Raw genomic sequence first — 60,948 nt, 5'->3', positions numbered from 1 at the left:
TTTCCAGCACAGACCGCCATCACTTCTTCCAGCCAGGACTTATCTCTGCAGAAAATAACACAGTTATCTAGAGCACTTCTTCCAGAGAACATCCCCCAATTTTTCCTCAACTTCTAAACTATGCCAGATGAAGAAAAAAAAGTGTCAGTGTCGCCCTGCACAGTAACAGGACTGAAAACAGTATCCTCAAAAATAAAATAAATCACAGCCGTAACAATATCATATAATAATATGCTCCCATATGTACTCCATTCTGGACATACTGCCCTCATGCCTCTCCACCACACTGACCACATGTTTCTCCACACTGACCACATGTTTCTCCACACTGCCCCATGTCTCGCCACACTGCCCGATGTCTCTCCACACTGACCACATGTCTTTCCACGCTGCCCCCATGTCTTTCCACACTGCCCCATGTCTCTCCATATTGCCATTTAAGTGCTGTCGCCATCTATTTCAGCGATTCACACCCTCCCCCAGACCTCCAGTTAGGATCTTCTGTAAAAATGCTCTAGTTTCCTGTTGACTTCCATTATATTCGGTACTCTTGTTGACTCTCCACACTGCCCCATGTCTCTCCACACTGCCCAAATGTCTCTCCACACTGCCCGATGTCTCTCCACACTGCCCGATGTCTCTCCACACTGCCCCCATGTCTTTCCACACTGCCCCCATGTCTTTCCACACTGCCCCATGTCTCTCCATACTGCCCCCATGTCTCTCCATATTGCCATTTAAGTGCTGTCGCCATCTATTTCAGCGATTCACACCCTCCCCCAGACCTCCAGTTAGGGTCTTCTGGAAAAATGCTCTAGTTTCCTGTTGACTTCCATTATATTCGGTACTCGAGTTAAGTCCGTCCAATTAGAGTACTGAGCACTAGAGCATTTTTGAGCTCCATCTTTACTATTGACCTGCTAATGGATTTTGGCGGTGACTGTAGTGTGGCCACACACGTGCCAGAAGCTGGGTAAAGTTAACAAGAAGACTAATCAGAAATGTCAGCAGGTACAATGTTAATATTGTAAAATTACCACCATGAACCACATCAATGCCTCAAGGCAATCCCTGTTGAGCAAGAAGTTTCTTAATGTTCCCTCCCCTGACAACACCATGAACCACATCAATTCCTCAAAGCATTGATGTGGTTCATGGTGGTATCAATGGAGGGAACATCATGAAACTTCTCACTCAACGGGAAACGAAGTGAATTGTTTCCCTGGGCACAATGGCACTCGAAGGATTAAACCAAACACTTAGCTTTGCGTTTTTTCTGTAGACATTTTGCCACTAATTTATATGCACTTTTTTTCCTGATTTAAGTGTTAAATGCACCGACTGTACATGGTTTTTATATTTTATGTTATACTTTACAGATTGGATGAGTGTGCGCGTGCCTGAGACCCATTGTGATGCATCCACGCTCCCGCACATGCGTACTAACGACTTAATGGCTGAGCGGTGTTTGGTTGACGCGCGTCGAGGTGCACATGTGCCATTCATCCCGATCTTATTAGTTGGCCGCCAGTCCCGGGAAGATAAGATGCCACTGATGAACAGACCCCTTGAGAAAGCAACGTAATATAGTATGCGAATCGCACGTTGGGTCTTCATTTATTTCTATGTGGTAATATTTGCAGTATGTATTAACATTATTGGTAGGAATTTTTCCTTTTACTTTAAACCATGCTAGATGAGTATCGGATGCTAATGTTTGGGCTCACCACTACTGTGTCTTTGAAATGCAATATACAACCCCTGGCAAAAATTATGGAATCACCGGCCTTGGAGCATGTTCATTCAGTTGTTTAAATTTGTAGAAAAAAAGCAGATCACAGACATGGCACAAAACTAAAGTCAATTCAAATGGCGACTTTCTGGCTTTAAGAAACACTAAAAGAAATCAAGAACAAAAAATGTGGCAGTCAGTAATGGTTATTTTTTTAAACCAAGCATTGGGAAAAAATTATGGAGTTACTCAATTCTGTGGGAAAAATTATGGAATCGCCCTGTAAATTTTCATTCCCAACACTAACACCTGCATCAAATTAGATCTGCTTGTTAGTCTGCATCTAAAAAGGAGTGAGCACACTTTGGAGAGCTGTTGTACGAAGTAGACTGACATGAATCATGGCTCCAAAATAAGAGATGTCAATTGAAACAAAGGAGAGGATTATCAAACTCTTAAAATAGGTTAAATCATCACGCAATGTTGAAAAAGATGTTGGTTGTTCACAGTCAGCTGTGTCTCAAATCTGGAGCAAATACAAACAACATGGGAAGGTTGTTAAAGACAAACATACTGGTAGACCAAGGAAGACATCAAAGCCTCTAGACCGGAAACTTAAAGCAATATGTCTCCAAAACAGGAAATGCACAACAAAACAAATGAGGAACGAATGGGAGGAAACTGGAGTCAACGTCTGTGACCGAACTGTAAGAAACCGCCTAAAGGAAATGGTATTTACATACAGAAAAGCTAAACGAAAGCCATCATTAACACCTAAACAGAAAAAAACAAGGTTACAATGGGCTAAGGAAAAGCAATCGTGGACTGGATGAGTGGACAAAAGGCATATTCAGTGATGAATCGCGAATCTGCATTGGGCAAGGTGATGATGCTGGAAATTTTGTTTGGTGCCGTTCCAATGAGGTTTATAAAGATGATGACTGCCTGAAGAGAACATGCAAATTTCCACAGTCATTGATGATATGGGGCTGCATGTCAGGTAAAGGCACTGGGGAGATGGCTGTCATTACATCTTCAATAAATGCACACGTTTATGTTGATATTTTGGACACTTTTCTTATCCCATCAATTGAAAGGATGTTTGGGGATGATGAAATCATTTTTCAAGATGATAATGCATCCTGCCATAGAGCAAAAACTGTGCAAACATTCCATGTAAAAAGACACATAAGGCCTGCAAATAGTCCGGATCTCAATCCAATGGAAAATCTTTGGTGGAAGTTGAAGAAAATGGTCCATGACAAGGCTCCAACCTGCAAAGCTGATCTGGCGACAGCAATCAGAGACAGTTGGAGGCAGATTGATGAAGAGTCCTGTGTGACACTCATTAAGTCCAGGCCTCAGAGACTGCAAGCTGTTATAAGAGCCAGAGGTGGTGCAACAAATACTAGTGATGTGTTGGAGGGTTTTTTTTGTTGGTTTGTTTTTCATGATTCCATAATTTTTTCCCACAGAATTGAGTGATTCCATAATTTTTCCCCTCTGCATGGTCTAAAAAAGGAACCATTACCGACTGCCACATTTTTTGTTCTTGATTTCTTTTAGTGTTTCTTAAAGCCAGAAAGTCGCCATTTGAAGTGACTTTAGTTTTGTGCCATGTCTGTGATCTGCTTTTTTTCTACAAAACTGAATGAACATCCTCCAAGGCCGGTGATTCCATCATTTTTGCCAGGGGTTGTATATACCCATTTTTATACAAACATTTGACTCACTGCTGCTATAGGTGAATATACCTCTTATTGCCTTGTTACCAGTTTGTCTTTTTCATATGATATGATATGTCTTAATAGTTTACCTGTGTGTGTAATTAATACGTATATTTTTTATCCTTACAACTGTTTTTTCTCCTCCTTCCTCTAATATTATATTTGGTATATAGTCATGGCCAAAAGTGTTGGCATCCTTGAAATTGTTCCAGAAAATATATTCAGTGGGTGAAATAAGTATTGAACGTGTCATCAGTTTTCTAAGTAAATCTATTTCTAATGGTGCTATTGACATGAAATTCTCACCAGATGTTGGTAGCAACCCATCCAATCCACAAAGACAAAGAAATCATCCATAGATGTCCATAAATTATGTGTAATAATGAAAAATTACACAGGGAAAAAGTATTGAACACATGAAGAACAAAAAGTGCAAAAACTCTGGAAAGTCCTGACACCAAATGAAATATATCAGTAATTAGAAAGCAATCCTGACACTTAGTGACAAATAATATCAGCTGGTTCAACTGATGGCCAATAAAAAGGTGTCTCATTACTGAGGTGTTACACAAGGAACATCTCATGATTAGGAAAACCAGTGCAAGCCCGGATTGGTAATATAACCAACCGGGCATTTTCCCGCTGGGCCGCTGTCATGTGGGCCGCGGGCGGCAGCGCCCGATCATCTGGCCGCTTGCCAGCTGATGCGGCCACTGGCCTGGCTGTTGCTCCTGCCACCGGCCCTCTGCGGGCACGGCGGTTATAGTTTCCAACCCTCCAGCACTGCAGGGAGATAAGCCGCCACGCCTCCCCCACGCACGGAGCGGAGCCGCGTGAGTACAAGGTGTACGGAGCGGGCCGCGCGTGTACGAGGTGTACGGAGCAGAGCCGTGTGTGTACTTGGTGTACAGAGCGGAGCCGCATGTGTATGGGGTATACGGAGCAGAGCCGTGTGTGTACGGAGTGGAGCCATATGTGTACGGTATGTACGGAACGGAGCCAAGTGTGTACGAACATACAAAGTGGGCTTTTCCCACGGACACAGGAGTACACAACAGAGTCCCGAGTAGCATTTTAAAACACACACATGACGTTCCACCTGAAGTGATGTGCTGGAAGCTGACCGGAAATGAGATAATTTCTTGAGGAGATTGTGACGGAACTAGGAATGCTTCAGATCCATCACCGTGTCCTCCTCCGACAGCGCAGACAGCAGGATCGCCTTGGAATCGGGGATGCCGGCCATGTGAGCGGATCATGATATGTCCTGAATCGGGAGGCTCAGGTGGGCACTACAATGGGAGCCGGGCTGCTATAGTATCTTTATAGAATCTTTCTTTATTTCTTTCTCTCTTTCTCTGTTCTTTCTTTCTCATTCTCTGTTCTGTCTTTCCCTCATTTTCTTTCTTTCTCTCTCTAATCTTTCTTTTTTCTTTCTCTCTCTCTCTCTGTTCTTTCTTTCCCCTTTCTTTCTTTTTCTTTCCTCTCTTTCTTTCTTTTCTTTACTTCTTTCTTTCTCTCTCTGTCTCTCTGTTCTTTCTTTCTTTCCCCTCTTTCTTTCTCTCTCTGTTCTTTCTTCTTTCTCTCTCTGTCCTTTCTTTCTCTCTCGCTCTCCTTTCTCCCTCTTTTTTCTTTTTTCTCTCTCTCTCTCTGTTTTCTCTCTTCCTTAGTGCCAGTCAGTGTGCCCATAATGCCAGCCACTCTGCCCTCAGTACCAGTCAGTGTGATCAGTCGTGCTAAAATGGGTGTGATTAGGCGTGGACATGGGTGTGACTAGTTGTGAAATGGGTGTGGCTGGGCATGGCCTAAAATTTGCAGTGGCGCGCTGCACGCGCCGCAGTCTTAGTCCTTCTTTCCCTTCTTAAAAAGTTGGGAGGTATGATAGGGGCAGCTATGACCAGGGGGTCTGGTTGCCCAATGGATAGCAGTTCTGCCAGGAATTCTGTCACCGTGCGTACAAAAGGGAACAGAACTTTGGGAGGAGTACTGTACCTAAAAGCAATAAATAGGACTGAGCTGAAATCCTGGGCACAGCTGTGACTACAGGTTATATATTCATGTTAATCTTCTCTCACTTCTTGTAACCTACAAGTGTACAAAGATATTATATAGTCACCATGTGACTAGTGGGCCTGTGTAACTTCAAATGCCAGGGCTGAATTTTCGTCCCAGTCCGCCCCTGAACCAGTGAGTTGTCTCAAGACCTTGGTAACCTTATTGTTACAAAACATTCTCATGGCCTATAAAAAGCTTTCTCATTACTATGGTACATAATTAACACATAACATAATGTATGGGCATTTATGATTCGATTGCTTTGCCTCTGTGGATTGGATGAAGAGTTGTTACCAACATCTGGTGAGGGCTTCATAGTGATAGCCCCGCTAGAAATATATTTTCTTAGAATACTTATTTCACTCGCTGTAAATGCATATATATATATAACGTATGTCTGTGTATACTGTGTGTGTATATATATACTGTATACGCAGTACCTGTATACTATGTGAATATAAATATACATTGCTCAGCATAAATGAGTACACCCGTTTTAAAAAGTAAGATTTTATTTAAGATCTTAATATCTCACTGAACGCAAGAACAATTTCCCAAATATTGTCAATTTTGACACATAACATGAAAGTAAGTTTAATAATATAAGTACAAAAATCTTTAGTTTTACTCTAAATAATTTGTTGATGCAAAAATGAGTACACCCCACAACAAGAACTCTTACATCTAGTATTTTGGATGACCTCTATAGTTTTATAGGCCTTCAATAAACAATTGGCAAGATTTAGTATTTAAATATTTAGTCAGTGTATAGCGGTTTTATTCAGTGACTGAAGGTAATTATTCATTTGTATTTTAGAAATAGAAAAAGGTCGCACTCTGCGGGATAGTAGTAAATATTTATTGACACATAATTACATGTCACGTCGGGGATGTGATAGTGAGAGTGTCATATGGCTGACAACGGCCGTTTCGCGCTACTCGAGCGCTTCCACGGGTCCGTGGAAGCGCTCGAGTAGCGCGAAACGGCTGTTGTCAGCCATATGACACTCTCACTATCACATCCCCGACGTGACATGTAATTATGTGTCAATAAATATTTACTACTATCCCGCAGAGTGCAACCTTTTTCGATTTGGAAAATACTAGTGGATTGTTACGAGGTCAAGCACCCGGGAATCCTGGATGTGAGCTCACTGCCTGCTGCAAGCCACGGATCCAAGCACGGTAACAGCGGTGCCGCCCGCTTCTTTTGTATTATAATAAGTAATTATTCATTTACAGTGTGGCAGTTTTATTTATTGTTAGGGATCATTTCACTTCTCTCCTCCGGCAGCATAACAAGAAGAATTGTGCTCACGGTTACTGATAGTTACATGTTACAAATCCTTGTTACTGTGATATTAAGTGAGATTGGAGCATGACAGTGCAGCTCATAGGGGTTTAAGTTGGTGAAAGTCTGGGGCAGGAGGGCGCCATTTAGATTTTCACCTCTGACAGCAGGAAAGGTAGAATTGGACATGATAAAGATGCAAGTTTTCTCTTCAACGAATGATGAATATATGATGAATAGCATCATCCATCGGACTGATATTAAGTTACAGGTTATTAGAATGGCCTTATGGTGATGTGAGTGAATGTGTCATATTTGTCCCTTCACTACAAAAATATATCTCCCATAAATTAGGGATCGATACAAACCCCAATGTTCATCACTGACTATTGGCTTTAGTAGGTTTGCAATAACTCCTTTGGACAGACGAAGCCCATGTATTTCTCCGACTCTGAGTACACGAATCTCCTTTTTAGTGTATGGCTTTCAATGCAGATCTCTTGTTGTAATTACCTGATCACAGTGGGAGGGTCCCTACTTCAATGGCATTTGAAGTATCAGCTCTCTCATTTCCCCAGTTATAATTAGTTTCTCACTTCCCCAGTTATAATTAATCCAATATGTTCGATGTGAGGGTAATATGTCCCCTCTCTGGAGATGACTTTATGGATTCTTAATTTTTCTCTACAACAGCTGTAGTGAAGCATTACATCACAGATATGAAGAATAGACCATCTATGTATTGCTACTAACGTGAGTCATCAATGTAAGCACAACCGGTTCGTAAACCATGTACGTAACATGTATGTAGGTAAAATGGTTCAACACTAAAGATATAAGCACTGAAATATGTATTGTTTCTTATTAGCAGTAAAGTAGCAGGAAAGTGTCTACTAAGTAACCTAAATAAGAAGGAAAATACAGTATTTGTCACCTGAAGAAATAACATAAAAAAAGCAAAATAATAAAGCCCAAAATAATGGTCAATGCTAGTAAGACTTCCATTGTGCTATCAGACTGTTTTTGTTTCTCCTGTGAAAGAAGGAAAAAAGAAAGAACAGATTAGAACAACATAAAAAAGCACAAAGCTATAAAGTAATCACGACAGTCCATATGTGCGGGAGCGCCGCTCATGTGCAGCAAGCCACTAGGTCCCTCCTTGACACGGCCATTTCTGCCTCAGCTAGGCGTCAGATCGTACATGACAGTATCTACGTCTCCCTTTGGGACTCCTCTGCCTACACTTTCTCTATGTGATTATTTTCTTTGGAAAAGCGACTCTATGATTAAGATCCAGGAGGATCGAAACGTCAATTTAACTATGCTTGTTTTTTTTCTTGTGGTTTTGCTATATTCCACACCTGATGTTATATCAATAAATACCTTCTTTTGCATAAATTCAAGAGAGAGGGTGCAGTGGATATTGACTCTTACTCTTGGGGACTTTTTACAGTCCATTACACCAGCACCTCGAACAGTTTGGTGGTGACTGGTGAGTTCTCCTTCAATAGAAGTCTTCAAACAGAGGCTGGACAGACATCTGTCTGGGATGATTTAGTGAATCCTGCTTTGAGCAGGGGGTTGGACCAGATGGCCCAGGAGGTCCCTTCCAACTCTACCATTCTATGATTCTGTGATTCTAGTTTGACAATGTGCATACCAATTTACCCTGCATACACATCAGTGCACAGGCAAAATCAGGGAATATTATGCAGACACAGGACTTTTTTGGCTACTGCCCTAGAAGACATTGCATCACCGAATGAAGACTGCACTGCTATTTTTGCTCACTGTATATAATAATATACATACAACTGGTAAACCCTGGGAACACTATGTATATATATATATATATATATATATATATATATATATATATATATACACACACAGTTGTGCTCAAAAGTTTACATATCCCGGCACAATTTTTGCTTTCTTGGCCTTTTTTCAGGAATATGAATGATAACACCCAAACTTTTTCTCCACTCATGGTTAGTGGTTGGGTGAGGCCATTTACTGTCAAACTACTGTGTTTTCTCTTTTTAACTCATAATGACAACCCAAAACATCCAAATGACCCTGATCAAAAGTTCACATACCCTGGTGATTTTGGCCTGATATCATGCACAGAAGTTGACACAAATGGGTTTGAATGGCTACTAACGTTAACATCCTCACCTGTGACCTGTTTGCATGTAATCAGTGTGTGTGCATAACAGCTGAGTGAGTTTCTGGGATCCAGACAGACTCTTGCATCTTCCATCCAGCCACTGACATTTCTGTATTGTGAGTCATGGGGAAAGCAACAGAATTGTCAACGGATCTATGGGAAAAGGTAGTGGAATTGTATAAAACAGGAAAGGGATACAAAAAGATATCCAAGAAATTGATAATAAAAGGCAGCGGCTTTAAAACTGTGATTAACAAAATGGAAAATCAGGGGCTCTGTAAAAACAAAACCATGGTCAGGTAGACTAATACAATTTTTGTCCATAACTGCGAGAAAAATTGTTCGGGATGCAAAGATAAACCCACAAATAACATCAGCTGAAATACTGGACTCTCTGAAAACTAGCGGTGTCGCTGTTTCAAGATGCACAATAAGGAGGAACTTGAGGAAAAATTGGCAGCATGGTCGAGTCGCCAGAAGAAAGTCATTACTGTGCAAATGCAACAAAGTATCTCACCTACAATACGCAAAACAGCACAGAGACAAGCCTCAAAACTTCTGAAACAAGGTAATTTGGAGTGATGAGACCAAAATTGTACTTTTTGGCTACAACCATAAACGGTACATTTGGAGAGAGGTCAACAAGGCCTATGATGAAAGGAACACCATTCCTACTGTAAAGCATAGAGGTGGATCGCTGATATTTTGGGGATGTGTGAGCTACAAACGCACAGGAAACTTGGTCAAAGTTGAAGGAAAGATGAAAGCAGCACGTTATCAGCAAATACTGGAGGCAAATTTGCAGTCATCAGCCCGGAAACTGCGTATTGGGCGTACTTGGATGTTCCAACATGACAACAATACAAAACACAAGGCCAATTCGACCTGTCATTGGCTACAGCAGAACAAAGTGAAGGTTCTGGAGTGACCATCTCAGTCTCCTGACCTCCATATTATTGAGCTACTCAGGAGATCTCAAGCGCGCAGTTCATGATAGTAGCCCAGGAATTTACAGGAACTGGAGGCTTTTTGCCAAGAAGAGTGGGCAGCTTTACCATCTGAGAAAATAAAGAACCTCATCCACAACTACCACAAAAGACTTCAAGCTGTCATTGATGTTAGAGGGGGCAATACACAGTATTAAGAAATGGGGTATGTGAACTTTTGATCAGAATCATTTGGATGTTTTGGGTTGTCATTATGATTTAAAAAGAGAAAACACAATATTTTGACAGTAAATGGCATCACCCAACCAATAACCATGAGTGGAGAAAGAGTTTTGGTGTTATCATTCATATTCTCTGAAAAAAGGCCAAGAAAGCAAAAACTCTGCCGGGGTATATAAACTTTTCAGCAAAACTGTATATAATTACCGTATATATGCCGTATATAGCTGGTGTAACCTGGGAATCTTCTGTATGTAATTATATATGTACAACTGGTATAACCTGGGCATCTCCTGTATATAAATTATATATGTACAGCTGGTATAACCTGGGCATCTCCTGTATATGATTATATATGTACAGCTGGTATAACCTGGGCACCACCTGTATATAATTATATACAGTATGTACAGCTGGTATAACCTGGGCATCTCCTGTATATAATTATATATGTACAGCCGGTATAACCTGGGCATCTCCTGTATATAATTATATATGTACACTTGGTATAACCTGGGCATCTCCTGTATATAATTATATATGTACAGCTGGTATAACCTGGGCATCTCCTGTATATAATTATATATGTACAGCTGGTATAACCTGGGCATCTCCTGTATATAATTATATATGTACAGCTGGTATAACCTGGGCATCTCCTGTATATAATTATATATGTACAGCTGGTATAACCTGGGTATCTCCTGTATATAATTATATATGTATAGCCGGTATAACCTGGGCATCTCCTGTATATAATTATATATGTACAGCTGGTATAACCTGGGCATCTCCTGTATATAATTATATATGTACAGCTGGTATAACCCGGGCATCTCCTGTATATAATTATATATGTACAGCTGGTATAACCTGGGCATCTCCTGTATATAATTATATATGTACAGCTGGTATAACCTGGGTATCTCCTGTATATAATTATATATGTACAGCTGGAATAACCTGGTCATCTCCTGTTTATAATTATATATGTACAGCCGGTATAACCTGGGCATCTCCTGTATATAATTATATATGAACAGCTGGTATAACCTGGGCATCTCCTGTATATAATTATATATGTACAGCTGGTATAACCTGGGCATCTCCTGTATATAATTATATATGTACAGCTGGTATAACCTGGGCATCTCCTGTATATAATTATATATGTACAGCTGGTGTAACCTGGGCATCTCCTGTATATAATTATATATGTACAGCTGGTATAACCTGGGAATCTCCTGTATATAATTATATATGTACAGCTGGTATAACCTGGGCATCTCCTGTATATAATTATATATGTACAGCTGGCGTAACCTGGGCATCTCCTGTATATAATTATATATGTACAGCTGGTGTAACCTGGGCATCTCCTGTATATAATTATATATGTACAGCTGGTATAACCTGGGAATCTCCTGCATATAATTATATATGTACAGCTGGTATAACCTGGGCATCTCCTGTATATAATTATATATGTACAGCTGGCATAACCTGGGTATCTCCTGTATATAATTATATATGTACAGCTGGTATAACCTGGGCATCTCCTGTATATAATTATATATGTACAGCTGGTATAACCTGGGCATCTCCTGTATATAATTATATATGTACAGCTGGTATAACCTGGCCATCTCCTGTATATAATTATATATGTACAGCTGATATAATCTGGGTATCTCCTGTATATAATTATATATGTACAGCTGGTATAACCTGGGCATCTCCTGTATATAATTCTATATGTACAGCTGGTATAACCTGGGCATCTCCTGTATATAATTATATATGTACAGCTGGTATAACCTGGGTATCTCCTGTATATAATTATATACCGTATTTTCCGCTTTGTAAGACGCACTTTTTTTCCCCCAAAATTGAGGGGAAAAAGGGGGTGCGTCTTACAAAGAGGATATACATTTGCGCTGCCACTGAGGGTACTTGCCGCGGCACTCTGTGCCCTGATGCTGCCGCTGCGCTGTCCGCCACCGCCGCGCTCCTGTCCCCCGGTGGTTTCTTCCGCCCCACCGCCGCCGCCGCGCTCTGTCCCGTTCAGCGTGGGGGGGTCTCTGTCGCTCCATGCCTGCTTTCTCCCTGGAAAATGGCCGCCGCGCATGCGCAGACGGACATCTCGGCACTGAAATCTCGGGAGATCTCCCGAGATTTCAGTGCCGAGATGTCCGTCTGCGCATGCGCGGCGGCCATTTTCCAGGAAGAAAGCAGGCATGGAGCGACAGAGACCCCCCCACGCTGAACGGGACAGAGCGCGGCGGCGGCGGTGGGGCAGAAGAAACCACCGGGGGACAGGAGCGCGGCGGTGGCGGACAGCGCAGCGGCAGCATCAGGGCACAGAGTGCCGCGGCAAGTACCCTCAGAACGGGACAGAGCGCGGCGATGGCGGCAAACACCGGGGGGACAGAGCGCGGTGGTGGCGGTAAGAACCGGGGGAGAGCGCGGCGGTGGTGGCAAGCAGGCACCGGGGGACAGCGTGGCGGTGGTGGCAAGCACTGGGGGACAGAGTGCAGCGGTGGTGGCAAGCATCAGGGGACAGAGGGCGGCGGCAGTAACAGACACCGGCAGCGGCACGCTGCACATCAAAACACCCCCTCATCCCAGCAGCAATGTTCCACTCCGGCCTCCTCCATCACCACCCCTGGAAAGCAATAAGACGCATGGATTATAAGATGCACCACCATTTTATTAAAAATAAAGTTTTTTTCCTATTTTTCTCCTCAAAATTTGGGGTGCGTCTTATAATCCAGAGCGTCTTATAAAGCGAAAAATACGGTATGTGCAGCTGGTATAACCTGGACATCTCCTGTATATAATTATATATGTACAGCTGGTATAACCTGGGCATCTCCTGTATATAATTATATATGTACAGTTGGTATAATCTGGGTACTTCCTATGTATAATTATATATGTACAGCTGGTATAACCTGGGCATCTCCTGTATATAATTATATATGTACAGCTGGTATAACTTGGGATTATTTTCGTATAGAAGTAGCTGGTATAATTTGCATATATAAGTACATACAGAAGATCCCCAGGTTATACCAGCACAGTCATTATCACAGTCTTAGGCTGCATTGCTATTATCTGATTTTCAGGGTACACCAAGAACTTACCATGATCTGCAGGTTTCCGGTGTTGACTCCCAGATAGTTCTTTGCCTCACACTTATACAATCCCGATTCAGCTTCTCTTGGAAGAATCACAGTTGACATCCGGGAGACAATATCTTCGTCTCCCCTATAATACAGTAACATATGAGAGACAGCCAGTGAGTTTCCACCTTAACAATGAGCTTCGTGTATAGAAAGTGTTGGGCTATATTCACACATTGTGGTCATGATGCGATTTTTGTTTTGATCTTGCAAAACTGACAAGAAAAAAATTGCAAATTGACCACGACGTGTAAATAAAACCATGGGGCCGATTCATCACATAGATTACACCAAAATGGAATCTCGGCCTCTTCCCTCTCCCTTACTTCGGATGTAACTTACACCCGGAGGACTTCAGAGCGCAGCCTCAGCTTTCACTTCTTCCGGGTGCCGCTTTCAAATACTGATGTCAAATACTGAACGTGTGAACGTGGGCTTAGAGGGGTTGACCCAGGTTTCATTTTTTTCACACCTTAAGGAATTATATGAAATACCTGTGAATTATCTCCCTCACCCATCACCAGCAATACAGCGGTCCCAACTGGTCATTGCTGTCTTGGTTACAATGATCATGTGCCATAGAGACGAACATAAAGATCCGTCAGACCCTGGTCCAGTGGCCACGTTGGTGGTCTGTGACCGCCAGACTAGAGCCCTGTTGTCCCCCTCCTACCTCCCCAGCACCTTTTCTGATTAGCAGGCCTGGCACAATGTCCATTCCATCCATCTTTTGGTTTGGCTTTTTTTTTTTGTAGCCATGAAATAGTTTTTGCTATTTGTTTTCTTATTTATTTGCTATTTATTCTTTATTTTTATCTTTGTAAAGGATAAGGGTTGAATCTCAACATTTTTATATTTTTGTGGAATCAGAGTCAGTTTTGCCTTTTTTAAAGTTTTTTAATGCTTTTTCCTTCACTTTGATTTTAAAAAGGTATTGTCACTTTAAATTAAGGCTTTATATGACTTTATGGGGTTACCAGTGCCGATTGTACACCCAATCGCCTTCTCTTGTACTTACCATTTTTGGGGGGTGTATGACACAGTTCTCGGGAATTTGTCCATTTGTAACCCTTTATATACCTGCAGTGTCAGGGGAAGATTATGTTTTGATATTTGCTCAGGGACGACAGTCGTAACGGGGGACGTCTTACTGAGCCGTACTGATGCCAACGTTCCACCCGTCACATCCCTCATTGGCCCGGCTACAGACAGTGGTACATCGGTTATTTTAGCAAAATGATTAATACTGGTCTGAAAAATGGCAAAAAAACATCAAGGATCTTTCTTTTCGCAAACACCCAATGAAAGGGCATAACTGTAAAGTGAACGCTAGAAGTTCCGTCACTTACTTCTTCCAAGTGTACTCAGCCGGTGGGTTCGCCTCCGAATGACATGAAAACTGCAGCGAATCATCACCACTTGTAAGTTCATGAATGTCCACCATCTCTGGAGGAACTAAAGGCAAAGCAGAAGAAAAAGTCACACACTTTGAGCAGAATTATTAGGAAGTTTGTATTTTTGATCATTATTACTTTTATTTTTGAACATCTCCATGGCTGTCGTCAGTCCAAAGGTTAATAAGCTTGAATGTTAAGAAAGTATCAGTGGGAATTTGTCTCTCTCAGAAAAATATCTCTGCGTGTAGAACTATTGAGCAACTAACTGAAAAAGTTAAAATTTTCCATCAATTTTTTTCTTTCCATCTGTTACAGTAAGAATAAGAATCAAACACCTCAGTGTAAAAAGAATAAATTTCTGCCACTTTACAAAATACCTTAGTGACCAATACAGTAGTATGGCCACCCATCTTCTCAGTAACAGTCATAAGCTCCATCTATGGAGCATGTTATTTTCAGCATTTTTTTGGGCAACACCAACCACAGTTCCAGACACTGATAAGAGAGAGGACTGTTCTCCTTCACCGTAACTCTCTCATGTAAGAAGGGCCACAAGTTCTCACTAGGGTTTAGGTTGGGTCAGGATGCGGCTGGATCATTATTCTCTATCTTTAAGGTCTTTCCTGGTCCCAAGCTGTGGAGACTTTGATGCTATGATGGAATCTTGTCCTGTAGAACAATCCTGGGTTTCTTGACAGCCGCAGACTTCTTGACTGTACCACTGCCTGAAGAAAGTGTCATCTAAAAACTAGCAGTAGGTTTGGAACTTGATTTTGACTTGAGTCCATCTTCAGAAAATGTCCAAAAGTCATCTTCAATAATCTCAACCCATAGCAGTGTCCACCACCTGGGGTCTGAGTTGAAGTGGAGGTCTGTGCCCGTTACTGATCTAGCTACAGACTCATCTATTTAGTCCATTTAGAGTCACTGTTATCTCATCAGTCCATAAAACCATTGAAAAATCTGCCTTCAAATATTTCTTGGCCCAGGCTTGACATTTCCACTTCTGTGTCTTGTTCAGTGGTGGTGGGGTTTTAGCCTCCTCACCTCGACCTTGTCTTTGAGCTTAAAACCTTCTGGGACCTCCAGAGAATTTGCAGTTGTTGAATATAACAGCACTAGAGGATATTGGTTTTTACTAGATTTTTTCTCTTTATTACAGTATTTATATATAGGGGGCAGTATTATCATCCTTACAGTGGGTGAAATAAGTATTGAACACATCACCAATTTTCTAAGTGAATATATTTCTAAAGATCCAAATCCAAAAGGAAAAAAGAGGGGGGTCTCCAGCACCAAAATTGGTGAAAAAAGATAAAACTCTCTTTTATTAGGAAGGTTTTAAAATCATATTAATAAGCCACCATGACAGGCAAGGCTACCTTACGCGTTTCCGACAGATATTACATGTCCTTATGACATATATGTCCTTATGATCTTTTTTCACCAATTTTGGTGCTGGAGATCCCCCTCTTTTTTTTTTTTTGGATTTGGATTTATAGCGCCAGTTGAACCGCACTGGACATCTCCTGGCATCAGACCGCTTATGGACTATATGGACACTGATGTACGGTAGGATGAATATTTTTCTTCTTTTTTTTATATTTCTAAAGATGCTATTGACATGAAATTCTCACCAGATGTCGGTAACAACCCATCCAATCCACACAGGCAAAGACATCAAACCAGAGATGTCCATAAATTAAGTTATGTGTAATAATGAGGAATTACACAGGGAAAAAGTATTGAGCACGCTTATTAAAATTTATTTAATACTTCATAAAAAAAAAGCCTTTGTTGGTGATGACAGCTTCAGGATGCCTCCCATATGGAGAGACTAGTCGCAGGCATTGCTCAGATGTGATTTTGGCCTAATCTTCCACACAAACACTCTTCACATCCTGAAGGTCCCGTGGGTTAGTTGATTACATACATTTTCTATCGAATTCAGGTCTGGTGATCGGCTCGGCCATTCTAGACGCTTTATTTTCTTTCTCTGAAACCAATTGAGAGTTTCTTTGGCTGTATCTTTGGGTTCATGGTCTTGCTGAAATGTCCACCCTTGTTTCATCTTCATCAATCTGGTAGATGATGGAGGATTTTCATCAAGGATGTCTCAGTACATTTGTCCATTCATTCTTCTTTCAATTACTGTATATGCTGCTTGCCAGTGCCGTATGCTGAAAAACAGCGCCACACCATGATGTTCCCTCCTCCAAAGTTCAGTGGTAGATTTGGAGTAGTTTGCAGTACCTTTTGGCCTTCTCCTGTGCACTATGGCATCCAAAGAGTTCAATTTTGGTCTCATCTAACCAGACTATACTCTCCCAGAATTTCAGAGGTTTGTGTAAATGTTGGTGAGCACACTTTAAACGCACTTGACCATGCTTTTTGCTCAGTAATGGAGTCTTGCATGGTGAGCGTGCATACAGGCCACAGATTTTGTGTGATGAGCCAGCATACAGGCTATGGAGGTTGAGTGCATTACTTATAGTTTTCATTGAAGCAATTTTAAATGCTGATTCCAGGTCTTTCTGTAGTTCTCCACAGCTGGTCCTTGGCTTCTGGACAACTCTTCTGATAATTATTTTCACTCCACTGTGTGAAATCTTGAGGGTAGCACCTGGTTAAGGATGGTTTATGCTGAAATGATGTTCTTACCACTTCTGGATTATAGCAACAAAAGTGCTTACTGGTACCTTGAGTGGTTTAGAAATTCTGCCGTAGCCAATGCCATCAGTATGTTTGGCAACAATAAGGTTGTGAAGGTCCTGAGACAGCTCACTCGTTATACCCATCATGAGATGTTTGTTGTGTGGCACCTCGGTAATGAGACACCTTTTTATAGGCCATCAGTTGAACCAGCTCATATTATTTTTCACTAAGTGGCAGGTTTGCTTTCTAGTTATAGCTAGATTTCTGCTGGTGGCATGACTTTTCAGAGCTTTTTGCACCTCCTTTCTTCATGTGTTCAACACTTTTTCCTTGTGTCATGTCTCATTATTGCACATAACTTAATTTGTGGACATCTATGGTTTCTTTGTCTGTGTGGATTTGATGGGTTGTTACGGACATCTGGTGAGTAATTCATGTCATTAGCACCTTTAGAAATATATTTACTTATAAAACTGGTGATGTGTTCAATACTTATTTCACCTGCTCTATATCCTTGTACATACAAGCAGCATTATAGTAGTTATATTCTTGTACATAGGGACAGTATTATAGTAGTTACATTCTTGTACATAGGCGCAGTATTATAGTAGTTATATTCTTGTACATAGGGGCAGTATTATAGTAGTCATATTCTTGTACATAGGGGCAGTATTATAGTAGTTATATTCTTGTACATAAGCGCAGTATTGTAGTAGTTATATTCTTATACATAGGGGCAGTATTATAGTAGTCATATTCTTGTATATAGGAGCAGTATTATAGTAGTTATATCCTTGTACATAGGGGCAGTATTATAGTAGTTATATTCTTGTATATAGGGGGCAGTATTATAGTAGTTATATTCTTGTATATAGGGGGCAGTATTATAGTAGTTATATTCTTGTACATATGCGCAGTATTATAGTAGTTACAGTATATTCTTGTACATAAGCGCAGTATTATAGTAGTTATATTCTTGTACATAGGGGCAGTATTATAGTAGTTATATTCTTGTACATAGGCGCAGTATTATAGTAGTTATATTCTTGTACATAGGGGGCAGTATTATAGTAGTTATATTCTTGCACATAGGGGCAGTATTATAGTAGTTATATTCTTGTATACAGGAGCAGTATTATAGTAGTTATATTCTTGTACATAGAGCAGTATTATAGTAGTTATATTCTTGTATATAGGGGGCAGTATTATAGTAGTTATATTCTTGTATATTGGGGCAGTATTATAGTACTTATATTCTTGTACATAGAGGCAGTATTATAGTAGTTATATTCTTGTATATAGGAGCAGTATTATAGTAGTTATATTCTTGCACATAAGGGCAGTATTATAGTAGTTATATTCTTGTACATAGGAGCAGTATTATAGTAGTTATATTCTTGTACATAGGGCCAGTATTATAGTAGTTATATTCTTGTACATAGGCTCAGTATTATAGTAGTTATATTCTTGTACATAGGGGGCAGTATTATAGTAGTTATATTCTTGTACATAGGGGCAGTATTATAGTAGTTATATTCTTGTACATAGGGAGCAGTATTATAGTAGTTATATTCTTGTATATAGGGGCAGCATTAAAGTAGTTATATTCTTGTACATAGGGGAGCAGTATTATAGTAGTTATATTCTTGTACATAAGGAGCAGTATTATAGTAGTTATATTATTATACATAGGGAGCAGTATTATAGTAGTTATATTCTTGTATATAGGAGCAGTATTATAGTAGTTATATTCTTGTACATGGGGCAGTATTATAGTAGTTATATTCTCGTACATAGGGCCAGTATTATAGTAGTTATATTCTTGTACATAGGAGCAGTATTATAGTAGTTATATTCCTGTACATAGGAGCAGTATTATAGTAGTTATATTCTTGTGCATAGGGAGCAGTATTATAGTAGTTATATTCTTGTACATAGGAGCAGTATTATAGTAGTTATATACTTGTATATAGGAGCAGTATTATAGTAGTTATATACTTGTACATAGGAGCAGTATTATAGTAGTTATATTCTTGTGCATAGGGAGCAGTATTATAGTAGTTAGATTCTTGTACATAGGGAGCAGTATTATAGTAGTTATATTCTTGTACATAGGAGCAGTATTATAGTAGCTATATTCTTGCATATAGAAGCAGTATTATAGTAGTTATATTCTTGTTCATAGGGAGCAGTATTATAGTAGCTATATTCTTGTATATAGGGGCAGCATTATAGTAGTTATATTCTTGTACATAAAGAGCAGTATTATAGTAGTTATATTCTTATACATAGGGAGCAGTATTATAGTAGTTATATTCTTGTACATAGGGAGCAGTATTGTAGTAATTATATTCTTGTATATAGGAGCAGTATTATAGTAGTTATATTCTTGTACATAGGGGAAGTATTATAGTAGTTATATTCTTGTACATAGGGGGCAGTATTATAGTAGTTATATTCTTGTATATAGGAACAGTATTATAGTAGTTATATTCTTGTACATTGTGGCAGTATTATAGTAGTTATATTCTTGTACATAGGGAGCAGTATTATAGTAGTTATATTCTTGTACATATTGGCAGTATTATAGTAGTTATATTCTTGTACATAGGGAGCAGTATTATAGTAGTTATATTCTTGTACATAGGGAGCAGTATTATAGTAGTTATATTCTTGTATATAGGAGCAGTATTATAGTAGTTATATTCTTGTACATATTGGCAGTATTATAGTAGTTATATTCTTGTACATAGGGAGCAGTATTATAGTAGTTATATTCTTGTATATAGGGGCAGCATTAAAGTAGTTATATTCTTGTACATAGGGGAGCAGTATTATAGTAGTTATATTCTTGTACATAAGGAGCAGTATTATAGTAGTTATATTCTTGTACATAGGGGAGCAGTATTATAGTAGTTATATTCTTGTACATAGGGGCAGTATTATAGTAGTTATATTCTTGTACATAGGCGCAGTATTATAGTAGTTATATTCTTGTACATAGGGGGCAGTATTATAGTAGTTATATTCTTGCACATAGGGGCAGTATTATAGTAGTTATATTCTTGTATACAGGAGCAGTATTATAGTAGTTATATTCTTGTACATAGAGCAGTATTATAGTAGTTATATTCTTGTATATAGGGGGCAGTATTATAGTAGTTATATTCTTGTATATTGGGGCAGTATTATAGTACTTATATTCTTGTACATAGAGGCAGTATTATAGTAGTTATATTCTTGTATATAGGAGCAGTATTATAGTAGTTATATTCTTGCACATAAGGGCAGTATTATAGTAGTTATATTCTTGTACATAGGAGCAGTATTATAGTAGTTATATTCTTGTACATAGGGCCAGTATTATAGTAGTTATATTCTTGTACATAGGCTCAGTATTATAGTAGTTATATTCTTGTACATAGGGGGCAGTATTATAGTAGTTATATTCTTGTACATAGGGGCAGTATTATAGTAGTTATATTCTTGTACATAGGGAGCAGTATTATAGTAGTTATATTCTTGTATATAGGGGCAGCATTAAAGTAGTTATATTCTTGTACATAGGGGAGCAGTATTATAGTAGTTATATTCTTGTACATAAGGAGCAGTATTATAGTAGTTATATTATTATACATAGGGAGCAGTATTATAGTAGTTATATTCTTGTATATAGGAGCAGTATTATAGTAGTTATATTCTTGTACATAGGGGCAGTATTATAGTAGTTATATTCTCGTACATAGGGCCAGTATTATAGTAGTTATATTCTTGTACATAGGAGCAGTATTATAGTAGTTATATTCTTGTACATAGGAGCAGTATTATAGTAGTTATATTATTGTGCATAGGGAGCAGTATTATAGTAGTTATATTCTTGTACATAGGAGCAGTATTATAGTAGTTATATACTTGTATATAGGAGCAGTATTATAGTAGTTATATACTTGTACATAGGAGCAGTATTATAGTAGTTATATTCTTGTGCATAGGGAGCAGTATTATAGTAGTTATATTCTTGTACATAGGAGCAGTATTATAGTAGTTATATTCTTGTACATAGGGAGCAGTATTATAGTAGTTATATTCTTGTACATAGGAGCAGTATTATAGTAGCTATATTCTTGCATATAGGAGCAGTATTATAGTAGTTATATTCTTGTTCATAGGGAGCAGTATTATAGTAGCTATATTCTTGTATATAGGGGCAGCATTATAGTAGTTATATTCTTGTACATAAAGAGCAGTATTATAGTAGTTATATTCTTATACATAGGGAGCAGTATTATAGTAGTTACAGTATATTCTTGTACATAGGGAGCAGTATTGTAGTAATTATATTCTTGTATATAGGAGCAGTATTATAGTAGTTATATTCTTGTACATAGGGGAAGTATTATAGTAGTTATATTCTTGTACATAGGGGGCAGTATTATAGTAGTTATATTCTTGTACATATAGGAGCAGTATTATAGTAGATATATTCTTGTACATAGGGAGCAGTATTATAGTAGTTATATTCTTGTACATAGGGAGCAGTATTATAGTAGTTATATTCTTGTACATAGGGAGCAGTATTATAGTAGTTATATTCTTGTACATAGGGGAAGTATTATAGTAGTTATATTCTTGTATATAGGAGCAGTATTATAGTAATTATATTCTTGTATATAGGAGCAGTATTATAGTAATTATATTCTTGTATATAGGAGCAGTATTATAGTAGTTATATTCTTGTACATAGGGGAAGTATTATAGTAGTTATATTCTTGTACATAGGGGGCAGTATTATAGTAGTTATATTCTTGTACATATAGGAACAGTATTATAGTAGATATATTCTTGTACATAGGGAGCAGTATTATAGTAGATATATTCTTGTACATAGGGAGCAGTATTATAGTAGTTATATTCTTGTACATAGGGAGCAGTATTATAGTAGTTATATTCTTGTATATAGGAGCAGTATTATAGTAGTTATATTCTTGTACATAGGGAGCAGTATTATAGTAGTTATAGTCTGGTACATAGGGGCAGTATTATAGTAGTTATATTCTTGTACATAGGAGCAGTATTATAGTAGTTATATTCTTGTACATAGGAGCAGTATTATAGTAGTTATTGTTTGAGTGATTAATCTAGTAATAGACATTATCAGGTAAAATCATCTGCTTCAATGTAAGAATACTGACAATAATGATAGAGAAAAGAGTGTTTTGGGCCGTATTCACCAGACTATACTTACAGAGAATATTCTGTATTGTGAGCGTCCTCGCGTTCTGGATGTCACACCTCTCGTGCTGTTGTAAGATACAGGTCACTTCGATTCCGTTTAGTCTACTTTTTGGGATCATTCTCAGCTCGCTCCTGGTGGTGACGATGCCGTTTTCATGTCTTATAACCCTTTCTTGTGTGCTGTAGGGTAGGCCTCCGGTCCTCCAGTTAATTGCAGCAGGCTCGTCTGCTGTAACAATACAAATTGCCACCGTTTGCTCCAGACACCCAACCACGATCGGCTCCGGGGGAGGAATGACATCGATATCCGCAGTTACTATATGGTGGAGACAGAGGATCGTGATCATTAAAACAGCAGCTTTCACCATTTACTTACATGGCAAATTTCAGAGAACCTATTGAAATCGAGAGCTTCGCGTTCATGGCCTCCTCTCCATTCCTTATACATCAATGGGTCATTTATGGGATATCCTACTGGAATGGCTTAAATTTCCCAGATGGAAATACCCCTATAAAGTCGTATCTGAAAACCTAGCATTATCTGATATATAAAAAATAAAACTCTATTTAATTAAAAATACAATAGTTTGTCATTTTTTTAATGAGTTATTTGAACTGAGTCCCGTTCTTGGGATTGTCAGAGGTCCCGGTGGTCAGACCCTGAGCGATCAGTAAGACATCATGTCCCCTTTGTATAAGTATTAGATGATAGGAAATATGTATCAGGGTTCGGAGGTGTTTATAGACTAAAGGGTCCTTCCCACCTTGGACATCTGAGGCTCATCCACAGCATAAGCCCGAAATGTCTGATATATGTGGATCCCACCACTGGTAAATGCATATTTCTCAAGAACAGAGCGAGAGAGGAGGCGACACGATCACTCCATTCATATGTAACAGAGTTCTGAAAATTGCAAAAGAGCTCACTTGTTAATTTTTGCAATTCCTAGAAATTTAGTGGATCTTATGTTATCTACTGTATATAGAGGAGTTATTATCAGTCATTGTACAGGAGGAGGATGTGAGCTGTGACATCACCTATTGTGAATGGTGGGTCCTTTGTTATCTACTGTATATAGAGGTGTGATCAGTCATTGTACAGGAGGAGGAGGTGAGCTGTGACATCACCTATTGTGAATGGTGGATCCTGTGTTATCTACTGTATATAGAGGTGTTATCAGTCATTGTACAGGAGGAGGATGTGAGCTGTGACATCACCTATTGTGAATGGTGGGTCCTGTGTCATCTACTGTATATAGAGGTGTTATCAGTCACATAGGAGGAGGTGAGCTGTGACATCACCTATTGTGAATAGTGGATCCTGTGTTATCTATTGTATATAGAGGTGTTATCAGTCATTGTACAGGAGGAGGAGGTGAGCTGTGACATCATCTATTGTGAATGGTGGATTGTTATGACCGGGTAACCGAGGAGGATAGCAGGACCAGAACACCAGAGAGGTTGGCAAATAAGCGGATTGCAGACCCCTGATCCTATCCACACAACTAGCAGTAGCCGTGGAGCGTACCTCCGATGCCCTATTCGCCTCAGCACAGCCGGAGAGATAACTCAGCCTAAAGCAAGAAAGGTGAAGTCTAAACTGCCCCGGAGCAGATCCCAAAGGAATAGATAGCCCCCAAACATATATTGTCGGTGAGACAAGATGAAAACACAAACACAGGCAGAAAAATAGACTGAGCAAATGATGGGGCCCACACTGACTAGACAGGACAGGAAAGGAAAGATACTGTCTGCAGTCACGCCAAAAAACCTTGAAAAATCCAACACGTTTGATGCACAAAAAAAAAAACACTGAAGTCACACGACTTCGCCCCCACTATATCAGCACTCTGGTATATACTGAAAGCAAAGCAAAAAGAAACCAATATAACTGGGGACAGGACAAACTGACACAAGCAGTAACATATGGGCGGTGATCCACCATAGCCCCAGCAGGAGCAAGCTGACCCGCTGTAATGTAAAATGTCTGTAAGGTAGAACTTTCTAGAATCCTCAATTCTTTCCAGAAAATCGCCTTGTCACACAGCAGCATCCCCCCTCTCCTTATCAGCTGTGTGCCCGCACTGGTAATAGGACACTTCCTCTATAACATTTGGCCCCTCTCCACAGAAGGGAATGCTAATTAGTTAAGGGAAAGCATTTCCTTTGTTCTCAGATCTGTGGCTGAATGAAACTATGGGTGATATTAAAGAGACTGTACCGCAAAAACCATACACCGTCGAGATATAATAATCATATCACTGTGTAGGCAATGAAGCCAGCTTTCTAAACCCCTAAGTTTCACGATTCTCGGACTTCCAGAAACTGAGATATGAATTGCTCCCAAATGGAGGGTCTTAATTATGGCATGCTTGGTGTCTTCGGATTCTATTCGGTAAATCACAAACAATGATGCCCTATGTGTGTTGGTAAGGGCTTTTCTCATTTAGATATAGTTATTCTATTCGTGAGGTCACAGACCCTAGGCTATAGGTATTCTCTACCAAATTCCAGTCAGTTGGAGCTACAGAATCCGTACTGACAAGACGTGCAGATGAGTGGAGACGTGTTGCTCCGCCTTCTCCCTCCACATGGTCTGCTTGATACCAACTGAACACATGTGAGTGTTACTTTCTGTCTTTTAATCCCTTTGTTTTATATTTGTATTTGTACATATGTAATGTCTCAATTTATTACAACTTTTGTACTTGTAATCACTGCCCGACTTTGGGGAATAAATCGTAAAATTATCAGTTTGACTCCATGCTCTAAGAAACGAACTATGCGCCTTTTTTAGATAATCGCTACAAATTTGGGGTTTGCCGTGGACCCTCTTAATTAACTCTTTGATTAAGTAAAGCGTGGCTGGTGGCAGCGTGGTGTGCGCAGCTGGCGAGACTAGCTGGCAGTACAGAAGGGTCTTATATTGCTGAATGAGTGGTTGAGGCCACAGCATTGATAATTCCCTTATTGCCGTAGTCTAGTTGCCTGTACACAACAAGCAGCCCGTCCGGCGACTAATTATCCTAGGTGCAATTCCCTGACTGACCTGAGGGTAAGGGGGGCGCCGGAGAGCTGCGAGTTCCAAAGTGGAACTGAGAAAGTGGGATATACATAAATCCCCGCAGTTCTTGGAAGGTTGTTAGCAGTGGTGGGGCATCCAAAATACCCCCCTGCGGTAAATTGTTAGAGCAAGATTAGCTTGCTGTATTTTTGTAACGTGGTGCCGGTGGTGGGATAACTAAGATAAGCCCCCACTATGCCTGTGATAGCCGTGTACCAGCAGTGCGTCGCGGCCCTCCATCCACTGACAAATCCGTGTCGGTGGTGGGATCGTGACCTATTGGTGGCACAGGGTCCGCTGTCCATCGCAATTTGGTGGCAGCGGTCCGCCCGTTCTTCACATATTGGTGGCAGCGGTGGGCTGTTCATCACACCTGCACAAAGCAGAGATAGACAAAATCAGATCAAATGCAAAGAGATTAGCAAAAGAACCACTTAGCTGAACCATGCAGGAACCAAGCAGGAGACATCAGACCTCAGAAGGCACAGGAAGAAAATCACCAGCAGGGATTGAAGGAAGTTAGCCTTAAATACACCAGTCAGAAATCCCAGATCTCCAATCGTCATCATCATTATCAGGTGGCAAGCCTCTGTCAATCTGACCAGCTCCACTACCTCCAGTAACCACCAGAGGGAGCCTAGAAAGAGAACTTGCAACACCTCTGTCAATCTGACCAGCTCCACTACCTTCAGTAACCACCAGAGGGAGCCCAGAAAGAGAATTCACAACAGTGGATCCTGTGTTATCTACTGTATATAGAGGTGTTATCACTTATTGTACAGGAGTAGGAGGAGGTGAACTGTGATATCACCTATTGTGAATGGTGGATCCTGTGTTATGTACTGTATATAGAGTTGTTATCAGTCATTGTACAAGAGGGGAAGGAGGTGAGCTGTGACATCACCTATTGTCAATGGTGGATCCTGTGTTATCTACTGTATATAGAGGTGTTATCAGTCATTGTACAGGGGGATGAGGTGAGCTGTGATATCACCTGTTGTGAATTGTGGATCCTGTATATCTACTGTATATAAAGGTGCACCTCTATATACAAGTTGTAGCAACCTCTAATCATTTTAGCCAGGGTATACTACACACCCATTGTGTACAACGTACTCACTTCACATACTGTGTGCTCCAATCAATGACTCACATCGCCATACACCCCGTGCACATACTCGCAGTGTGCGCTCCCTGTTGTGAGTTCATTTTCCCCTTCACCACTGAGGCCCGATGAACTCCCTCTTCTGGTGAAGAAAGGTATTGAGCCTGATTATCAAGCACCTGAGTCTAATGATGAGGACTGGCTGAGTGGAGTTACTGAGTGGATATAAGGCTGCCGACGCCCTTCTGCCCTGCGGGTGATTTCTCTGATGGATTCTTGGAGACCAGACTGAATTTCTGCTCTGCTAAAGCTAAGTTTTTTTTGCTCTGCTTTTTGCATTTATGCTTTGATTTTGTTTTGCTTTGTTTTTCTGGAATTCTGCCTTTCCCTGCTGGGGTGAGCTGAATTCCTTTAGCTTTGTCTTCAGAAAATACCTGAGCGCTGATATTGTTTTGAAGCCTAGCTGCTTCTGGTTCTTTTTTCCATATCAGCTGGTTGGCTTGTTTTTGATAGGGTTTTTGCAGACAGCAACCTTCCTTTCCTGTCCTGTCTAGTTAGATTGGGCCCCATCATTTGCTCAGCCTATTTTTCTATCTGTGTGAGTGTTTTTTCATCTTGTTTCACCGTCATTATATGTTGGGGGCTGCCTTTTGCTTTGGGGTCTGCTCTGGGGCAGTTGAGATTTCCTTTTCTGTCTTTAGGTTATTTAGTTCTCCGGCTGTGATCGAGGGGTCTAGGGCACTGTAGGAACCCCCCACGGCTACTGCTAGTTGTTGTGGATAGGTTCAGGGGTCTGCAATCTGATAATGCCAACTTCTCTGGTTTTCTGGACGTCGCTTCTATTTTTTGTGCCTGCCTCCTACGGTGACTCTATCATAACAGCTCCCCCTGACTACCGGCCGGCCGTCTCCATGGAGACGTGTCTGTGTTGCCGCTGACTCCACCCCTTCATCATGATGTGTCGGATGTGTGTGTGGACCAGCGTCACGTGACGCCGATCGGCGGCGACGTCACGCCAGGGCCATCGGCCCAAGTGCCAAATTTAAACACTGCCACCACTGTTTAAAAGCACTATAAAAGCACCACAGGTATACCCATTTACACAGGAACCCCCCCCCCAGGAAGAAGCAACACGCGAAACGCGCATCAGGGATCTGTACTGCACTGCCAGGTCACATACCCCTTTCAGCCTATGCACTTTATTTACCTTTTTGCTGCTATTAACTGCTGCTTTAGTAACTTGCTGCTATATTTATCTGTTTATGAGGTGTCAGCCCCTGGACTTATCATATGTATCAGCCCCAGGTGAATGCTCATGTTAATGTCATTGTTGCAGTCTTTTTAGACACATTGACTCAAAACCACTATGCACTTTATGCAGCTTTTGTATTGATACTAATACCCTCCTTTGTCTGCCTAGCAGCCTTCACTTATAGCACAGTTTTACTTACTAACTTAATCTGGACTTATAGTAGTGCTCAAAAGTTTACATACCCCGGCAGAATTGTTGCTTGGCTTTTTTTCAGAGAATATGAATTATAACACCAAAACTTTTTCTCCACTCATGGTTAGTGGTTGGGTGAAGACATTTGTTGTCAGACTGCTGTGTTTTCTCTTTTTAAATCATAATGACAACTCAAAGGCCAAGAAAGAAAAAATTCTGCCGGGGTATGTAAACTTTTGCGCACAACTGTATATTCCCCTCGCATAAATTGTGCATGAATAATGCCTCCCTGGATATAATTCCCCACATGTATGTGTGTGTGTGTATATATATATATATATATATATATATACACACACATATAAAGCACATATACAGTATACTAGATGGAGGCCGTATGCTATCACATCGGAAGGGCAGTAATGTCACGATGGGGGCAGGCTTTGCAGCATTGAGAATCTCCCCCTCCCCATGTGCTCACCCACCTATCCACTCTCTCTTTTCCCACATGCTGACTTCTCCCGTCTGTGCTCTCTTCTTTGACCTGTCTACCCCATGTGCTATCCTCCTTGCCTGCTGTCTCTCTCCTTCCTGTGCTGTGTTCTCCCCTCATGTGCTGTCCCGTTTGAGCTGTCTCCCCCCTGTGCTCTCTCTCTCACCCCTGTGTCTGACCGTGTACAGAACATACCACAGCTCCTGGGCAGGGGAGGAAGCAAAAGACAATACTGACATTACAGCAGGAGATCGCAGAGGATACAGGTAAAATATTGTTTAAAAACAGTCAGTGAAATATTTTACCTCACAAAATGAATCCTCTGTGATCCCCTGCTGTAATGTCAGTATTGTCTTTTGCTTCCTCCCCTGCCCAGGAGATGTGGTATGCTCCGTGCATGGTCAGACACAGACAATTTTTAAAATAAACTTTCGTTCGTGGGAAAACCCCTTTGATGTGACCGGCTTCCTCCGCCTGTAGACACGTCGCGCATCTGCCGCCGGGATCAGCCGAATGATTCACTGCGCCTGTGTGGAATTCATTCAGGCGCAGTGTGAAGGTGTTCCACTGGTGGTACCGCACAAGAGGCTGCGTGAGTGAGTTAGTGCGTGAGTGAGTGTGAGTTAGTGTGTGAGTGTGTGAATGAGTGTGTGGTGCGTACGGCGTATAGACTGTGTGTGTGGTGCGACGGTGTTCCGCTGGTGGTATCACGCAATAGGTTGGTACCAGCAGCAGTTTCCATATTGAGACACCCATCACTTGGGTGTTCCAGTATGGCGGTCGGTGAACTTCCTCCGCTTGGAATTCTGGGATACAGTGACATCTTGACAAAACAGGAAATGAAAACATTACAAGGCAATTATAAATATAACTAGCTGCTGGCCCGATTCTAAAGCATCGGGTACTGTAGAATATGGCCAGCGGGAGATTAAAATAAAAAATGTGATATACTTACCATCCGACGGCCCCCGGAATCTGTCCCTCTTCTCCACGCTGCCGGCATTTTCCGTTCCCAGTAATGCTTTGCGCCAAAGACTGCTGCTGACGTACTCTCGCGAGAGCGCGACGTCATCAGCGGTATTTCGCACAAAGCAGTACTGGGAACGGAAGATGCCGGCAGCGTGGAGAGGAGGAACAGATTCCGGGGCCGGTCGGAAGGTGAGTAGATCACTATTTTGTATTTTAATTCTATTTTTTACACGTTTATGGTACCGAGGATCTGAAGGAGTCTCCTCTCCTCCGGACCCTGGGTACCGGCTAGCGCTGCTTATCTCCCGACGGTCACAGCATGGTAGCGGTGGCGCGTCCTTGTAATTGCGGACTGCGCCTGCGCACTGCGCCTGTTGCTGATTGGTTGAGGCCTGGCAGGGGCCTGGCGGCCGCGACCAATCAGCGCACCAGGATTTCAGTTACAGACAGACATGATAAGGCGTTTATATATATATATATAGATATGTCTCCTCTGATGTTTCCCCACATGTATAATACCACAGTGTGGTTACTGAGGGGCGAGGAGGGGAGACAAAGGAGGGTCCAGTCTATGTCCTGAAAAACAGGTTCAGTCAGGATTGGGGAATGAACCTTAGCCGGTGGGTGGGGAAAAATAAAATCCACTGGTGACGTAATCTCCCACACATTGGACTGGACACTGCCCCCTCGTGTGAGTTTGTGGTTTTTTTAGGTAACGTGGGTGTGACATAATATTAGGTAATTGTAGGTTTCGTTGTTATTAGTATTATGTGACATTAGTGTATCTGGTATTAGTGTAGTAATAGAATAATAACTGTAGACTTTGTTGTGTACAATAAATATTTTTTCTTTGTTCGTGGTTCCGTCTCAATTAGTCGCCATTCTTATATTATATATGAGGAATAGATAATGTTAAGGCATCACTACGTTGTATATTAAATCCTGCAAAAAATTGGAAGTAAACGCCTAGTATATATAAATCATAATCCACTGGAGATACACAGGCAACAATTGACTGCTAATCACAGGTCATAAAAAGAACAATTCTCCCTCTGTTTATGGTGTTAAAGAACTCTTTTCCCTGAGATGCTTTTTGTTATACCATAAACAGAGGGAGAATTGTTCTTTTTATGACATGTGATTAGCAGTCAATTGTTGCATGTGTTTCTCCAGTGGATTATGATTTATATATACTAGGCGTTTGCTTCCAATTTTTTGTAGGATTTATAATTAGCTAGTGGGAAGTGCCATTACTAGTCCTATTAAATTCTTTTTTGGAATATACGTTGTATATTTATTGTTACTAGTCAAAGCTGACATTAATAGTTAATATTGGACCTCAATAGATTTTCAGTCTCTCCCCTTTAATAATTAATATTTTGCCCAAAAACTCATCCTTTAACATAATGGCGAGCTCAGGCACAGACTTTTTGTGTATTGCTTGCAATACCTTATTGATTTTTTATGTGTTTTTGTTTGATTTGTTTTTAAACTTAACACAGCATTAGATTAAAAGCAGAGAACCTATTAATGTTTTTTTAGCTTTTCTGTACTTTTGGATTACATTAAGGGTGTTGTTGCGTGAACTAAGACAGGTATAGAAGCATGGACAGAAATCGGACGTCGTACACGGCGGAGTGTCATGTGTTCTTAGATCTTGAAGTTTGGACAGACAGCACAATTTTGTTTAAAGGGAATCTGTTACCTAATTTTTGGCCTATAAGATACGGCCATCGCCATCAGGGGCTTATCTGTAATGCATTCTGTAATGCTGTAGATAAGCCCCCGATATAACCTGAAAGATAAGAAAAACGAGTTAGATTATGCTCAACCTGGGGTCCAGTCCGATGGGTGTCGCGGTCCGGTCCAGAGCCTCCCATCTTCTAGCGATGACGTCCTCCTTCTTACTTCTGCTGCAGCTCCTGCGCAGGCGTACTTTATCTGCCCTGTTGAGGGCAGAGCAGAGTGCTGCAGTGCGCAGGCGCCAGGAAAGGTCAGAAACGTCTGGCGCCTGCGCACTGTAGTACTCTGCTCTGCCCTCAGCAAGGCAGATAAAGTATGCCTGCGCAGGAGCCGCGGCAAGAAGCAAGGAGGACGTCATCAATAGAAGATGGGAGGCGCCGGACTGGACCGTGACACCCACCGCACCGGACCGCGCCCCCCGGTGAGTATAATCTAACTCGTTTTTCTTAAGTAAGTTAAGTGTTGAAGTGAAGAGACTGTAGTTGGTCAGAGGGAGTGTTACAGAACAGGCCACATACTGGGTGTGTGTGCAAGGAGATTACAACCTTTACTACAAAAAGATGCCCGATAACGATCCATATTTACAGACCCATCACATCTAATTTAACTTTTAAATTCATAATAAAATAATTACATTTTCTTTTTTTTTAAAGAGTAAGTAACCTTTGTTTGCTTTTTTAACTCTTATGTCCAAGATAAGAAAGTACCTTAATAAAGAACATAGAAACGGAGTGCAAATAATGAAAAACCGCAGACGCTAAGCAGGTAGTATGGGGAAAAATAGATTTATAGGCGCTGATTCATTGTTGTTGTTTCTCCAGTTTCCTGGATGGATGTGGTCTTTGTAGTAGACTTAATGTCTGTGTAAAGGGGTTGTGTTATGAATGGGTCACCGAGGAGGAAAAAAGCAACACAACGCTAAGTCTCAGAAAACCAGAGAGGTTGGTAACTGTGCAGACTGCAGAGCCCTGATCTTAACACACAACTAGAAGCAGTCGTGGAGCGTGCCTACGGTGGTCCTGGACACCTCGTCACAACCGGAGAGCTAAATAAGCCTAAAGTAAGAAAAGAGGAAAACTAACTCCCCAGAGCAGACCCCAAAGGAAAGACAGCCCCCCACATGTTTTGACGGTGAAGCAAGATGAAAACACAAACAAAGGCAGAAAAATAGGCTGAGCAAACGATGGGGCCAAACTAACTTGAAAGGACAGGAAAGGAAAGATACTGTCTGCAATCTGCCAAAAAACCTACCAAAAATAATGTCCAACGCTTCTGATAACAAAATTAACCCTGAAGTCACTAGACTTCTCCCACTATATCAGCACTCTGGAATATTCTGAGACAGAGCAAAAAGAGGCCAATCTAATAAAGGACAAAAAGGCAAATTGGCAAATACAGATAAATTAGAGTGGAAATTCAGCACAGCCCAGCCGGGCTGGCTGACCACACAAAAACTGAGTTGACCAACAAGAGCAAGTGTGAACATTAGCAAAAAACAAACTTAACTTGAGATGACTGGAGAAAAAGACTGAATCACCAGCAACAGGATAGGGCGTTGGCTGTCTTATATCCAGTCTGATACTCCAGAGATCCAATCACTATCCTCCTCGTCAGGTGGCAGACCATTACCAATTAAACTAACCTCACTACCTCCTGTCACTAGCAGAGGGAGAACGGAAGGAGAACTCCCAGCTGGTGGAGCAGAAAATGAGCTCATAACAGGGTTGGTTTAATAATGTTCATTGCTTTATTTATGTCTGTTTGCTTATTGGGTATTGCTACATGTTTTATGTACTACCTAATTCATGTTATGGTACAGCTACTCCATTTGGGTATTACCATTACTGTTGTGAAAAGGTCACCGAGGAGGAAAACAAGACCAAGCCAAGTCACAGAAAACCAGAGAGGTTGGTAACTACGCGGATTGCAGACCCCTGATCCTAACCACACAACTAGCAACAGCCGTGGAGCGTACCTACGATGATTCTAGACGCCTCGTCACAGCCGGAGGACTAAATAAGCCTAAAGCAAGAAAAGGGGAAATCTAAAACTGCCCCAGAGCAGACCACAAAGGAATAGACAGCCCCCACACATGTATTGAAGGTGAGACAAGATGAAAACACGAACACAGGTAGGAAAATAGGCTGAGCAAGCGATGGGGCCCACACTAACGAGAAAGGACAGGAAAGGAAAGATACTGTCTGCAATCACGCCAAAAAACCCTGCAAAAATGTCCAACACTTCTGATAGCAAAAAATACCCTGAAGTCACTAGACATCTCCCACTATATCAGCACTCTGGCATATTCTGAGAACAGAGCAAAAAGAGGCCAATCTAATATGGGACAAAAAGCAAACTGGTACATACAGCGACAGAAGAGTGGAAAATTCAGCACAGCCCCAGCCGGGGCTGGCTGACCACACAAAAAACTGTATAGACCAAACCAAATCAAATGTGAACATTAGCAAAGACAACTTAGCTTGAGAAGGCAGGAACTGAGCTGGAAACTAAGACCTCAGGAGGCAGGAAAAAGTCACCAGCATGGGAATAGGGAGTCGGCTGTCTTAAATCTAGTATGAGACTCCAGATATCCAATCCTCTTCCACATTATCAGGTGGCAGGTCTCTGTTAATTAGATCAGCTTCACTACCTCCTGCCACCACCAGAGGGAGCCCGGAAAGAGAACTCACAACTCCTCTGTCAGCACAACCAGCTCCCTCACCAGAAACCAGAGGCAGACCAGAAAATGAGTTCACAACAGTACCCCCCCTTGAGGAGGGGTCACCGAACCCTCATCCATGCCACCAGGCCGATCAGGATGGGCCCGGTGAAAAGCACGAACCAATCTATTGGCATGAATGTCAGAGGCAGAGACCCAAGAATTATCCTCCTGGCCATAACCCTTCCATTTGACCAAATACTGGAGTCTCCATCTAGCCAAACGAGAATACAATATTTTCTCTACCTCATATTCCACATTGTTTTCAACCAATACAGGGTCAGGAGGCACCGCCACAGGAACTACTGGCTCAACAAACCTCTTCAACAGAGATTTGTGAAAGACGTTTTTGATCTTAAACGTAACTGGAAGAGCCAATCGAAAAGAAACAGGATTAAGAATCTCCAAGATCTTATCAGGTTCAATAAATCTTGGTTTGATCTTTGGAGATGCAACCTTCATAGAGATATTCTTTGACGACAACCAAACCATATCACCCACTTTAAACCGGGGACCAATGGTCCTATGCCGGTTGGAAAACCGCTGGGCCTTTTCCTGAGAGAGTGACAACTTATCCACCACTTGGTCCCAAATCTGCTGCATTCTCTCTACCACAGTGTCCACACCTGGGCAGGCTGAAGATTCCACTTGCCCTGAAGAAAATCGAGGATGAAACCCAAAGTTACAGAAAAAGGGCGACATCTAAATGGCAGAACTAGCTCTATTGTTTAGCGCGAATTCGGCCAAGGGCAAAAATGAGACCCAGTCACCCTGATCAGCAGATATAAAACATCTCAAATAGGACTCCAAAGTCTGGTTTGTTCTCTCAGTCTGCCCATTGGTCTGAGGATGAAATGCAGAGGAGAAAGATAACTGCATTCCCAGATTGGAACAAAAGGCTTTCCAGAATCTGGAAACAAACTGGACTCCTCTGTCCGACACAATGTTCTCAGGAATCCCATGCAACCCAATCACCTGTTGTAAAAACAAGGGCACCAACTCTGAGGAAGATGGCAACTTTGGGAGTTGTACAAGAAGACTGGAGAAGAGCAAATGTTGTTCCTATCTTCAAAAAGGGGAAGAAGGTGGACCCAGGCAACTATAGGCCGGTGAGTCTGACTTCTATACCAGGAAAGATCTTTGAACAAATTATTAAACAACATGTATGTCAATACCTGGATAAGAATGAAGTGATCAAACAGAGTCAGCATGGGTTTGTAACTAATAAGTCATGTCAGACTAACTTAATTTCCTTCTATGACGGTATCACTGATTGGGTGGATCAAGGAAATGCTGTAGATATAGTATATCTTGACTTCAGCAAAGCATTTGACAAAGTCTCTCATACAATCCTTATTGAAAAAATGACTAAGTATGGAATGGACAAGGCAACTGTTAGGTGGATTCATAACTGGCTTAGTGATCGGACCCAAAGAGTGGTCGTAAACGGCTGCACATCCAGTTGGAAGAATGTCTCAAGTGGGGTACCATAGGGCTCTGTCCTGGGCCCTGTATTGTTCAACATCTTTATCATCGATTTAGATGAAGGAATTGAGGGTAAACTGATTAAATTTGCTGATGACACAAAGCTAGGAGGGATAGCTAATACTAGAGAAGAGAGAGAGGATTCAAAAAGATTTAAATAAACTGGAGAAGTGGGCAGCAACTAACAGAATGGTTTTTAACAGGGAGAAATGCAAAGTACTACATCTGGGCAATAAAAATGAAAAAAGCATATATAGAATGGGAGGAATAGGGCTAAGCAACAGCTCATGTGAAAAAGACTTGGGTATACTAATAGATCACAGACTGAATATGAGTCAACAGTGTGATGCAGCAGCAAGAAAGGCAAATGCAATTCTAGGATGTATTAACAGAAGCATACAGTCTAGATCACGTGAAGTCATTATTTCCCTCTACTCCTCTTTGGTCAGACCTCATCTGGAATATTGTGTCCAGTTTTGGGCACCACATTTTAAAAAAGATATCAACAAACTGGAGCAAGTTCAGAAAAGAGCGACCAGAATGGTGACCGGTCTGCAAACCCTGTCTTATGAGGAAAGGTTGCAGGATTTGGGAATGTTTAGTTTGCAAAAGAGAAGACTGAGAGGAGACTTAATAGCTGTCTACAAATATCTAAAGGGCTGTCACATTGTAGAAGGATCAACTTTATTCTCATTTGCACAAGGAAAGACTAGAAGCAATGGGATGAAACTGAATGGGAGGAGACACAGATTAGATATTAGAAAAAACTTTTTGACAGTTAGAGTGATCAATGAGTGGAACAGGCTGCCACGAGAAGTGGTGAGTTCTCCTTCAATGGAAGTCTTCAAACAGAGGCTGGACAGACATCTGACTGGGATGATTTAGCGAATCCTGCTTTGAGCAGGGGGTTGGACCAGATGGCCCAGGAGGTCCCTTCCAACACTACGATTCTATGATTCTATGATTCTACAAGATGGACCATCTTCGAAAATCTAATCACAAATCACCCAGATAACAGTCATTCTCTGAGAGACAGGAAGATCAGAAATAAAATCCATTGAGATATGGGTCCATGGCCTCTTGGGCACCGGCAGGGGCATCAACAACCCACTGGAACAAGAACAGGGTTTAGACCGAGAACAAGTCCCACAGGACTGCACAAAATTCCTGACATCACGAGTCAGGCAGGCCACCAAAAAGACCGACTCACCAAATCTTTGGTACCAAAAATACCTGGATGACCAGCTAATGCGGAGCAATGAACTTCAGACATCACTCTCTTCCTCCACTGGTCAGGAACATACAATTTTCCCATAGGACAACGCTCAGGTTTATCCTCCTGAAATTCCTCCACGGCGTGTCTCAAATCGGGCGAAATGGCAGAAAGAACTACCCCCTCACCTAGGATGGCAGTAGGCTCGGTCACAATAAGAGAATCAGCAAAGAAACTCCTAGAAAGGGCATCTGCCTTAACATTCTTAGTGCCCGGAAGAAAAGAGACCACAAAATTAAAACGCGTGAAAAACAAGGCCCATCTAGCCTGTCTAGGATTCAAGCATTTGGCCGACTCCAGATAAATCAAATTCTTGTGGTCAGTGAGGACCACAACTTGATGTCTAGCTCCCTCCAACCAATGTTTCCACTCTTCAAATGCCCATTTCATGGCCAACAATTCCCGATTCCCCACGTCATAGTTGCGTTCAGATGGGGAGAACTTTCGAGAAAAGAAGGCACGGGGATTCATTTTAGAAGTCACAGGATCTTTTTGGGACAAAACAGCTCCCGCACCAATCTCAGAAGCATCTACCTCCACCTGAAATGGAAGTGAGACATCAGGTTGCCGTAAAACCGGAGCAGAAGTGAATCTCCGCTTAAGCTCCTGAAATGCCGAGACAGCATCTGGAGACCAATTCAGCACATCAGCACCCTTCTTGGTCAGATCAGTCAGTGGTTTGACAATACCAGAAAAATTACATATAAATTTATGATAGAAATTAGCAAAACCCAAAAACTTCTGGAGAGCCTTCAAAGAAGTGGGCTGAACCCAATCATAAATGGCCTGTACCTTGGCCGGGTCCATTTCAATAGTCGACGGAGACAAAATAAATCCCAAAAATGAAATCCTTTGTACACCAAAGAGGCATTTCGATCCCTTAACAAACAGGAAGTTCTCCCTCCCGGAACACAGTCTGGACATGTTCCACATGAGAATCCCAATCCTTGGAGAAGATCAAAATATCATCCAGATAGATGATCAAAAACTTATCCCCAAAGTCCCGGAAAATATCATTCATAAAGGATTGGAGGACAGAAGGGGCATTAGAGAGCCCAAAAGGCATCACCAGGTACTCAAAATATCCCTCCGGAGTATTAAACGCCGTCTTCCATTCATCCCCGTGCTTGATGCGAATAAGATTATACGCCCCCCTGAGGTCAAGCTTAGTAGACCAGCAGGCACTTTTAACACTGGAGAATAAATCAGACATCAGGGGTAACGGGTACTGATATTTAACCGTCATCTTGTTAAGGGAACGATAGTCAATACAAGGTCTTAATGAACCATCTTTCTTGGCAACAAAAAAAAACCCAGCACCTAAGGGTGAAGAGGATGGTCTAATATGACCCTTCTCCAACGACTCCTTAATATAGGATCGCATAGCATCATGTTCGGGTACTGATAAGTACAACCTGACAGAACTGGAGAGGATCTGCAAGGAAGAATGGCAGAGGATCCCCAAATCCAGGTGTGAAAAACTTGTGGCATCATTCCCAAGACTCATGGCTGTACTAGCTCAAAAGATGCTTCTCCTCAATACTGAGAAAAGGGGCTGAATACTTAAGACCATGTGATATTTTGGTTTTTCTTTTTTAATAAATTTGCAAAAATTTCTACATTTCTGTTTTCTTCAGTCAAGATGGGGTGCAGAGTGTACATTAATGAGAAAAAAATGAACTTTATGGAATTTACCAAATGGCTGCAAGGAAACAAAGAGTGAAAAATGTAAAGGGGTCTGAATACTTTCCATACACACTATATCATAAAGTAATAAATTCCTGGTATCTGATCCAATAGATCAGACATGGGAAAATGGCGGCCCCGGCCCGTGGGCCACATTCGGCCCTTTGGTTGTTTCTGTCTTGCTCGCAGACAAAAACAACGAAAGGGCAGGTACTCAAATGTGATCTCATAGCTTGGTATTAGCCCCGCTGTCTTACTATTGCTGAAGCGGCTTCTGTGAGAAGTGAGAGCTGCTGCGATCATTCACAGCAGCTGAGATCACTCACAGCAGAGCAGCTTCGGCTTCTGTTGCAGCATCACTGAGAAGTCACTGCCCTGCCCAGCAGCTTCTGCACATACCTGGCTGGTAATTAGTCACCTTCTAAGCTGGAATTGGTTGAGATTAGAACTAGGAGGTGATTGTGCTGGGTAAATAAAGAAGGCAGAGCTGTGTCTTTGTACTAAATTGCAGGAGGAATACATGTCACCACGGAGCAGGCAGACCAACAGTAAAAGGGGAGGTTTATTTACAGGGAGAATATCTGGTGAACATATAATATAACAGAGAAAATGCTGTAACAGGTAATATCAGAGACTGAAGAAATAACAGAAGTGCAAAACAACAGACAGTTATTCTCTTATGGGGATGAAACTTATCAGTTCCTGGAGATCTTGCTTGTAGAGATCACTCTTCTCCCACGTAGGCACCCAGGCACCAGGGGTGCTTGATGTCGTCTGTCTCTGGGGTCCTAGGTATAGTCCAACTGGCGTATTGGGGGTTAACGTGAGAGCTCAAGGGGTATGCGGATGGCGGTATCCCCCTGTATGCAAGGTTCTTCCCTCTGCTGCGGCAGCGGCGTTCCCTCACCAGGGTCAGGGGCTCTGCCTGGGACAGTCTCTCTTGGCAGGTCTGTGTCACGTTACATTATGTTCCTCGGTCACAGGGAAGCGTCTCAGGATAAAGCAGGGTCTCACTGCAGGGGAGCGTCTTAAGGTGCGCAGTCTGTTGGTGTGACAAAGTCTCTAACAGGAGGGGAGCGACCAGCCCTCCAGGCGGTGCAGTGACAGGCTTCTTGTACTCAGTGCTCACCGCCTGTGTCTGCGGTCCCTCAGTGTTCAGTCGCTGCGCCTGTCCTCTCCTCTGTCAGCGTCCTCTCTGCTCCCATCCCTGCGCTGCTCTGCTGAAAGCGCGCCCAATTCTCCCGCTCTCCGTCCTGCCCTCTTCCTGTTCCTGGTGCTCGCGCAGTCCACTAAAGCATCCTCCGGGGAACCTAATGCCCTGCTCAATGGTTCCCCACTGTCATAACTGCTATCTGCCTAAAATGTGCAAACCCTCCTTCCTACTTGCTGACAAGTCCGTCCGTCAGGTCACCTTCCCTTCACTCCTCCCTTCCTTTGTCTATTGTCGTCCCCAACAATCACAACCCCTACCTTCGTCATTCTGAAACTTCTACCATCTGTTGTCGGACCAGTTGTTGGGCCAGACCCGCTATCTGCGGGGGCCAAACTAAACCGGGAGCACCATGCTCCGAGCAGCCTACTGCCACTCGCCAGCGCGCACGCCACATGACAGCGTCGTTCAAATTGGGCTAGGTACACCCAGATTCTCTCTATGGCGTGTACCTTCCCCTACTCTCCCCTTCTATCACCTTTCACTATCCGGTATGCCATGATCGAGGCCTTACACCTACCAGATCATTGTCCGCGTCCGCTTTCTTCTTCGGGAATGTCCGTGGTGTTAGGGACCTGACTCGTGACTTCTGTCCGTCTCACATCTTCACTCTCTTTACTTTCCTCTTGGTAATAAGTCATGGTCGGCGTCTCGGTCATACAGACCCTCTCATCTCGTAAACCCCTTTGGTCTCACACTTCCTTCGGTCACACAGACCTTCCCGTACCCGGACCTGTTGCATTTTACTTTTGCATATTATACATCAAAACAACTTTATAATAGCACAAGTTCCACTTTTTCTATTTTTTTTTTCATTTACTGTTTCTTGTTAAAACCAACATATAATAAAACAAAATCATAACAGGTTTTCTCCCCCTTCCTTCGACATTGACACTCCCCTTTTTTCGCATCCCTGCCATGTCAGGCAAACTAACTTCTACACTTATATAAAAAAACATTTCTCTTTAACCTGGATGCAAACTGTCCCAGTTATTTGCATAACGATGCAGCGAATTCCCGACAGTCCAAGCCATCTTCTGGTGGCCGGTAGCCGTGGAGCTCCCAGGATGCAGGGAGTGTCCTTAGAGTCCTTTCTACAGGGGCTCGTGTTCCTCAGGTTCAGCGAGCACGGCTACCGCGTAGAAGCCGCGGGGACAATATTCTTTATAGTATGACACCAAGTCCCCCTCTTGCAAGGCCCTGCCATGGCGGATCGATGCCACATTGATGTACACTTTCTGAGCGGTCACAAGGTCTCGGATAAACCCGTACCCTTTTGGTATATTAGTGTATACAAGCCGTCCCAAGGATCGTGCAGCCGCCATGTCAGCCTCTCCCCTCTCATGGAGCAGGTTCCAAATTTCCTGCTTCCTGGCCTTTTTCTTTTTGATGACCTCCGCGACTCAAACGGAGAGTCCGGAGTAGGCCCCGGAGTCCGGTGGGCGGGGCTCAGTCGGGGTTGAGAGCGGGGCAGAGGCGGCCGTTGATGTCATCGGCCCAGCAGCTTCTGGGGCCGGGCGCCGGGGAGGAGCAGCCGTAATTCCTGCTGAATCGGCCGCAGAGCCTGACAAATAGGCCACGGCCGACTTTGGTGACGACACAGATGCAGCCGCGGGGTAGGCCGCACCTGTAGTTGCAAACGGGGTTGGAGCAGCGGCCGGTTTCATGGACGAGGTCGCTGCTGGCATGGGGAGCGCATCAGCATCTTCCATGGACAGACTCCACACCGGCGCCACCGGGCGTGGCGCCACCGGACGGGGTGGTTCGGGGACAGGAGCGCGGGCCTTGCTCAGCTCAGCATAAATCGTAGGGCCCTCCGCGGCCAGGCTTTCAGGAACGGAGGAGGCCACGTGCTGCGGCTGAATGGTGGGGGCTGCCTGTGGAGCCGCCGGCTGAGCCGGGGGAATTTTCACCTTCCCCTGCGTGGCAGCCTCCGACATAACATCCCGCGGCTCCTCCTGCAGTCTCCGTCCTTCACCCCGCCGTCCGGCAGGGCTAGCCTCCAGGCTCGGGGGTTCCGCGGGGAGGGACTCTGCTGTCAACATTGGCGGCCGCTTCCGCGGGACCAGCAATTGCTCTGCTTCTCCACCCGCGATCCGGATGTCTGCCCGTGACTCTGAGGAATAAAGTTTTCCAGCGAGGCGCGATCTCCTGACGCCATCGCCACTCCAGGCGCCCGATGCCTCGACAACCACAGCGTTGCATCCCGTCCGGTGGACAGCAATCAAATGGCGCCAAGCAGCCGCAGCCAATCTTTCCCTCAGTGCCACTCGCTCTGCTGGGTGGGGTAATGGCAGGCTTGTCCACCCAGCGGCCTGGGTCCTGTATGTGGGAGCGTCGGCCTCCGGGTTCATATCATATTGCTTCCCCAGGGGTACATTGGAGGGGGTCCCAGACAATCCAGAACGGCTGCAAACACCCGGACCTCTCTCCTGCGTTGGAGCAACACCGCCATCTTGCACAGAACCTGGCACCGCCCCGGATCCTCCGCCAACACCGCAGATCCGCCACAGCGCTCCCAATTTGTAATCCACAGGTAAGCAATTTGTAATCCACAGGTGTTTTCAATCCAAACAGAGCAGTCCAAGTCCTTCTCTATTCTTCAGAGGCAGGTCTGCCGCAGAAGATATCGTATTAGCGGCGGCGATCCTGCCAACTACACCAAGTGTAGCGTCGTGGGCCGGGCTGGGGGGTGGTCCCTCTGTATACCGCACACAGACGTCACAGCCAAAAGATGGAGGCAGGGTTCGGGTACAACAGGTCCAAGTTTATTCCTCACCGTCCGACTGACGGCCTCAGCAGTACACCGTAATACCTTCACGGCCTTCCGTTTCCAGGCCTCGCTACACACACCGTACTTTTTCACCAGGGACGTAAATACACGTACCGTCCCTTTTTCACTTAGTGACGATCCTGTCAGCGCAGTCACTGTGGCCGCCTTAGGCCCGTACACCATCAGCACTTTTACTGGTCAGTTATCGTCTTCAATACAATAGGCTTTTCCCCGGGGCGTCGTCTGTACTGCGGTACTTCATGTCAGGACCACCCCCCTGACTTCCTCTCTCCTCAGTCCCCTGGTTTGGCTCTCCTCACAGCACACAAACTGTCACAGACTTCCTGTCTCTTGAGCACCTCCCGGGGACTGGAACTTTATGGAACCCTCCTGTCAAATTTATAAATTTCCCGGTTCACTGTAACTCCGCCCCCTATGACCAACGGTTTCTAAAGCCCTAAGCTGCTGTCAAGTCCGGAACTCACACTCCTCCCTGCCATCTTGTGGTCAACCCCAGGTACTGCACATCACCTACACTTTCCTAGCTGTTTCCCCACTGTCATAACTGCTATCTACCTAAAATGTGCAAACCCTCCTTCCTACTTGCTGACAAGTCCGTCCGTCAGGTCACCTTCCCTACACACATACCAGACCTCTGCCCTTCCCTAATAACCTCCCTCTCCAACATCACTGAAGGAGAGCTTACTCATCTCCTTTCCATATCACACCTCACCACCTGTGCCCTTGACCCCATCCCTTCCCACCTGCTCCCCAACCTCACTAACACTCTCATCCCAGCCCTAACCCATCTCTTCAACCTATCACTATCTTCTGGTACCTTCCCCTCTGCCTTCAAACATGACACCATCACACCCATCCTCAAAAGAACAAACCTTGACCCAACTGCTATGCCCAGCTATCACTCCATATCACTGCTCCCGTTTGCTTCCGAACTCCTTGAACAGCATGTCCATGCTCAACTTTTCTCCCACCTCTCATCGAACTCCCTCCTTGACATCCTCCAATCTGGTTTCCACCCCCACCACTCCACTGAAACTCCCCTGACCAAAATTTCTAACAACTTACTCACAGCCAAAGCTAACAGACAGTTCTCTGTTGTGAGTTCATTCTCTGGTCCACCAGTAGTGAGTTCTCCTTCCAGACTCCCTCTGGTGGTGACAGGAGGTGGGGAGGCTGATTTAATCAGTAGAGATTTACCACCTGATAATGATGATGATGATTGGACCTCAGGAATCTTAGACTGGATTTAAGACAGCCGACGCCCTAAGTCAGTGCTGGTAATTGCTTCTGGCTACTCAGGTCTTGGTTTTCAGCTCTGTTCCAGCCTTCTCAAAGCTAAGTGTTTTTGCTAATGTTCACACTTGATTTTGTTGGTCTATTCAGTTTTTTGTGTGTTCAGCCAGCCCCGGCTGGGGCTGTGCTGAATTTCCACTCTTATTTATCTGTATTTGCCAATTTGCTTTTTAGTCCCATATTAGATTGGCCTCTTTTTGCTCTGTCTCAGAATATTTCAGATTGCTGATATAGTGGGAGAAGTCTAGTGACTTCAGGGTTAATTTTGTTATCAGAAGTGTTGGACATTATTTTGTAGGGTTTTTGGCAGATTGCAGACAGTATCTTTCCTTTCCTGTTCTTTATAGTTAGTTGGGCCCCATCGTTTGCTCAGCCTATTTTCCTGCCTGTGTTTGTGTTTTCATCTTTTTTCACCGTCAATACATGTGTGGGGGCTGTCTATTCCTATAGGGTCTGCTCTGGGGCAGTTAGTTTTCCCTTTTCTGGCTTTAGGCTTATGTAGTCCTCCGGTGGTGACGAGGCGTCTAGATCATCGTAGGCACGCTCCACTGCTACTGCTAGTTGTGTGGTTAAGATCAGGGATCTGCAATCTGCATAGTTACCAACCTCTCTGGTTTTCTGGGACTTAGCTATTTGTTGTCCTCCTCGGTGACCCATTCATAACAGTTCTCCATCCTCCTCCTTCTCGACCGGTCCTCTGCCTTCGACACAGTCAACCACTGCCTACTGCTACAGATTCTTTTTTCCCTTGGCATCAAAGACCTTGCCCTGTCCTGGATTGCCTCATACCTTTCTGACCTGCTCTCTCTCTGTTGGAGTCCCCCAAGGCTCTGTCCTGGGGCCCCTACTTTTTTCCATCTATACCCTTGGCCTAGGACAACTCATAAAGTCCCATGGCTTCCAGTACCACCTGTATGCGGACAACACTCAGATCTACCTCTCTGGCCCAGATGTCACCTCTCTGCTGTCCAGAATCCCGGAGTGTCTATTAGCCATATCCTCCTTTTTCACCTCTCGCTTCCTAAAACTCAATGTAGACAAAACTGAACTCATTATCTTTCCTCCATCTCACGTATCTTCCCTACCTGATCTATCTATTATGGTAAACAGCATCATGCTCTCTCCCGCACCTGAAATCCGCTGCCTCGGAGTAATTCTCGACTCTGCCCTGTCCTTCAAACCACACGTCCAAACTCTTGCCACCTCCTGTCGCCTCCAACTCAAAAATATTTCCAGAATCCGTCCTTTCCTCAGCCCTCAATCTACTAAAACTCTTGTACATGCCCTCATCATCTCCTACCTTGACTACTGCAACACCCTCCTCTGTGGCCTCCCTGCTAACTGTCTTGCACCACTCCAGTCTGTCCTCAACTCTGCTGCCCGACTAATCCACCTCTCTCCTCGCTACTCCCCTGTCTCTCCCCTCTGCAAATCCCTCCACTGGCTCCCAATTCCCCAATGAATCCAGTTCAAACTACTAACACTGACCTTCAAAGCCATCCACAACCTGTCCCCTCCCTATATCTCTGAACTAATCTCCCAATATCTTCCCTCACGTAATCCCCGATCCTCCCAAGACCTCCTACTCTCCTCCACACTTATTCGTTCCTCACACAACCGCCTCCAACATTTCTCCCAAATATCTCCCATCCTCTGGAATGCCATGCCTCAACACGTCCGATTATCTACCACCCTCAGATCCTTCAAACGGAACCTGAAAACCCATCTTTTCAGGAAAGCTTACAGCCTGCAATAACCATTCTGTCGCCTCACCACCGCCTGAGCTGCTGCATCCCCGACCTTCTGTCTCTTCCCCACTATCCCATAGAATGCAAGTCCGCAAGGACAGGGTCCTCTCCCCTCTGTACCAGTCTGTCATTGTTTTTCAATATTTTTATTAACTTTTTATCATTACATTGAAAACGTATATATATTATATCCATAGGGAAAAGGGGGAAGGGAAAATGAAGGATAAGGGCAGGAAAGGGCAGGTACATTGGTAAAGAAGTCTGGTTGGTAAATAGTTCTAGGCATGGTAAAATTACAAAGATAACCTAAAATTAATCACAAATTATCAACAAAATCCCTAATTTGGGAAACTATATACAAAGTTATTAAATACAATAGTCCACTGTTATTTCGTTTACTCATATCACTTGTGTTAGGAAGTATTCTGGATGCAAAACATCAGTAAATTGTCAGGGGAAATGATTAGACCAGTATTTCCATTTTTTTGAACACTTAAATAGATTGTCATTATTAATTGCGAATTGGAATTTGAATGATTTATGTAAGTTTATTCTTTCTTCTATTACTGAGTAAAGAGGAGGGTCTGTTTTCTTCCAATTAAATGCTATAGAGTTTTCAACCACAAGTAAGACGTGTGACCAGTCTGTCATTGTAAATTTGTTTACCTTTAACGATATCTATAACTTTGTATGTAACCCCCCTCTCATGTACAGCACCATGGAATTAATGGCGCCATATAAATAAATAATAATAATAATATTTGTCCTGTTCTTGATACTGATGTTTTTCTATTATATAGGGGTTCACCTGGTTGCCTTTTGCTATATTTAGACACTTCAAAAACGTGTATGTAGCTTTCCATGCTTTGACCCTATTGTGATCTTTGCTTGTCTTTTGAATATGGTTCACATACAGGATTCTTATACACCGATATTGTATTCTGTAAGGACACTTTGATATTGTTATATATGGATTTCGGTTCAGGGGTGGTGTGATTTGATACTGTATATGTGTTTTAAGTGATTTTATGATATATCGTGTGTCTTGTGTTTCCAAATAAATTGAGATTTATATAAGTGAATTTTATTCAGGTGTGCATACCATTTATTGCCTGGTCTTTTTCTCCTTTAAATCATCGCAAATACGCTGAGTGTGAACATATGACACACAAATTTTTCAAGCTAATTGTAGCAGAAAAAACAATGAGTATTTTTAGAAAAATATGCCTCCTGAGGAAGAAGCAGTGAAACGCGCGTCGGGGCGGCAGGCCGGGAGAATCCTATTGTACACGGTTGTTGACTAGAGGTCTAGAGGTGATATCCATTATTTATGGGAATTCTTGTGGTTTGAGTGTGAACATAGCCTGAAGGAGAATTAGGATCAGCCAATTGGTTCGGCCCTCCACGGCAGTCCCAGTTTCTTATGTGGCCCCTTTGAAAAATGAATTGCTCACCCCTGTAATAGATCATTCAGTAGATATAGAAAATAGTGTTAATTTTCATTACGTGGAGATCACTCACCCTGGCAGAGCCTGACTTGTAATAAAAGGGACACATCGAGCAGCAGGAACAGCAGAGACATGTCTGCCGATCTCTGATGCATCAGCACAAGGCACGCAGAGAGACGAGTTTTTTTACTGTCTAAAAATCATTTTTGCAATTGGGCTTTGTTAAAAAAAAAAAATGGTGACCCGTTTAGCTTCCATTGCCTCCATATGTCACCATACACAGGAGTCTACCGGATGAGTTACCAGAGATCTGTCAGTGAGCTCATTCCGAGAACTATCAATAGAATTTAATTAAGTAATGAGACGAGTTTAGAGACAGGAGAGGAAATAAGAACGGGTAAAGCAAAAGTAGGGAAGATAAAGACCTCGTCATCGCTTCATTCCATCATCATACAAATTTGATTAGATGGACCCGTGAAAAACATTGCTCCATTTTACAATGTGAGCAGAAATTTGCAAAGTTATTTCATAGTGATGAGTGAACGGGCTCGGATAAGGTGTTATCTGAGCATGCTCCAGTGCTAACCGATTGTCTTCAGCATGCTAAAAAAAATAAGCTCGAGTCCCCGCGCCTGCAAGTCACACGGATGTTTGACAGCGGCAACACATACAGGGATTGCCCAACAAACTGGTGTGCTTGGTGCAAATGACTCAAATTATTATTATAAATTTGTGTCATAAAGCAGATTCAAATATTATTTTGCAGTAAAAGACACCAAAAAAACAAAAAAGGGATGAAATGCATTTATAAGAAAGGAACAGTATCACAGCCACGTTCCCACGATGAGCTTTGGGTGAGTTTTTGGTGTTGCAGATTTTCTGCACCCATTAAAATAGGTAACTTGCATTTTTTTTTTCAAAAATAAACCCATCGTGTGAATGTAGCCTGAGTGATTCAGAAATCTTCAAAAGCCCAAAAAATGGAAAAGTAAACACTAATTTCTTATCACATTGTGAATTCATAACTTTATATAAAGTGGAAGAGATGTGATCCGAGCCGACATATGTTCAGCTCTTCTACACATGTACACGGCAAAAATAGCAGAGAACAGACAGCAAAGAAGCCGAGGAAATAAAACAGCGACTACGGGGCGAAACCCCTGGAGGTCACTCACGTAGACAGATCCCGACTTGTCGTAAAAGCGACACATGGAGCAGAAGGAGCCGCAGAGACATTTCCAAGGTGCCGATGGTTTGTGCAGAGCGTCGTCTGCACTGAGCCAGATACAGCAGGTGGCAGTACTGAGAGTTTTATTTTATGGGGTTTTTTTGGAGGGGGCGTGCAGGATTTAATTAGTTGCTTACATTTGTAAAGATTTCACTAACAATCATTTTTTAAATTGGAGTTTTGTTTTTTTTTTGGAATCAGATAACTTTTTATTAAGGTTTTGTTTTAACAGTACAACAAAAAGACAAACAAGTAAAACTTTTTCTCATCCCTGAACATTATACAATCCCACCATACATAAGACAGACCATCACTACAGTCAGCAGAGACAGAGAACAATGCAGGAAAAGAGTAAGAAAAAGAAAATAATACTCACCTCATTGTGCGCCGTCATAGATCAGAACTGTAAGGCTATGTGCACACAGTTTTAGGTGTTGCGGATTTTTCCACGCGGATTTGGAAAAATCCGCAGGTAAATTCTCAGGGCAAAAGATCTGCGGTTTATCTGCGGATTGGCCTGCGGTTTATCACTTCTACAATGGAGCAGATGGCAAACCGCAGCGGAATCCGCAGAAAGAATTGACATGTCAATTCTTTCTGCAGATTTGAAACCGCAGCAAAACCGCGCTGAAAATTCCGCAGCGTCTGCACTGCGGTTTCCAATTTCCATTCATTATAATGGTGCTGTACTGCTGCGGATCCGCAGGGCCAAATCCGCTGGGGTTCCGCAGCAGAATCCGCAGCGTGTGCACACACCCTCACTGATTATTGCAGTGTAAACCTCGTAAACCTAGATGTCACAATATCAGGTGGTTCAGACAGTGGATCACACACTTCAGCCCAGTAAGGATGATATAGACCAGGGGTCTCAAACTGCATTCCTTGAGGGTCGCAAACCATACGTGTTTTTGGGATTTCCTTAGCATTGCACAAGGTTCTGGAATCATTATCTGTGGTGCAGGTGATTAAATTATCACCTGTGCAATACAAGGAAATCCTGAAAATATGACCTGACCTGTTTGTGGCCCTTGAGGAATGCAGTTTGAGACCTCAGATATAGACGACATTCCATGGTAATTCCTCCAAGCTCCATAGTTTAACCCCTTCCTGACATCAGACGTACTATCCCGTCCATGCGCCCTGGGACGTAATTTCCAGGGACGGGATGGTACGTCTCAGCGATAAGCGGCGCCCACGTGGTGAGCGCCGCTGATCGCGGCCGGGTGTCAGCTAATTATCACAGCTGACACCCGGCACAATGTGTCAGGGGCATTCACGGACCGCCCCTGACACGTTAACCCCTTGCACACCGCGATCAAACATGATCGCGGTGTACCGGGGGTTAAAGGGAAGCATTGGCAGGGAGGGGGCTCCCTCCGTGCTTCCCTGACCCCCCCACGGCAGCGCAATGTGCAGCGATGCTTCGGGGGGCTCCTTCCCTGCAGGCCCCAGAATCCAAGATGGCGACGGGGGCCTTCGAGGGCCTGCAGGGAGTCGGCTTCCTCAGTGCCTGCAAAGCGCAGGCATGAATCATAGAATCGTAGAGTTGGAAGGGACCTCCTGGGCCATCTGATCCAACCCCCTGCTCAAAGCAGGATTCGCTAAATCATCCCAGTCAGATGTCTGTCCAGCCTCTGTTTGAAGACTTCCATTGAAGGAGAACTCACCACTTCTCGTGGCAGCCTGTTCCACTCATTGATCACTCTAACTGTCAAAAAGTTTTTTCTAATATCTAATCTGTGTCTCTTCCCATTCAGTTTCATCCCATTGCTTCTAGTCTTTCCTTGTGCAAATGAGAATAAAGTTGATCCTTTATGAGGAATCCTTTATGAGGAAGCCTTCTGATCTGTCACAGTGATCTGTGATGTGACAGATCAGTGATGTCCCACCTGGGACAATGTAATAAAGTTAAAAAAAAAAAAAGTGTTAAAATAATTTAAAAAAAAAAAAATTGCTAAATAAATTAGAAAAAAAAAAATTCCCCCAATAAATCCATTTTTTGGAAATAAAAAAAAAAACAATAAAAGTACACATATTAGGTATCGCCGCTTCCGTAAAGACCTGCCCTATAAAACTGTCCCATTAGTTAACCCCTTTAGAGAACCCCTTAAAAAATAAAAATAAAAAACGAAGCAAAAAGTAATGATTTATTATCATACTGCCGAACAAAAAGTGCAATAACGCGCGATCAAAAAGACGCATATAAATAATCATGGTACCAATGAAAACGTCATCTTGTCCCGCAAAAAACGAGCCACCACACAGCATCATCCGCAAAAAAATAAAAAAGTTATAGCTCGCAGAATAAAGCGATGCAAAAATAATTATTTTTTTATATAAAATTGTTTTCATTGCATAAAACCGACAAAACATAAAAAAAGGCCTAAATGAGGTATCGCTGTAACCGTACTGACCCAAAGAATAAAACCGCTTTATCAATTTTACCGCACGCGGAACGGTATAAACGCACCCCCCCAAAAGAAATTCATGAAACTCTGGTTTTTGTTCATTCTGCGTCCCAAAAATCAGAATAAAAAGCGATCAAAAAAGTCACGTGCCCGAAAATGGTACCAATAAAAACGTCAACTCGTCCCGCAAAAAATAAGACTTCACATGGCTCGGTGGGTCAAAATACGGAAAAATTATAGCTCTCAATATGTGGTGATGCAAAAACTATTTTTACAATAAAAAGCGTCTTTTAGCGTGTGACAGCTGCCAAACATAAAAACCGCCATAAATAGTAAATCAAACCCCCCGTTATCACCCCCTTAGTTAGGGAAAAATAATAACATTAAAAGAAAATGTATTTATTTCCATTTTCCCATTAGGGCTAGGGTTAAGGCTAGGGTTAGGGTTAGGGTAGGGTAGGGTTAGGGTAGGGTTAGGGTTAGGGTAGGGTTAGGGTTAGGGCTAGGGTTAGGGTTAGGGATGAGATTAGGGTTATGGGTGTGTTGGCGTTAGGGTTGGAGTTAGAATTGGGGGTTTCCACTGTTTGGGCACATCAGGTGCTCTCCAAATGCAACATGGCGTCTGATCTCAATTCCAGCCAATTCTGAGTTGAAAAAGTCAAATGGTACTCCTTCCCTTCCAAGCTCTGCTATGCGCCCAAACAGTGTTTTACCCCCACATGTAGGGTATCAGCCTACTCAGGACAAATTGGAAAACAACTTTTGGGGTTCAATTTCTCCTGTTACCCTTAGGAAAATAAAAAATTGGGGGCAAAAATATAATTTTTGTGGAAAAAAATGATTTTTTTATTTTCACACCCAGGCGTTATAAACTTCTGTGAAGCACTTGGGGGTTCAGAGTGCTCACCACACATCTAGATAACTTCCGTGGGGGGTCTAGAGTCAAAAATGGGGTCACTTGTGGGGAGTTTCAATAGTTTAGGTACATCAGGGGCTCTCCAAACGCACATGACACCCGCAGACCATTCCATCAAAGTCTGCATTCCAAAACGTCACTACTTCCCTTCCGCATGTGCCCATACAATAGTTTTCTCCCACATATGGGGTATCAGTGTACTCAGGACAAAATGGACAACAACTTTTGGGGTCCAATTTCTCCTGTTACCATTGGGAAAATAAAAAAAATTGGTGACTAAAAGATCATGTTTGTGGAAAAAGTACGAATTTTTTATTTTCACGCCCGGGCGTTATAAACTTCTGTGAAGCACTAGAAGGGTCAAAGTGCTCACCACACATCTAGATAAATTCCTTGGGGGGTCTAGTTTCCAAAATGGTGTCATTTGTGGGGGGTTTCCACTGTTTTGGTACATCAGGGGCTTTCCAAATGCGACATGGTGTTCGATCTCAATTCCAGCCAAAAACGTCAAATGGCGCCGCTTCCCTTCCGAGCTCTGCCATGCGCCCAAATAGTGGTTTACCCCCACATGTGGGGTATCAGCGTACTCAGGACAAATTGTACAATAACTTTTAGGGTCCTGTTACCCTTGGGAAAATAAAATTTGGGGGTGAAAAGATCATTTTTGTGGAAAAAATATGATTTTTTAATTGTACCGCTGTACGTTATAAATTTCTGTGAAGCCCTTGTGGGTTCTAAGTTCTCACCACATATCTAGATAAGTTCCTTGGGGGTCTAGTTTCCAAAATGGGGTCACTTGTGTGGGGTTTCCACTGTTTGGGTACATCAGGGGCTCTCCAAACGTGACATGGCGTCCGATCCGAATTCCAGCCAATTTTGCATTGAATAAGTCAAACGGCGCTCCTTCCCTTCTGAGCTCTGCCATGCGCCGAAACAGTGGTTCCCCCCCACATATCAGGTAACAGCGTACTCAGGACAAACTGCACAATAACTTTTGCAGTCCAATTTCTCCTGTTACCCTTGGTAAAATAAAAAAAATTGAACCTGAAGTATTTTTTTTGTGAAAAAAAGTTAGATGTTCATTTTTTTTAAAAAATTCAAAAAATTCCTGTGACGCACCTAAAGGGTTAATAAACTTCTTGAATGTGGTTTTGAGCACCTTAAGGGGTGCAGTTTTTAGAATGGTGTCACTTTTGGGTATTTTCTATCATATAGACCCCTCAAAGTGACTTCAAATGTGATGTGGTCCGTAAAAATAAAATGGTGTTGCAAAAATGAGAAATCGCTGGTCAGTTTTTAACCCTTATAACTTCCTAACAAAAAAAAATTTTGGTTCCAAAATTGTGTTGATGTAAAGTAAACATGTGGGAAATGTTAGTTATCAAGTTTTTTGTGTGCCGTATCGCTGTGATTTAAGGGCATAAAAATTCAAATTTGGAAAATTTCGATATTTTCAACATTTTCGCCAAATTTCCATTTTTTTCGCAAATAAACACAAATTATATGAATGAAACTTTACCACTATCATGAAGTACAATATGTCACGAGAAAACAATGTCAGAATCACCGGGATCCATGGAAGCGTTTCAGAATTATTACCTCATAAAGGGACAGTGGTCAGAATTGTAAAAATTGGCCCAGTCGTGAACGTGCAAACCACCCTTGGGGGTGAAGGGGTTAAAACTGGCTCCAGAAGTTCCCAATTGAACCACATGCCCAGAACATGTGCATCAGGGGCGTACACTGACAGTTTGGGGCCCCTGTGCAAGAAATGTGTGTGGATCCCCCTCCCTGCCCGGCACGCCGCTTATGATAAGGACAATCTGGCCATGGGGCCCCGGAGGCCTTGGGCTCCGAGCAACAGGCCAGATTGCCTCATGACTCTGGTATTAGAGAGGTTGTCCTTCCTGCACTACTTCCTCCCTTCCACAATCATTTACTCCTCTTGAAATAAAAACAGACCCGAGTGTTGGATTAAATTGTCCAAGTCGGCCTTTATTATAACAAACATAACATAAATGATTCCAAAGCAAGGAAAAAAAGCGAACGGCACTAGGGAGCACAAGTCACCACTTAGCAGACACGGATCCACATCCACTTGAACAGCGCGATAAAAATAGCTGGTGTTGGTGCTTATGTAGGTTACTAGCAGGTGCATAGGATGCAGTGACGAGCAGGAGGCAGAGCAAGTTTTATCGGGTGTTTTTTATATAACCAGAGAAAAAGATAACAACGCTTTCTCCACGCAGGGAGTTAATATATACAAGATGTACAGCAGTATTGCGCAGGCAAATATGTGGAAGTTCAGTATAAAGCAGTGACAGCCTGACTTCAGCCGTCAACAACGGTAACAAAAAAAAGAATTGCGGGAAAGGAAAAACGTAGTGTTCAACTTATCAGACTCTGTCGTCCGGAGGGAGGTGGTTGGAAGATCCCACGGTGGCGCCGTAGATGGTGTGTCACGTTGAGAAAGCGGTCCTGGATGTACCAGAGGCACTGCCTCTTAGTGGTGACAAAGATTCCGGGAACTTTTGGTGGGCTACTGTATGTCCGGGTACCAGTGGCTGTTGTTTCAGCGAATGAGGTGGAGGGCTCCGGTATCAAAGTCGCAGCCGCGGCTGTAAAGTTGAAGTCTCCAACGGGAGCCGTGCACTCTACGCTGTCAGCAGTCAAGCGCTGCGCAGTACGGTCAGTGCTTCCTGCCAGCGGTCGCGTGGGGCTGGCATCTCGCAGAGGTAAGCGGTCACTGGTACTGACTGTTGCTGGATGTTGGGGGTACGCACTCAAGTGCAGTCTGCCGTCAGTAGTGTTACCTGCAGGGAGGGAGCAAACCTTCACCTACCGCACCTGTCTTCCTGCCAGAAGCCCCAGGTTCCCACGCACAGCCTTTTTTATATCAGACCCGCCCTTGGCAGCAGGGGTCACAGGTCTGTCCCAGTCAGGTACTTTGTCCCCCTGCAACCCTAGTGGCAGCACCAGTGGTTCCGGCCCAGAGACACCGTTGCCTTTATTGTTCCGGTCCTTAATCCTACATTCCCCCACACTTTTTGCTCGCCATTCCACGGGTGAGGATTTGCGGGTATACTTCTGCCATACAAATTGGTCTTGCTCATAACGTTCAGGGGGTTTGCCAGCTGTTGACCATTCGGAGCGTCGTAAGCTAGGAGGAGTAGTGGAGCTCTCTGGGGAGGTGGAATCCGGCTGTATGGTGGGGGACTCAGAGATATACCCTTCTGGAGGGCCGCCACTTAGTGTGAGGACGTCCTCTTCCTCTTCTCTTCTAGTACTGCTGGAGTCGTATCCGGAGCCTCGGGAACCTCCTCTGTTCTTGATGGGTCTTTAGAGAAGCAGGGCCGTAGTATATTTTGGTGCACAATTCGAGTAATGTGGCTGTCTTGTTTCTCAGACTGGATTTCATAGACCAGTCCCTCAGAACTTACCCGTTGCTTCACCCGATAAGGTTCCTTCTCCCAACGGTGTTCCAGTTTGTTTTGAGGACGTTTCTCTCTCACCAGTACTCAATATCCTACTTGAAGCTCAGCCGCCCGGGAAGGGGGCCTGTCTGAGTGATCTAGCTCCCGTAGCCTTGTGTGCACCAGCCGATGCAGTGTCTGTAAATGGTGCCGGTGATCTCGGACCCAAGAAGAGACCCCCGGTCCTGGACATTTCTCTTTAGGATCCAACTCCAGCTTGGTGATCCCTTTTCTTCACGACCGAACAGCAGTGAGTAGGGGGTATTAAATCAGAAGAGAAACCAATTGTATAAAAATTTGAAAAAAGTCCTGCACAAAATTACAATAAAATCCTCCTAATAATAAGTGCAACAAAAGACTAAAATATTAATAATGAATATATTTTATTTGAGAAATATCATATGATTAATATAATTGTTAAAAAATAGAGTATAATATATAGCTGAAATAAGAGCACATATAATATTATTGTTCAGAAACCAAAATATATATATATATAATTATATCAATATGCCATGCTTACAAACAAACAATTATTAATACCAGAAAAACACCATATAAAATATAAAAATAAATGAATATATTAATTTATAAAGTGCCACTACATGTGCACACAAGAAAAACACTTAATAAATATTAGTGAAAAATTGCAAAAACATACAATGTGTAATATAATAAATAAGAACCAATAAAATTGATCAAAATAAAGTGTTGATGTGCTAAAGCAACAGATGTGTTGTTATTAAGTTAAACTCATTACATAAAAGCTCAAAAAAGTGCTAGTGTGCTATGAATAAAGTGAATCCGCTTGGGACAGCCGTAGATCTGAAAATTCTTGCAGATGGCATAAGCGGCGGACTCTGCGGTTTGGTCACGAGTGGGAGTCACCATGGCAAACTTTGTGAAGTGGTCAATCATCACTAGGCAATGCTCGTATCCCTGGTGAGCTGGTCCGATGGTGAGATAATTTGTCATCAGGAGTTCCAGGGGGGCGGAAGTCACTATGGTTTGGACGGGAGCCCTTTGCTCAGGCGGCTTCGTCAGTTCACACTGCCGGAATTTTCTGCAGGCCTCCTCAACCTGTGACCGCAGTCGAGGGTGGTAAATGTATCATTGTAACCACCAGAAAGTTTTCTCCAGGCCAAAATGCACTCTTCCTTCATGTGCTTCACGGACAATTTCAGAAAGTAGGGTTTCAGGTGCTAATACTTGCCAAGTGGCAGACAGCTCCATCTGGAGCTGTATCTTCCGATATAATAACCCATTCTTCATCTGCAGGCGTGCCCACTGATGAAAGATCCGGAGGGTTTCAGGGGAGCGCGTGCCCCTCTGGGCCGTACTGGGAAGTCTTCCTTGAGTTACATGCTGTTGCAGTAGGGCGAGCTCCGTATTTTCCTGTTGTAACTGAACCCATTCGTCCCTAGACCGCCTCAAAATGCCTTCCATTGTCTTTGCTCACATCTGTTCCTGCTTCGCTACCACCGTCTTGGCGGGCTACATGAAATGCGGAATTTCTTCATTTTCCAACTCCTCATCTCTGCTCAGTCCGGGGGTAGCATGGCGAATCCTGAAAAGAGCGTCGGCATGGCTGTTCTCCACTCCTCTCTTGTAGGCGATTTTATACCTGAACTTCGCCATTCTGGCCACCCATCGCTGTACTAGGGCCCCTAAGTTGGCGTTTTCTAGATGTGCCAACGGCTTGTTGTCCGTGCGCACTAAGACTTCGGAGCCCGACAAATGTTCCACGAACCTCTCCGTCATAGCCCACACCAACGCGAGCAGCTCTAACTTAAAGGAGCTGTAGTTGTCAGGATTACGATTGGTATGGTGAAGGGACTGACTAGCGTACGCGATCACCCTCTCTCTTCCGCCCTGCACCTGAGACAACACAGCTACCCATCCCTGCAAGCTCCCGTCAGTGTGGAGAATAAACAGCTGAGTAAAATCCATGTAAGACAAGACAGGGGCCTCGGTTAATGCCTTCTTGAGATCTTGAAAAGCCTTCTCTTGCGGTCCTTGCCAGTGGATCTTCAAACTCTTTGCACTGGACAGAGCTCCTTTCAATAATTCCAGCAGTGGCCGGGCTAGGTGGGCAAAGTTCTTCACAATTCGACGGTAGTATCCTGTCAACTCAAGAATGCACGAAGATCCTTCACTGTTTCTGGAGTAGGCCAATCCTGTATGACCGCGATCTTTTCCTGTGATGGCCTCACGCCTTCTGCTGAGACTATATGCCCCAGGTACTCAGTTTGGGTGCGAAATAGATGGCACTTCTGCGGCTTCACTTTTAATCCATGTTTCTGGAGACGACTGAGTACCTGCTCTAGGCTCCATAGATGTTCTTCGAATGAAGTCGCATAGACAATGATGTTGTCCAGGTAGATCAAGGTGGCTTCGAAGTTCAGGTCACTCAGGCATCTCTCCATCAGCCGTTGGAACGTCCCAGGGGCATTGCCCAAGCATCCGATTGAACTCAAATAACCCCATGGGTAGTATGAAAGCTGCCATATTTTGATGGATGGACTACAGATTCTGATTCTAGTGCCACAGAGGAACGAAGTGAATTAAATTTGAGTATCTCTTCCCCAACTTCTGCGGTAAAAGCCCCTTTAGGGCGAAGACAAGAAGAGGTCGAAAAAACAGTGGAGCAAGGAAGAAAACGGAAACAGGTTCCATGGAAGAAATAACGCCTCTGAATGAACCATTTCAAATAATAAATCTGTCTAAACGCCAGCTTACCAAGGACCGTATCCAAGTCCTATCCAAGGGTCTTAGTTTTTGCATTTCTGAACAATTTGATTATATTGATTTTAGAGTCGAATTATTTAAGAGCATTAGAAAATTGCACCTGAAAAAATCTTTTGCTGATGTGTTTTCATCTGATGCGTCTTCTTGTTATGAAGGTGAAAACCCAGTGACTTTAGGACGATTGTGTCTTATGTTGAAATCTGAATATGATCCTAATTTTCTTGGTGATGTGTCTCTACTGATTAGTTTAGCGGATCCTTCTTTTAATTTTGAAGAGGATAAGGATATTATGGTTTTTCACAAACCCTTTGTAGGGGGAGTAAAATCAAATTATATGCCACTGATAAATTGAATTATTTAATGAAATGGTAATAAAAGATATAGAAGCACTGATTTATCCTGCACCTAGTAAGAATCTTACAGATATTGAAATAAAAGCACTGAATGATATGAAAAATTGGGATGACATTATATTTAGGAGAGCCGACAAGGGTGGAAATTTATTTTTATTGGGCAAAGATTATTATATTTCTGAAGCCCTAGGTCAACTAAATGATTCAAACACATATCACATCCTCGATAAAAATCCCCTGCAGAAATATAAAGATAAATTGCGCTCCCTTCTTAGAAAATATGTGGAAAAAGGGATTTTATCTAAAAAGCAGGCTGAAAAGTTTTTTGCCTGGGTTTCCGGAAATCCCTTATTGGTGTAGTCTCCCTAAGGTTCATAAATCCCTCTCCGAGCCTCCCCGTCATCCAATTATATCTGGCAGAAATTCTTTGACAGAGCCTCTATCCCATTATGTAGATTGGTTTTTAAAACGGCTGTTGAGATCCGTACTATCATTTGTTAAAGATTCCGGAGATCTTTTGAAAAAATTAAAAAAACGTTGAATGGCAGCCCAATTTTTCCCCGGTTTCGATAGATGTAGAAAGTCCCTATACCCGTATTCCTCATGATATTGGCATTTCAGCGATAAAAGAGATTCTCATGAACACTGACAAATTGAAAGAGTTTTGTTTCTTTTGCAATTGAAGCACTTGATTTCGTATTAATTTGTAGACAAGTGGTATCTTCAGCAAGTCACGTGTTTTTGCGAATTTATTTCTGGCCAGATTTGAAGAACATCATATCAGATCTAGTTCTAATCCATATCTTAAACATTTTCACACTTACCTACGTTTTGTGGACGATATTTTCATTATCTGGGACGGCTCTGAGGGAGATTTTATGAATTTTGATAGATATTTAAATGAGGTGAATCTCGATAATATGCGATTTACCTCCTTGTTTGGAGGAAAAACTTTGGAATTTTTAGACGTTAAGATTCAAGTGCGAGATGTTGAGGAAACAAATGGCAACGAATAATAATATTCTACATTATAAGAGTTCCCACCCATGGCATACTAGAAAAGGTCTTCCCTATAGTCAGATGTGGAGACTACGAAAAATTAATAGTGACGATGAGATTTTCAACAAACCGATTATAGAACTGAAAACACGTTTTTTTAGAGAGAAACGTGTCATCACATTTAGGGTGTCATCACAGCTGACACCCGGCACTCTGTGCCAGGAGCGGTGACGGACCGTCCCCGGCACATTATCCCCTGGCACACTGCGATCAAACATGATTGCAGTGTACCGAGGATATAGGGAAGAATCGCGCAGGGAGGGGGATCCCTGCATGTTTCCCTGAGCCCCTTGGAACAACGCGATGTGTTCGCATTGTTTCGAGGGCCTCCTTCCTGCAGGCCCTCGGATCCAATATGGCCAAGGGGGCTCTCAGGGTCCTGCAGGGAGGCGCTTTCTCAGTGCCTACTGGGAACAGGCGTTGAGAAAGCCTCCTGCAGTGCCTGCCAGATCGCTGATCTGACACAGTGCTATGTAAAGTGTCAGATCAGCGATCTGACACTATACAGTGATGTCCCACACTGGGACAAAGTAATAAAGTGAAAAAAAAGAAAAACAAGTGTAAAAATATTTTTTTAAAAATTCATAAATAAAAAATACAAAAAAAATTCCCTAATAAATTCTTTTTTTGTAAATAAAAAACAAACAATAAAAGTACACATATTTAGTATCGCCGCGTCCGTAACGACCCGCCCTATAAAACTGTCCCACTAGTTAACCCTTTTAGTGAACCCTTCAAAAAAAAACAAGGAAAAAACAATGCTTTATCATCATACCGCCAATCAAAAAGTTTAATAACACATGATCAAAAAGACGAATATAAATAAACATGGTACCGCTGAAAACGTCATCTAGTCCCACAAAAAATGAGCCATGATACAGCGTCATCAGCGAAAAAATAAAACAGTTATAGCTCACAGAATAAAACGATGCAAAAATAATTATTTTTATATAAAATTGTTTTTATTGTATAAAAGCGCCAAAACATAAAAAAATGATATAAATGAGGTATCACTGTAACCGTACTGACCCGAAGAATAAAACTGCTTTATCAATTTTACCACACGCAGAACAGTGTAAACGCCCCCCCCTCCCCCCGAAAGAAATTAATAAAATGCCGGTTTTTGTTCACTCTGCAACCCAAAAATCGGAATAAAAAGCGATAAAAAAAAGTCACGTGCCCAAAAATGGTACCAATAATAACGTCAACTCATCCCGCAAAAAATAAGACCTCACATGAATCTGTGGGTCAAAATATGAAAATATTATAGCTCTCAAAATGTGGTGATGCAAAAACTATTTTTACAATAAAAAGCGTCTTTTAGCGTGTGACAGCTGCCAAACATAAAAACCGCCATAAATAGTAAATCAAACCCCCTCTTATCACCCCCTTAGTTAGAGAAAAATAATAAAATTAAAAAAATGCATTTATTTCCATTTTCCCATTAGGGTTAGGGTTAGGGCTAGAGCTAGGGTTAGGGCTAGTGTTAGGGTTGAGGTTAGGGGTGTGTTGAGGTTAGGGTTGGAGTTATAATTAGGGGGTTTCCACTGTTTGGGCACATCAGGAGCTCTCCAAACGCGACATGGCGTCTGATCTCAATTCCAGCCAATTCTGCGTTGAAAAAGTCAAACAGTGCTCCTTCCCTTCCAAGCCCTGCCATGCGCCCAAACAGTGGT

At 42.7% G+C, this 60,948-nt stretch overlaps 1 protein-coding gene across 1 annotated transcript; it reads right to left on the bottom strand.

Moving 5' to 3' along the window:
* Window positions 1-7,525: 7,525 nt before the first annotated feature.
* Window positions 7,526-48,394, bottom strand: LOC141091511 (nectin-3-like protein). The gene is made up of 5 exons (XM_073577140.1): window positions 48,263-48,394; window positions 22,624-22,929; window positions 14,676-14,781; window positions 13,288-13,411; window positions 7,526-7,837 (listed from the first exon to the last, which is right to left on the bottom strand). Exons 1-5 carry the CDS (start codon window positions 48,321-48,323, stop codon window positions 7,736-7,738), a joined length of 699 nt encoding a protein of 232 aa, XP_073433241.1. The 5' UTR covers window positions 48,324-48,394; the 3' UTR covers window positions 7,526-7,735.
* Window positions 48,395-60,948: the final 12,554 nt, after the last annotated feature.

Source organism: Dendrobates tinctorius, unplaced genomic scaffold (genome assembly GCF_039654945.1).
Source record: "Dendrobates tinctorius isolate UK_male_01 unplaced genomic scaffold, ASM3965494v1 ptg000054l, whole genome shotgun sequence".
Lineage (NCBI taxonomy): Eukaryota > Metazoa > Chordata > Amphibia > Anura > Dendrobatidae > Dendrobates > Dendrobates tinctorius.
Note: the sequence above shows the minus strand (reverse complement) of the source record. Positions and strands in the feature narration are given on the sequence as shown.

Excerpts from the sequence above, each read along its gene's own strand:
- LOC141091511 (XM_073577140.1), bottom strand. The coding sequence starts at position 48,323 with ATGTCTCTGCGGCTCCTTCTGCTCCATGTGTCGCTTTTACGACAAGTC. Across the intron at positions 14,782-22,623 it reads CACAATACAGAATATTCTCT|TTCCTCCAGAGATGGTGGAC; the intron begins GTAAGTATAGTC and ends CTTTGCCTTTAG. Across the intron at positions 13,412-14,675 it reads GCTGAGTACACTTGGAAGAA|GGGAGACGAAGATATTGTCT; the intron begins GTAAGTGACGGA and ends ACTGTATTATAG.